This window comes from Hyperoodon ampullatus (assembly GCF_949752795.1).
Source record: "Hyperoodon ampullatus genome assembly, chromosome: 17".
Lineage (NCBI taxonomy): Eukaryota > Metazoa > Chordata > Mammalia > Artiodactyla > Ziphiidae > Hyperoodon > Hyperoodon ampullatus.
The window spans coordinates 18,215,935-18,288,023 of record NC_136930.1 but is presented as its reverse complement, the minus strand read 5'-3'; the positions used below and the strand labels follow the sequence as shown (position 1 = coordinate 18,288,023).

General features: G+C 36.2%; 1 protein-coding gene across 1 annotated transcript; it reads right to left on the bottom strand.

Annotated features, from left to right (window-relative positions):
• Positions 1-23,015: 23,015 nt before the first annotated feature.
• On the bottom strand, positions 23,016-48,209 carry PI15 (peptidase inhibitor 15; the record flags this gene model as incomplete). Its single annotated transcript, XM_079722575.1, has 5 exons — positions 23,016-23,151; positions 26,361-26,476; positions 26,598-26,730; positions 27,732-27,850; positions 47,937-48,209. The coding sequence occupies 5 exons, from the start codon at positions 48,207-48,209 to the stop codon at positions 23,016-23,018; spliced, it is 777 nt and encodes a 258-aa protein (XP_079578701.1).
• Between the last annotated feature and the right edge of the window lie 23,880 nt (positions 48,210-72,089).

Sequence of the window (72,089 nt, the reverse complement as noted above, 5' to 3'; positions counted from 1 at the left end):
AAAACCGTAAGTGAAAGTGTAGTGAAAATTATATCTACTTCTTTTTCTAGTGAATTAATGTTTTATAACTTGAAATGATAGCAATAAGGTAACTTTCATTCTTTCCTTTCATTGTTTCTCAAACTATTTGCTTTACCAAAGCATTTGTTTGAATTATTCATCGGTATAAAATGTAGTGTCTCTAAGGCAAGCCTCAAATTCATCTCTTTCTTTAGGGAATGGTGAACCTGAGATAACCAGTAGAAAAAATATATTTTATGATGAAACAACAGCAAAAAAAGTATTCTAGAGAAAATGTTAACCTCTTTGGTGGAGGAGAGTTAACATTAGATTTTTTTATTATAAAAATATTACCTTGCACATTTTGTGACTTCTATTTAATGTTCCCCAACTCTCAGTCTACTCTTTGCTCAACACCAGACATCCGGTTAGTCTTTTGGAATAACAATATAGCATTTAGCCAGAAAAATCTAAAGCCACCTAAATTTTATGTCATTGTACTTAAATTACATATTATTTCCATTTCTATATTCATATTGGAGTCTGGTTAGTTTCAGCGTCTAGAGTTGTGGTTTGGGCGACTATTTCTACTCTTTAAAAATTTTAGAATCAAAAAATGTATTCAAAACAACTAAAACCAAGTTTTAATTACATGCTAAAGGTTTTTAAACTATACATGAATGTGAATGCACTTTCATTATCATATTAAAATATTATATATTGGGATTTTTTTCTCAACCATCTATCCATGAAAGCTCAAATTACTGGAACATATAGTACTCTTTTAAACTTATGGGGAAAAATCTCTGCTTGACAAGACTATTAGAAACTTGATGAGATCTCTGAAAGGGAAAAGTTTAAACAGCAGAATTACGTACCAAAATTTCAATGGAGAATGTAAGCAAATTATGGTAGTTTCATAAATGTTTTACAAAATTCAAATTGCAAAAATGATTTATTTTGATTTAGGAGGAGGAAAGTCAAAATGTAAAAAATATTTTATTCTACAAATAATATGAGTATATAAGAAGTTAAATTGTACACAACAAAGTGCCTAACTTCAGGGAAGGATGAAAAAGATATTAATGCGTGTTTGATGATTTACTGTCAGATGGTGGATCCAAAACCAAGATCATTTCTCCTGATGCAATTTTGGTTGAACATAGCAACATATGGAGGATCCATCTAAGACATGGTTCCTTGATTTTCTTTACTCAACTACTTTCACTTCTATAATCACTTGAGTGTTATTACTTATGATACAATAGTTATTGTTATTATTTATAACCAATTATTTGGTCTTTAATTAGGAGCAATGCCATTATTCAATATTTATCAAATTTCCATTAATTCACTAGTAACCATGTCAAGAAATCTACATACAAAATTGAGTAGTAGTTAAGAACACAGTCTGGAGTTAATTTGTCTGCGTTCAAATCCTGGATCTGCCACTTACTAGCTGAAGATACCCTTGCTTATGGTTCAAACCCTATTCAGATTATGTAAAATACAACTCTGTTTTTAGTAGTGTGGTAAAAGAAATACTTTGAAAACCCCTCACACTTGAAATTATTAAAATTCTGCATAGAATATTTATTCGCTTTAATTCATTTCTGAGCTGACACAAAAGGAAGGAATCTGAGGAACGTTATAATAAAAGAGGAAGCAGGTGGGTAGCCTCATAGGGGACTTCACATAAAGCTGGACCCCTTCAGTCAGTGTAAGAGAGGGTGAGAAATAAACCCACTACACAGGAGGGGACAGCTGGAAAACTTGCCTGACTTGATCTTGGCACTAGGTGGTAAAAAAATAAAATCGTCCTTGAGAATTTGTAACCACAACCTAGCCCTTACACGACAGATGTTTCCAGTCCAAATCCACCCTTTTTGCGGTCTTAAAAATCTGAATCAAGGAACTTAATTTAAAATAGTTCCAGATTGGTAGCGTCCCTTTGGGACTAACTGCAGCAAAGGAAGCTCATCTTAGAGCGTTGGGGCTTCAACCCAGGCCTCAGATAATATACAGATAACCTTCCTGGTTGTGTGACGTGGGGGGAAGGGAAATGGGGCATTGTCAAAATCACAACAAAAACAAACCAGCAAGAAATTCAGATATTTGAATTAGCAGATACAGAATATAAAATAACTATATTTAATTTCTTCAGGAATAAAAGAAGCCTATAAATATATAAAGGGAATAAGATGGTATAAATAATGACCAAGCAATTTTAAATAAAAGCCAGTTAGATCTTTGAAAATAAAAATTCAAATGTGTTGTCATTTTTTAGAATTATGTCTGTCTTTTTCTAATTCATTTATTCAGTAATTCTGGATATAAAAACTTCCAGAAGTGCATTATAAAGTGTTTCTGCCAGTTCATGCTTTGCTTTTTTTTTTTATAATTGAAGTTGATTTATAGCAGTATATTAGTTTCAGGTGTAAAGCATAGTGATTCAATATTTTATAGATTATACTCCGGTTAAACTTTTTGCAATATAATAGCTTTATTTCCCTGTGCTATACAATATATCCTGTAGGTTATATATTTTATGTCTAGTAGTTTGTACCCCTTACTCACCTACCCCTCTCTTGCCCCTCCCCACTTACCTCTCCCCACTGGTAGCCACTAGTTCTCTATATCAATGAGTCTGTTTCTGTTTTGTTATATATATGTTTGTTTTATTTTTCAGATTCCACATATAAATGATAACATACAGTATTTGTCTTCCTCTATCTGACTTAATTCACTAAGCATAATACCCTCCAGGTCCTTCCATGTTGTTGCAAATGGCAAAATTTCATTCTTTTTTATGGGCAAGTAGTATTCCATTGTGTGCATGTATGTGCGTGCGTGTGTGTGTGTGTGTGTGTGTGTGTGTACACACATATAATAATTTCTTTATCCATTCCTTTATTGATGGACCCTTGGGTTGTTTCCATATCTTGGCTATTGTAAATAATGCTACTATGAACGTTGGGGTGCATGTATCTTTTCAAATCAGTGTTTTTGTTTTTTTCAGATATATACCCAGGAGTGAAATTGCTGGATCATATGGTAGTTCTATTTTTAGCTTTCTGAGGAACCTCCATACTGTTTTCCATAGTGGCTGCACCAAGTTACATTCTCACCAGTAGTCTGCAAGTGTTCCCTTTTCTCCACATCCTTGCCAATATTTGTTATTTGTAGACTTTGATGATAGTCATTCTGAGAGCTGTGAAGTGATATATTGTGGTTTTGACTTGCATTTCTCTAATCATTGGCTGTGTTGAACACCTTTTCATGTGCCTTTTAGCAATCTGTATGTCTTCTTTGGAAAAAAATGTCTATTCAGGTCTTTTGCCCATTTTTTAATTGGGTTGTTTGTTTGTTTTTTGATATGGGGTTGTATGTGCTGTTTGTCTATTTTAGATATTAACCCCTTTTCAGTCATATCATTTACAAATATTTTCTCCCATTTGGGAAGTTGTCTTTTCATTCTGTCAGTGGTTTCCATTTCTGTGCAAAAGCTTTTAAGTTTAATTAGGTCCCACTTGTTTAGTTTTACTTTTATTTCTTTTTCCTTAGGAGACAGATCTGAAAAAATATTGCTGTGATTTATGTCAAAGAGTGTTCTGCCTATGTTCTCTTCTAGGAGCTTTATGGTTTCAGTTCTTAGATTTAGGTCTTTAATCAATTTTGAGGGTTTTTTTAATATGGTGTGAGGAAATGTTCTAATTTCATTCTTTCAGGTGTAACTGTCCAGTTTGCCCAGCACAACTTATTGAAGAGACGGTCTTCATGTTTTGCCTTTTCATTCTCTTGATGCCATTTTTTGATAAGCAGAAGGTCTTAATTTTAATGAAGTTCAATTTATTAATCTATCCTTTTAGGTTTAATATTTATTAAAACATTAAAGAATTAAAACATTGAGAATGTTTGTCTACCCCAAAGTTATGAAGTTCTTCTCTTAGGTTTCCTTCTAGAAACTTGATTGTTATACTTTTCACTTGTATATCTATGAGTCTCTCTCAAATTAATTTTTGTGTATTGTGTGAGGTAGGGCTTAGTATTTTTTTCAAATGGATATCAGATTGATAAGGAACCATTTATAGAAAATATCAACCTTTCCTAATGAACTGCAGTGGTGCCTGTGTCATAAATCAGGAGCCATACGTGTAGGAGTCTACTCATTTTGATTTGTCTATCTTTGTGCCAATACTACCCTGACTTTACAGTAGTTGTAAAATTAGTCCTGAGATCTGGTAATGTACTTCCTCCATTTATTTGCTCCTGAAATTCAAGATTTTCTTGGGTATTCTAGGTTTTCTGCTTTTTAATATATATTTTCAATTCACCTGAATGATTTTCACATACACACAAAAACACACTGGAACTTTAATAGGGATTGTATTGAATTTGTAGATCAATTTGGAGGGTATTGGTGTCTTTAAAATATTGAGTTTTCCAATGCATGAAAAAGATATGTACATTTCAATCAACAATTGAATCAAACTTCTCTCAGCATTTTTTTTTTTTTTTTTTTTTTTTTTTTTTTGTGGTATGCGGGCCTCTCACTGTTGTGGCCTCTCCCGTTGCAGAGCACAGGCTCCGGACGCGCAGGCTCAGCGGCCATGGCTCACGGGCCCAGCCGCTCCGTGGCATGTGGGATCTTCCCGGGGCACAGGGCACGAACCCGTGTCTCCTGCATCGGCAGGCGGACGCTCAACCACTGCGCCACCAGGGAAGCCCTCTCTCAGCATTTTTTTGGGTTTTTTTTTTTTTAGGGTAAAGGTTGTACATATAATTCATTAAATATATAACTACGTAGTATTTTGGTACAATTATAAGTGAATTTTTAAATGTTCATTTACTTTTAGTTGCTAGTAAGAAGAAATTCAAACTGGCATTTATATATGATATCTATAATGAGCAGTGACCTTGTTCATTTACTTATTAGTTCTAATTATTTGTAAATTCTTTTGGATTTTCTATGTGTGCAATCATGCCTTGCACTAATAATGACAGTTTTAAATTTGTCTTTTCTATATTTTATATATTTTCCCCTTTTCATATTACAGTGACTAAGACTGAAGTAGAAATATTGAATAGAAGTGATAGTGTACATCATTGTTTTATTCTTACCTCAGTAGAACATTGTGTTTGGTGTTTAACCAGATTAAGTAGGATGGCAGCAGTAAGACAGTTGTCAATAGCTTTTATCAGGTTAAGGAAGTTCCCTTCTTTTCCAAAACAATGAAAAATTACTTTTTCTTTTGATAGTGTGCTAATTTTTATCAAATGATCTTTCTGATTTTATTCAGATGATATATGAATTTTCTTCTTTATTCTAATAGTGATGATAATTACATTGATTTCTGAATGGTAAATAAACTTTAAACTAGTAGAATAAGTATTCATCATAATAAACATAATACACTATCATATATATATATAAATTTTTTTTTTTACTGGGTTCTATTTGAATATTTTATTTAGCATTTTAGTGTCTTGTGTTGAAATAACTTTCTAGGCCCAAGATGGAGCAACTACTGATGGGGGCAACAAATCAGCAAGCTAAAACTTAGATAACATTTGCATTTAGTGTTTTCCTGTAAATGCTCCCCTTGACCAGAAACACAGTATATTCAGTCAGCCAATCCCCAAACACCAAGCCAACCTGGGGCTTCTTACCCAAAACAAGGTTAACTATGTGGCCCCAGCAATCAGGTATTTTCTATTTGTCTCTTCCTTGTTCTTTATTCTTTATCCTAGAAAAGCTTCTTGCCTTCTGCCCCATTTGGTAGTTCTCTGAAAGGAGATGGTCCACTTCGTGAAATGTTAAATAAATTTTGTTTGTATCACCTAAACTTTTTTCTTTAACCTTTTTTTCTAACATGTATTTTTTGAGAGGTATTGGCCTGTAATTATTCTTTCTTGTAATGTCTTTGACAGGTTGATATATCAATGTTATGCTGGCCACATAAAACAAATTGGAAAGTATCCTTCATTTTACTACTTTTTGGAAGAGTCTATGGAAATTTACTATTACATTTTCTCAAATTCTTGGATAATTCACTTGGGAAATCATCTGGTCCTGAAGTGTTCTTTGAAGGAATGTTTGTTTTCTAAGTTTTTTTTTTAATTGAAGTATAGTTGATTTACAATGTTGTGTTAGTTTCTGGTGTACAGCAAAGTGATTCAGATAGATAGATAGATAGATATTCTTTTCCATTATGGTTTATAAAAGGATATTGAATATAGTTACCTGTGCTACACAGTAGTGAAGGAATGTTTTTAATTACCTATTCAATTCATTTAGTAGATATGTTTTATTAAACTTCTTCATGTTTTCCTGTGGAAGTTTTGTTAATTTTTCTCAACTGTTTTGCTTATTTTATCAGAATTTTCAAATGCAATGGCATAAAGCTATTTATAATATATTTATTATATTTTAACATTTGAAAGATCATAGTGGGTTCCAATTTTTCATTCTTGATATATCTTATTAAGGGGGTATCACTTTTATTAATCTTTTCAAATAAGAACCTTTTTGATTTGTCTGTGTTCTCTATCATTACCTGATTTCTTTCATCTATTTTTTCTCTTATTATTCTTTTTTCTTCTATAATCTTTGAATTTATTTTCTTATTTCTTTGTGAGATTCTTGTGATAGAAGTTTAAATCATTAATTTTTAACTTTTTTCCTTTCTACTGTATGCATTTAAAGCTATAACTCTATATTGAACACTGCTTTAGTTGTATTACCCAGATGTTTTGGTAACTTTTTCATTATCATTCAGTTAAAGATACTTATAAAATCCTTGTGATTTCATCTTTGACCAATGGATAAATTACTTAATTTTCAAACATTTGGGATTGTTTTATTTATATTTATCTCTTTTGTTCTAGTTTAATTTCATTATGATCAAAGAACATACACTGTGTGATTTCAGTCTTTTGAAATTTGCTAAGTCTTGCTTTTTGGCTCAGCATGTGGTCCAATTTGATAAATGGTCCATTAACACACATATAGAACATTATTCTGTTGTTGGATGAACTCTTTGATATATTTCTATATGTATCAAATAATTTATATTGGTTGATCAGATGTTCTATGTCCTTCCTGATATTTTTGTCTGATGATTCTATAACTTACTAAGACATGTGTTAAAACCACCCACCCTCTAAATTGTTGAATGGCCTATTTTTTCTTTTAGTTGTCATTTCTTGATATTGAAGCTATGTTATTTTGTGCATAATATTGATACTTCTTATATCTTCCTGTGGATCAAGATAAATATGAGTCTTTAATGTATAATTGATTTAGTTGGATTTTAAACTAACATCCAGCCATTTATTTTCCCTTTGTCTCATCTCTTCTTTGTTTCTAAGTTCCTCCTTTCTTGACTTCTTTCAATTAATCAATTTCTTTCAATTTTCCTGATCTATTAGGTTTTTATTTTTACATTATTTATCTGCTCTAGAAATTACAATATGATTTCTTAAATTAATACTTAATACTGCTACCATTTCCTAATCAATGCAAGAATCTTATAAGTTTAATTCCATTTATCCCCCTTTGTATCATTGTTATCACATATACTATTGTATATACATTATAAAATCCACACAACATCATGATTATCATTGTTTTAAGCAGTTCATATTTATTTATACTTACTTTCATATTCACCTTTCTGATGTTCTTCATTCCCTTCTGTAACTTCGTTTTTCCAGCTAGGATCCCCTTCAGTATAGCTGAAGAACTCCTGACAGTACCTCTCACAATACAGATATTTGGGCAACAATTCTCTTCAATTTGTTTTCTTGTAATCTGCAAGTATGTTTATTTCTTCTTCATTTGTGAAGGATGGTTTCTATGGGTATTGAATTCTGTCTTGAAGTTTTTCTCCTTTTAATACTTTAAAGACATTATTCCCTTGCATTCCATCTTCTAGAGTTTCCATTGAAAAGTCATCCATCAGTCTTATTATTGCTCCCTTAATGACAAGGGACCTCTATTTCTAGTTACCTTTAAGATCTTTCATTGTCTTTGACTTTTAGCAATTTGACTATGATGTGCTTAAGTGTGATTTTCTTTTTATATGTCATGATTGGGATTGTAGAGCTTTTAAAATCTGTTTGGCAAATCACTTTGGGAAAAATCTCAGTAACTCAGAAGCATGTCTAAGTTGGGTTATGACTATAGATTAAAAGGGTTATGGGGAGAGGGGAATTAGTTCAGTTATCTCCTTCAGAACACCTCTTAAGCGCCCACACCCACTCACAACCTCCAGGTTTCCCTTAGGTGCTCTCTCTTACGACATAGCATTAGAGCACATTTCATACTACATTGTAGCTATCTTTTTCACTACTGAAATGAGCAGAATGAAAATAATATGGACACGTTTTTCAATATTTACAAATGTGTATGTATGTGAAGCGTATAAAAATGTTAATAAAATGATTTTATTATGGCATTAAGTTTTTGTTAGATCATTTTACATTTGTGTATTTTGCTTGTTTAAAAATTTTAAAATCCTAGAAAATAGAATAGGTGCTTTAAAATGCCCTGAATAGTATTTAAATAGTAGAGTTGAATATAAACTAATTATTTATATAATAAAGTTATATTTGGCCAAAACTCATTAAAGTTACTTAAGAGGATCAACCCTTACATTGTAATCTGTTTCTAAATGTTTACTAAATACAAATTACCTGTAGTTAATTCAGCTTTGAAAATACTTTTAAGTAAATATAAAGTACAGCATTGAATCATCTTTTAATATTTACAATTCTATGCCAGTTTCTCAAATTCTTTTTTTTAACATCTTTATTGGAGTGTAATTGCTTTACAGTGGTGTGTTAGTTTCTGCTTTATAACAAAGTGAATCAGCTATACATATACATATATCCCCATATCTCCTCCCTCTTGCATCTCCCTCGCACCCTCCCTATCCCACCCCTCTAGCTGGTCACAAAGCACCGAGCTGATCTCCCTGTGCTCTGTGGCTGCTTCCCATTAGCTATCTATTTTACATTTGGTAATGTATATATGTCCATGACACTCTCTTCATCCCACGTTACCCTCCCACTCCCCGTATCCTCAAGTCCATTCTCTACATCTTCATCTTTATTCCTGTGCTACCCCTAGGTTCTTCAGAAACATTTTTTTTTTAGATTCCATATATATGCATTAGCATAAAGTATTTGGTTTTCTCTTTCTGACTTCACTCTGTATGACTGACTCTAGGTCCATCCAGCTCACTACAAATAACTCAATTTTGTTTCTTTTTATAGCTGAGTAATATTCCATTGTATATATGTGCCACATCTTCTTTATCCGTTCATCTGTCGATGGACACTTAGGTTGCTTCCATGTCTGGGCTATTGTAAATAGAGCTACCATGACCATTGTGGTACATGACTCTTTCTGAATTATGGTTTTCTCAGGGTATATGCCCAGTAGTGGGATTGCTGGGTTGTATGGTAGTTCTATTTTTAGTTTTATAAGGAACCCCCATACTGCTCTCCATAGTGGCTGAATCAATTAACATTCCAGCCAACAGTGCAAGAGGGTTCCCTTTACTCCATGCTCTCTGCAGCATTTATTGTGTGTAGATTTTTTGATGATGGCCATTCTGACTGGTGTGAAGTTATACCTCATTGTAGTTTTGATTTGCATTTCTCTAATGATTAGTGATGTTGAACATCCTTTCATATGTTTGTTGGCAATCTGTGTATCTTCTTTGGAGAAATGTCTATGTAGGTCTTCTGCCCATTTTTGGATTGGGTTGCTTGTTTTTCTGATATTGAGCTGCATGAGCTGCATGTTAATTTGGAGATTAATCCTTTGTCACTTGCTTCATTAGCAAATATTTTCTCCCATTCTGGGGGAGAAAATATTTTCTCCCATTCTGTGGAAAAGCTTTAAAGTTTCATTAGGTACCATCTGTTAATTTTTGTTTTTATTTCCATTTTTCTAGGAGGTGGGTCAAAAAGGGTTTTGCTGTGATTTATGTCATGGAGTGTTCTGCCTGTGTTTTCCTCGAAGAGTTTTATAGTGTCTGGCCTTACATTTAGGTCTGTAATCCATTCTGAGTTTATTTTTGTGTATGGTATTAGGGAGTGTTCTAATTTCATTCTTTTACATGTAGCTGTCCTGTTTTCCCAACACCACTTATTGAAGAGGCTGTCTTTTCTCCATTGTATATTCTTGCCTCCTTTATCAAAAATAAGGTGAACATATGTGCGTGGGTGTATCTCTGGGCTTTCTATCCTGTTCCATTGATCTATATTTCTGTTTTTGAGCCAGTACGATACTGTATTGATTACTGTAGCTTTGTAGTATAGTCTGAAGTCAGGGAGCCTGATTCCTCCAGCTCTGTTTTTCTTTCTCAAGATTGCTTTGACTATTCAGGGTCTTTTGTGTTTCCATACAAATTGTGAAACTTTTTGTTCTAGTTCTGTGAAAAATGCCATGGGTAGTTTGATAGGGATTGCATTGAATCTGTAGATTGCTTTGGGTAGTAGAGTCATTTTCACAATGTTGATTCTTCCAATCCAAGAACATGGTATATCTCTCCATCTGTTTGTATCAACTTTAAATTCTTTCATCAGTGTCTTATAGTTTTCTGCATACAGGTCTTTTGTCTACTTAGGTAGGTTTAGTCCTACGTATTTTTTTCTTTTTGTTGCAGTGGTAAATGGGAGTGTTTCCTTAATTTCTCTTTCAGATTTTTCATCATTAGTGTATAGGAATGCAAGAGATTTCTGCGCACTAATTTTGTATTCTGCTACTTTACCAAATTCATCGATTAGTTCTAGTAGTTTTCTGGTAGCATCTTTAGGATTCTCTATGTATAGTATCATGTCATCTGCAAACAGTGACAGTTTTACTTCTTTTCCAATTTGGATTCCTTTTTCTTCTCTGATTGCTGTGGCTAAAACTTCCAAAACTATGTTGAATAATAGTAGTGAGAGTGGGCAACCTTGTCTTGTTCCTGATCTTAGTGGAAATTGTTTCAGTTTTTCACCATTGAGAACGATGTTGGATCTGGGTTTGTCGTATATGGCCTTTATTATGTAGAGGTAAGTTCCCTCTATTCCTACTTTCTGAAGGTTTTTTTAAAATCATAAATCAGTGTTGAATGTTGTTGAAAACATTTTCTGCATCTATTGAGATGATCATATGGTTTTTATCCTTTTATTTGTTAGTATGGTGTATCACATTGATTGATTTGTATATATTGAAGAATCCTTGCATTCCTGGGATAAACCCCACTTGATCATGGTGTATGATCCTTTTAATGTGCTGTTGGATTCTGTTTGCTAGTATTTTGTTGAGGATTTTTGCATCTATGTTCATCAGTGATATTGGCTTACAGTTTTCTTTTTTTGTGGCATCTTTGTCTGATTTTGGTATCAAGGTGATGGTGGCCTCATAGAATGAGTTTAGGAGTCTTCCTCCCTCTTCTCTATTTTGGAAGAGTTTGAGAAGGATAGGTGTTAGCTCTTCTCTAAATGTTTGATAGAATTCGCCTGTGAAGCCATCTGGTCCTGGGCTTGTTTGTTGGAAGATTTTAAATCACAGTCTCAATTTCAGTGCTTGTGATTGGTCTGTTTATATTTTCTATTTCTTCCTGGTTCAGTCTCGGAAGGTTATGCTTTTCTAGGAATGTGTCCATTTTTTCCAGTTTGTCCATTTTACTGGCGTATAGTCGCTTGTAGTAATCTCTCATATCCTTTGTATTTCTGCGGTGTTAGTTGTTACTTCTCCTTTTTCATTTCTAATTCTATTGATTTGAGTCTCTTCCCTCTTTTTTCTGATGAGTCTGGCTAATGTTTTATGAATTTTATTTACCTTCTCAAAAACCCAGCTTTTAGTTTTATTCATCTTTTCTATTGTTTCGTTAATTTCTTTTTCATTTATTTCTGATCTGATCTTTATGATTTCTTTCCTTCTGCTAACTTTGGGTTTTTTTTGTTGTTGTTCTTCTTCTTTCTCTAATTGCTTTATGTGTAAGGTTAGGTTGTTTATTTGAGATGTTTCTTGTTTCTTGAGGTAGGATTGTATTGCTATATACTTCCTCTTAGAACTGCTTTTGCTGCATCCCATAGGTTTTGGGTTGTCATGTTTTCATTGTCATTTGTTTCTAGGTATTTTTTTATTTCTACTTTTATTTTTTAATTTTCTCTTTGGTTTCTTCAGTGATGTCTTGTTTATTTATTAGTGTATTGTTTAGCCTCCATATATTTTGAATTTTTACAGTTTCTTTCCTGTAACTGATATCTAGTGTTATACTCTTGTGGTCAGAAATGATTCTTGATACAATTTCAATTTTCTTAAATTTCCCAAGGCTTGATTTGTGACCCAAGATATGATCTGTTCTGGAGAATGTTCCATGAGCACTTGAGAAGAAAGTGTATTCTGTTGTTTTTGGATAGACTGTCCTATAAATATCAATTAAGTCCCTCTTGTTTAATGTGTCATTTAAACCTTGTATTTCCTTATATGTTTTCATTTTTGATGATCTGTCCATTGGTGAAAGTGGGGTGTTAAAGTCCCTGACTATGATCTTGTTACTGTCAATTTCCCCTTTTATGGCTGTTAGCATTTGCCTAACAATGTATTGAGGTCCTCCTATGTTGGGTGTATAAATATTTACAATTGTTATATTTTCTTCTTGGATCGATCCCTTGATCATTATGTAGTGTCTTTCTATTTCTCTGTAATAGCCTGTATTTTAAAGTCTATTTTGTCTGATATGAGAATTGCTACTCCAGCTTTCTTTTTTTTTTTTTTTTTTTTTTGCGGTACGCGGGCCTCTCACCGCTGTGGCCTCTCCCGTCGCGGAGCACAGGCTCCGGACGCGCAGGCCCAGCGGCCATGGCCCACGGGCCCAGCCGCTCCGCGGCACATGGGATCCTCCCGGACCGGGGCACGAACCCGTATCCCCTGCATCGGCAGGCGGACTCCCAACCACTGCGCCACCAGGGAGGCCCTCCAGCTTTCTTTTGATTTCCATTTGCATGGAATATCTTTTTCCATCCCCTCACTTTCAGTCTGTATGTGTCCCTAGGTCTGAAGTGGGTCTCCTGTAGACAGCATATATACAGGTCGTGTTTTTGTATCCATTCAACCAGTTTATGTATTTTGGATGGAGTGTTTAATCCATTTACATTTATATTTAAGGTAATTATCAATATGTATGTTCCTATTAATATTTTCTTAATTGTTTGGGATTGGTTTTTGTAGGTCTTTTCCTTCTCTTGTGTTTCCTGCCTAGAGAAATTCCTTTAGCATTTGTTGTAAAGCTAGTTTGGTGGTGCTGAATTCTATGAACTTTTGCTTCTCTGTAAAGGTTTCAATTTCTCTGTCAAATCTGAATGAGATTCTTGCTGGGTAGAGTAATCTTGGTTGTATGTTTTTCCCTTTCATCACTTTAAATATGTCCTGCCACTCCCTTCTGGCTTGCAGAGGTTCTGCTGAAAGATCAGCTGTTAACCTTATGGGGATTCCCTTGTATGTTATTTGTTGTTTTACCCTTACTGCTTTTAATATTTTTCTTTGTATTTAATTTTTGATAGTTTGATTAATATGTATCTTGTCTTATTTCTCCTTGGATTTATCCTTATGGGAGTCTCTGTGCTTCCTGGGCTTGACTGACTATTTCCTTTCACATATTAGGCAAGTTTTCAACTATAATCTCTTCAAATATTTTCTCAGTCCCTTTCTTTTTCTCTTCCTCTTTTGAGACCCTTATAATTCAAATGTTTGTGTGTTAAATGTTGTCCCAGAGGTCTCTGAGATTGTCCTCAATTCTTTTCATTCTTTTTTCTTTATTCTGCTCTGCAGTAGTTATTTCCACTATTTTATCTTCCAAGTCACTTATCTGTTCTTCTGCCTCAGTTATTCTGCTATTGATTCCTTTTAGATAATTTTAATTTCATTTATTGTGTTGTTCTTCATTGTTTGTTTGCTCTTTAGTTCTTGTAAGTCCTTGTTAAATGTTTCTTGTATTTTCTCCATTCTATTCCCAAGATTTTCAATCATTGTTACTGTCATTAGTCTGAATTCTTTTTTAGGTATACAGCCTATTTCCTCTTCATTTGTTTCGTTTAGTGGGTTTTTACCTTGCTCCTTCATCTGCTGGTGTTTCTCTGTCTTCTCATTTTGCTTAACTTACTGTGTTTGGGGTCTCCTTTTCACAGGCTGCAGGTTGGTAATTCCCATTGTTTTTGGTAAACCTTACCAGTGGGTAAGGTTGGTTCAGTGGGTTTTGTAGGCTTCCTGGTGGAGGGGACTGGTGCCTGTGTTCTGGTGGATGAGGCTGGATCTTGCCTTTTTCGTGGGCAGGACCACGTTCAATGGTGTGTTTTGGGGTGTTTGTGAACTTATTATCATTTTAGGCAGTCTCTTTGCTAATGGGTGGGGGTGTGTTCCTGTCTTGCTAGTTTTTTTGTCATGGGGTGTCCCGCACTGTAGCTTGTTGGTCATTGAGTGGAGCTGGGTCTTAGCGTTGAGATGGAGATCTGTGGGAGAGCTATCTCCTTTTGGTATTATATGGGGCCAGGAGGTCTCTGGTGGACCACTGTCCTGAACTCAGCTCTCCCACCTCAGAGGCTCAGCCCTGACACCCGGTCAGAGCACCAAGACCCTGTCATCCACATGGCTCCCTGGGCTATTCTGAGGTTCTGAGAGAAGAGGGAATTGCAAGGTGGATCAGAGGCTGGCATCTCAGCCATGGAAGGAGGCAGTGGTGTCCACCCTGGAGCCATCCATGGCTTCGGAAAGAGCCATCTTTATTATTTTTTATTAACTATTATTATTCACTTGGGAAGGAACAGGTCATAAATTTGGCTCTTGGATTTTTAACTGCCAACAATATTCATATAAATAATATATAGAAATTTTCACAAAGGTAAAACATGTCACTAAAGTAACTATATTGGCTGCAATAAATCTGGGAAAATGTCACAGATAAATTTCTAAAACCTCATCCGAATCTAAATCTGTATAATTTTATGGGTTAATTTTGGAGTAGATTATTAATCTCAACATTTGCAGATGGCCAACCTATGTAATAAATTACAAGATTATTTAGAGTTTATGGCTCTCTTACAAAATAAGGCAATAAAAAGGGAAGTGACTGTACAACAGTAATTAATTAATTAAACAATTAAAAAGTAACCTAGTTATTTACTTGCATTATTCTTGCTCTTCCTTCTCCCACTAATACTATTACTGACAGACTACTGATAAAGTTTTGTATTTCTTTGTAGCTCTGTATTTGCAATGTACTCCACTAAGGTTGTACCCTCCAAACACTGTCTTTCAAAATCATTTGAAAGATTTTTGTCCCCTCCATACTGTTTCTGTCGTCTTCCTGGAAGTAATATTCGTTTTAAATTTACTGTTCCAGTTTTATTTTCACCAATTAAAAACAAGTATCTATTATTTCCTGTGCGTATATATGTATTACTCCCTCTTGTCTTTCTTACAAGGTTAACATGCTAGTTACACTCTTACATATCCTGCTTTTCACTTGTACTCACATCCTGGCAGACCACTCTATCAATTTAGAGATTTTTCTCATTCCACATTCATTTGCATAGTATTCTCTTGTTCCAATCCCCTTATGATGGACCTTTGAGTTGTGCCTGGCTTTTTACTAGAATAATGCGATAATGATTAATTTTGTACACATGTCATTTCGTATATGGCCAGTGTATCTCTGGAATGGATTTGTGGAATAGGAATTGCTGGGTCAAAATGTAAATGCATACACAATTTTTGGAGAAAATGGTGGATTCTAAGGCTTGTAGAATTTTCATGTACCAGTTAATTATTTTAGAATTCACTTTTTATGTTAGAAAAAATCATTTCTGAAGAGATAATTAAGGACATTGCTCAATTTATTATGTGAAAACTCAGAACAGATCCCTGTCTACACTCACGTTTGGTAAAACAAAAGTGCCCCTGGATAAGTGGCCACATTAACTTCAATCAATAGGCTGTCAATAAAGGAAACATGCCAAGATCTCACTCCTCTTTCATCAAGGGAGACATTTGGAGCCAGAGAGATTCAACTGAGGTTGGTGCCACCTCTCCAGTTTGCTAAGACAAAGCCAGTCGCTCCTGCAGTGTTGGCTTAACAGTGCAAGCACAGGTCAGGAAGAAGTTGGCGCCCTTGGTACTGCAATGCCAAGGTTACTGTCTCAGAAGGAACTGGGTCAGAGTCACTGGCAGTGGGAACAGGCTTTGCTCCCAACAGCATACTCAGATGTTTCTGGGAAAGCTGATGTTTGCCTTATCAGGGTGGGCCTGCTTCTCATGAGGTGGTCAGTCATCACTCTCACTGTTGGGGAAGACTGAATGGGATCAGGCACCCACCAGCCCCCCATTTCTTCACTGTCAGAGATGTGCAAGACTCAGGGACAAGATTTCTTTTGCATCCATCTGGCCTAGTCTGAGGGGCTATAAACTGCAACACACACACACACACACACACACACACACACACGCAAACATCAATGAATGAAGCCCCACCTCCTGTAGAGATGGAAAGAACTTTCCAAACATGTGGATGAGAAACTGGAGGCATAAAAGAGGAGGAAATAAAGTGAAAAGGGAAGACTAGCAAGAGAAAGAGAAGCTGAGAGGGAGCCACAGAGTTCTGGGGGATGGGAGACTTTCTGAAAAGGCTTAAGTTAGTGAGGCTTTCTTATCTTATGTGAAATAAGGAGAAATTTAAATTAAGTCCTAGATTTGGGTCCTTCTCAGCAAACTAGCCTGGGAGTAACCCTCTGCAAGGCAGAGCCACCCTGTAGCCAACAGCCTTGGGCCAACTAGTGACCAGAAATGGTGCTTCTCCCCCAGGAATGCCTATGGTTTCTCTTCTTGCCCTTAATATGGGGAAGCATGAAAATATTTATGTTCAACTGCTGCAGTTTTCCTCAGCCAGAACTTCTTGTTATAATGTTCTTTTCCTCTTTTTCCATGGAACTGTGTTTTATATTGGTACCTCAAAATATTTTTTAAATTAAATAGAAAAAAAATGGAAGAAGGAAGGAAAGAGGCAGGGAAGGAAAAAAAGAAATGGAAAAAAAGAAAAACAGAAGATCTGATGTATTTCAGTGATGCCCAAAGATATAATCATTTCTGCTTTAGAAAAGTAGTTCATTCCTTATCAAAACTATCATGCCATCTATTTCTAATTCTATTGTAAAACTACTGAAAGCAAGAAAACAATTAGATTGTTATTAATTAAAACCTTAAAAACAAAACAATTAATTGTAATATTTTATTGAAAGAAAAAATACAGCAGAGCTCAAAAAGCTACACTTGTTATGCTTTATAAAGGTACATGTTTACACAGGTTTTATAAATGCACACATTCATGACATTATATCACAATATCAAAGGCACCTTTTACTGCCACAGTATTAGGTAATGAATAAAAAATATCAAATTAATCTTTAAAAAAATCTAAATGATACAATATATTTTAGGATTATGTACATATTTGAAACATTTAGCTATTTTTAAACACATTATTTTCATACATGCATCAGAATTATCTCTAACTCTCAAAATATTATGGTACCAAAATTCTGTTTGTCAAATAACAAAACACAAGATGCTGTAATCGATAACCAAGCACCAGTTAAAGTCAGTATTTAAAGCTCCATCAGTTTGGCTTCTAACATGTGCAAAGTGAAGTGGGTATTTAAGATAAACATTACAAAACATTGAGTCTCAATTTTTTGTGTCTTTAATTAGCTGATTATTTTAGAGAAAATGGGGAGAACTGGATGATTTAGATCAATGTTTTTCTAATGGTTCAATGGAATCCTAGGGCTCTCAGAATAAACTTCCAAGGCACAGAAGAGGGTTTGGGAAATAAGTAGGTCCATTATATGTATATTATGCGTTAGAGCTTTGTGCAGGATTGAGATCATACAAAGAGTTCTATTGCTTTAAAATGTTTGAAAATACTAATTTGGAAAACTGCTTCAAAGCATATTTCATTTGGTTATGCTAACACAGTTTAAGAAATATCTTTGTCAAAACAGATTATCACACTTAGTCAGTTGCACAACTCAAGTAAGTTTATCTAAAAATGTTGCCTTGGTTACAGGGGATATAATTCTAAGTTTTTCTGTACATTTTTAAGTCTAGAAAGACTGAATGGAATAATAAAATGTTATTAATAAAATAATAAAAATTAATAAAATGTTATCATTAGCTCAATAGTATGACCAAAGAACATTATCAAATTATAGATCAACACATAAAAGTGGAGAGATAATCCTTTGATATATGGAATTGTTTTAATATATAAAAATAAATGATCACTTCTGAAAGTGAGACACACTATAATTCTGTCTGCTAATTTTAACTCTTATTGTATTTATGATGTAAACAAAATTAAAAATGTATTTTATTAATACCTACTTCAAAAAAAGAACACTTTAATAAGCACCTCAGATCTGGAATATCATTTAAAAAATATTATTATTTAGGAAAATGAATGTCAAGATATATTATCTCTATTATCATCCTAGAAAATCATGTCAATAGAGTCAAGCACTTTTTAATGCTCTCGGATTTAGAGAGTATCCAAGAATTTAAAACTGTTCAGCTTAAATTTTTACTGAACAAAAGAAACGGTTTTGCTGCAGGCCAAGTAACCATCAAGAATTTGTTCTTATAACCACCAGAGGTCGCCGGTGCCTGCAGCATGGTTGGTGTAGGTGTAATCTAACCTTTACTTGAATTTTACATCGCCATGCTAAAAAATGCCTTTAAAAAAAATTGAAAACTTCTAAGAAATATATTTACATTCTGTAACACCTAAGTAATGTTGGGCTATTAGATTAAAAAATTGAGTGTACTGCCTTATTTTGGTTAAGATTAATTTAATAGGACTTTATTAATATTTCTAAATCAAGAATTGAACGGATAACACTTTTAACTGTGAATAAAAAGAGAGTCCCTAAGCTCCTAACAGTAACAATTCATTTAGCACCACATATTTAGCACCAGAATAGATATTGATAGTTCACGTTTAATAAAACTTTAATTTCAAAGAAACTTCAAAATTGTAGCAAGCATACGGTGGTTGTTATGCATTTTCAGCACCATTAATCAGTGAATTGTGTAACTTTCTAAGTTTTTGATTGACCTCTCATAAGTCAAAGTCAGACCATGACATAAATTTTAAAAATCATTCTGCATGCATTTAAATATGTCTTCCCTTGCACATATAACAATACAAAAAATATATATAAAACAAGTTAATATTAGACATTGATAGAAATCTATTTTCACTCTACCTAAACACTTCTGCAGGAAAAGGCTTCCCTACATCCATGTCAAGATTTGTGTCCTATGCTACTGCAGAACATAGGGAATGCTGTTATACATGGTGGAGAACACAGACCCCAGGTTAAGCATGACTTTTCCTTCCTGGACACATTCAAATTATCTGTTTAACTTACATTAAGCAGGATATGAACACAAAACACATAACTGGACTAAGTGTGTTTTAGATTTGCTTATGTAGATGTTATAAGTTGATCTAACACAAGCATGTATTAATGAGAAAAAGATATATTGTTTCAGTTCAAATATTCTGAGTAAATTGTATCGGTTGAACTTTCCCTAGTGTTTGGTCAACTCTTCGCTAAAGCTGCATGGGGCTTTCAAATGAATATTTCCATGAAGGTTTCAAATGAACACCACAGCACTGCCAATTGAATTTGGTAGGGAAGCCCTAATGGACCACAGAAGTGATGCTGCTTAGACTACTGAACAGACAAAAGCATGATAACAATGAAAACTGTTTCTGCCACATTTTAAAAGCATGCTTATCCATCATAATCAGCAACATTAAGGGTGTGCCTACACAACTCAAATACAATTCTGTAAAGAAATCCATCAGTTTAGCAACGAAAATTGTAATTTTTCCAGTCTTTTGATGACATGGAAGCCAAAAAAATCTATATCAAGACAGAGATTTTTTACTTTTCTACTGAATAAAGGATGACATGAAAAATCTATACCAAAGATAAAACCAATGCTGTAGAATATGCATGCCAATTACTATTTCTTTTGAATGAAACCTATTAAAATGAAAACCTCAGTAATGACTATTTAAAGCTGCTCTTATGAAATAGCTTATACCCACACCTGTTGTGCTCTGGGAATTACAGTGAGAAATAGCTATCCTAGCACCATTGTTGCATGCTGTGAAAAAATATGACACTCTGTGTTGATACTAGCAAACTTTCATTTGCTTTAGCCTGGAAAATAAAACATTTCACAGGGCCACTCCATATTACTAACTTTAAAAAGTACAGGTAGAATAACAAATATACCCGTTATATTTTCAGCTGAGTTGTTAAGTTATAAATAAACTTACAGTTCTAGTTGTGATTTGGAAAGGACTGTTGTGTACAGGTTATGAGTGTGTGAACCATAGTCATAATCTGATATGTTTGATGATTTATCTGGATTGTTGATGCACTCAAAGCTTTGTATTTAAGACATTTTTGTTTTAATGAAACATGGAAAGGGGGGGTTCCTCTAAATTCTTGCAATCCTGGACTTTTTAGTTAATTCTAAAAACCCATTCATGTAAACATTTATTACATTACAGCCACTATATAAGAAGCTGGTATAAATACAAAGATAAGACAGAATTTCTGCCAAAGAGGAGCTCAAATAATTTTATCTCAAATAAACGTTTCGCAACATTAATGATAATTTTAATATTCATACATTTCTGTTAATATGGTAATTTTACCTTCACGTGACAAAATATCATTATACTTTTTGAGACTTGAGAAAACAAGCTACACAAGTAAACCAGCAACAGAACTGGAACTGATAGTAACCTTTTTTTGGTTGAATAGTACTTTTACTACTTCTGTAGAACTAGGTTAGCAAACTCAAGGAAGGAAATATTTTCTAGATAAATCAAATGAATATCCCACTAATGAGCTTTCTCTTCAACTGCCTATATATATGTTAGCTAAAAGTTGATTTGGGGCCTGATTCTTACAGTTATTTCTATTTTTCATTTTAGTCTCCAAAATTTTTAGTTTTAATAAAGTATATGTTCCCACAAAAGCAAAGTAGTAAGATATGACAACATTTGGTCAGATTCAGTTTGTAAAAGGAATCAGGCCAATTGTTTGTCATCATGTAAACCTGAACTTCAGATGGTGGATATTTCCCCCATTGGATTTAATTAACTACCTGTCACCTTTCAGTGCATCTACCCTAAGAAATTGCAAATGTGTAGGGAATTTTAAACAAGTAGTTTTCTTCTGTTATTTGTACTTTGGAACTAACCCTACTTATTCTGTGATTCTGTTGAAGCATTGCATAACCTGAACTATACACACACGCACACATGCACACAAATGCATGCACACTTGAAATGTAATGTGTTAAGTGTCTTAACCCATGTGTTGAACTCTCCTCTCTGAAAGTGATTCCCTGATTTGGAAATAAGCATTTTCAAAGTCACATGAGTGAAATTTTCATAGTGACTTTGATTTGATTTCCACCAAACTTAATGGAGAACTAAAATTATTCTTCTACTTAGATATGGGAATAAAATTTAGTAATTAGTCCTTAGAAAATCATCTGAAGAGGCCCCTTTAACAAAATCATAACTGTCTGTGGTGTGCGCATGGGAACTTGCACATGATGCTCAAGGACCATGGTGATTAGATTGATTCTCACCAAGTAAGGATGGGCAAAGCAATGGAGAGCTGGAGCTGTCCTTGACACCTACAATGTTTCTTTCTGACATCCCTCACCTCCTGCTGAAAGGCTTCAAGTTACACTAGACCTTCAGTATATGCCCTTCAGAAGCTCTCCACCTCTGTGTGTGTGTGTGTGTGTATGTGTGTGTGCAGTAACCCTATTTCTGCGACTTTTCATACCTGTGACTTTTCATACCTGAATCTCATTTCTCTTGGGCCTTCTCAGTTTACTTAGGTCTTGCTTTCTGCCTTCCAAAATCACAACTATTTACTTTCACCCAGTAATCCCTAGTCAGTTGTTAGTTTTTCCCTGCCTGATTTAGTTTCAGACGCTATAGCTACATTTTCATGCTAATCGGAAGCCTTACATATTACACAGTGTGGCCTATCACCTATTCCACCTACATGTGAACATGGTTGCACTCACTTCCTCAAAATTACATGAAAAATAAATCTGTTAAAAAAATAATAATTTTACAGCAATATAATTAGGTGGCATTATTTCCTGAATATTTTTGTGAGCTTCTTGAAGTCAGGAACCATATCATATTATCTTTGCAAGATCAGAACATAACTATCAGAGTGCCTTGCCCATCGTAACCACTCAACACAAGATTCAATAAAAGAGATTAAGCAAAAGGCATGATTTGAACCTTACATAAGTCAAGAGTATCTTTTGGTGAACCCAAGTAAGATAAAATATCTCCAAAATGAAATCTGTGGTTGCTTAATTAAATTATTATATCCAGATATTACTGTGTTATTTTGCAAATCATCATTTTTGGGGCACTATAGAAGTGGGTGCTGAAGATGGCCCACCACCTCACATACATTTTAGAATAGGATTTTTAAAAATTTCCCTCAAGTTAACTACAAAATCATATTATTATCTATGTGTTATATCATCTATGTGTGCGTGTATATACACACACATACATTAGAGGCCAAATATATATTCTATTCCTTAAGAACATAATTCCTTTGGAAAACAAGTTTTGGAATTGGATGCATCAACTATGTCAATACTACATACACAATATTTTAATTTAGGCTTAGAGGTCAGAAAACAGAAATGGATGCTTTGTTTACCTCCAAGGATTAAACAAACATAATAGACAAACACTAATTTATACAAAGAATAATAAAAGGAAAACAAGGTTATGATAAAATATGTATAATATGTGCAAAACTCAATATATATATATGCCTATGATTCCCAGAAACCATTATATTTCCTGGAGGAAAAGACAAGCTTATTTAAACCAGTATAGGTAGTTTGACGTTACTCCTGCAAAACAAAGATTGTCGGTACAAGACCCCCCATAACTGGGAGGGCAAGCTGAACATGGTACCCCTACTTTATATGGTGCTTCTCCAATCCAGTTGCCCCTCGAAAAAAAAGAAGAAGAGAGCATTAGTGCTACTTGCCCATTCTTTAAAATCTGATTGTCCTTAAGCATATGATTACGTGTTGACATGTGATGAGATTTTTAGAAGTCTGTCGTTTTAGAAAAACACTAAAAGTTATAACCATTTCTTATTTCTACAGTAACTTGTTCTGTATATCTTACTTTTAAAATGTTTTCTTTCTGAGTCAATTAATATTATGTTAATTTACAGATAAGAAGTGAGGCACTGCAATGCATGGTGACATTATTAGTCATCCGACACCAGGCCTGATGCTCTGTCCACTCACCACAGCTGCCTCATTCCTGCAGCAGCCTTCTAGAGCACATGGGCTGTGTCCACTTAAACTTACTTCTTAAACACTCATGCTAATATTATTATAAAGATAGTAAAGTATATACAGATATAGATATATACATGTCCATTATATATCTAAAAATATATACATGTAATTCTGGGATGCTTAGAAACGGTGAAATGAGCAAGAAGTTTGTTACAAGCATAAAAAATAGGTTGTAAGTGTTCAAAGGATTTCTTTCTCAAGTTGAAAAAATAGTTTAGATTCTCAGTATTCATAACATGAGATATGGAAAACTCAGTAAGAGAATAATGGCTCACAGAAGCAGCCATTATAAGTGATTCCAAAACATTTTCCCATATGTAAACTCATAGTTATAATTTTTAGTAATACTATTAGTTTTTTTTATAATACTGGACCTATTTAACTGAATTATTATGTGTTATCAATATTTTTCTTCATCTGTAATTATGGCCATGATTATAGTGATACACCAAATTCACCATTTAGGATAGTTAAAAACAGCCACAATGCCTTATGTTATTAAGCTCTTTTAGCTGTGAGGAAGGAGGCAATGAATGTATTCTCAGTAGCATGGTGATTAGTAACTACAGTACTAAGAGACAGCAATACAGCCAGTGATGTGAAGGAAATTGAATGGTCAGGAGAAAATTTGGTTGTAGATAGTAAAAAGTCAGGGTTGAACATAAGAAAACAGTGTAAAGGCTAAAACACAAAACAAGTGGGTCTCATCTTTAAGACCTAAATAAGACCAAGCAGGTGACTCATACAGTGCATCTACCAGACATGAAAATACCCTTATGCAGTCAGTTGAAAAGTCAAGTTTTTATCTATAAAATATCTGTAAAGGAAAATTTGTCTGTAAAATGAAAAGTATGCTGATTATTCATATTACAAAATGAGATGAGATTACAAGGCTGCCCACCTCTATCTAGCTTATTCTACACTCTGCTTTCCAGAGAAGCTTCCTCAAGCATAATTTTGGTAATGTTACATGTTTGCTTATGAACATTCAAGGAGGTCCATCCCTCAAGAGTGCAGCTCACTCCTTTATCCTAATCTCTCCCATTCTACATTCATAATCTTATTTCCCTCTATATCTTTACCCAAACCTATAAAAATATATGAACCCAGCCTGTGGTATTTTAATTTCATATTTTTCAATTTATTCTACATAGCTTTTAGAAATTACACAGCACATATTTTTGGTAATGTTAACTTAGAAATACAATTTTATTATATAAAAATTATTATATATTATTTTACAAACTTTTCCACGAATGCAGGATAATTGTATTCAGTAGTAGATCAGTCAGTTGATAAACTTATATTATTTTTCCTTCTAATTTTTATTCTATTTCATCTAATTCAATTCATTCTCATTTATCTCTCTCTCTCTTTCTCTCTCTGTCTCTGTCTCCCCCCCAACCCCTTTCCTTCTCTGTTTTATTTTGCCCCTGAAAAACAGTTATACTTGAGATAACTTCATACTGGGATTGGAAGAAACATAGTCAACTATCAGTCAGGATTTTAAAACTTTCTTCATTGCCTAGGTTTCAAAAGAATGGTTCTCTATCACAGCAAATATAGCATACTAACACAATATCTTAAACTCTTAGACTTATAAAACAATCAGACATCATCAATAATATTACAAAATTCCAATCATGGCCAAAAACAGAATAGTTAAATGAATGTTATAAAAAAAAAAACCTCTTTCACTATTTGAGTACTACTTGGCCTATTTATGTCAGAAAGAAGGGTTAAAGTCTTAATAGGAAAATATACAGTATAAAACTGAAAATATCAAACAAATGCAGTTTTAATGCTTATCATAATGCAGCCACATTTTACTTTCCAAATCTTACTATTCTAATAACTCTGGAGAGGGGACCATCGGGAAAATTGCTATTTTTCTAACTTTGCAAAAACACTGCCACTGGCATACTACCATATAAATGAGTAATGCAGTTATTTGTGAAACATTTTCTCATTCCCTCCCCATACTGGCAAAGCTGGAGAAAATCTTTGTTTGGGACTTACTTTGGAAGACACCAGGAGTGTCATAAATCCTTTGTACATTTTAGTATTTATTCCAAATGAGAACAGACTCATGTATAAATACTGGAACATTTTATCCGAAGAGTCATTGTTATCAAAAAGGCATTTTATCAGATGTTAACAAATGCTTACTTATCCTCATATTATAAAGAATGTTCATAAATATGAGGCTATTTTATAATCTTTGATCAATTTTCACAATACCTTTTTATGCATGCCGTAAGAAGAAATTACTGAATATTTTTTGTACTGAAATTTAAATCATGGCAAAGCTTTCATTAAAAAGAAGTCATAGCATTTAAATTTTCCCTTCTGATTCTGAATGCCTCCTTAACCATCTATGGAAAAAGTAAACTGTGATTTTAATTTTACTCTTAAAAGAAAGAAGAAGGGCTTGTTTTGCTTTCCTAGTGAAAAAGCTAAGCCAACATTCTAGTACTGATTGATGAGAATACTGTGGTGTTGATAAATTCCCTAGAAGATCCTTTCCTGATGCCTTTTATATAGCTATCAAAAGCCTAGAAGCAGATGTTTATTTTATAATTACCATGCCTAAAGAAAGATGGTAAGGAGAATTTAGTGGCTCTCCAAATAACAAATAGTCTTGCCTGCAATTTTAATCTAGAATCCTTGTGAAAAGAAACCTTTCAGCTTGTAAGTTTTCAGATATACAAGAAGATGGAAGATTTGAGGATTAGTGCTTGTTAGTTAAGTCTTACTCATATTATTTACCTGTTAAAAATATCTATCAGACTGAAGATATTTAACATCATTAAAGATTCCAAGAAGTAGAATCCAACTGGATACTTACTTTGGGGCATAGTTGCATACCAGATAAACTGCACGGCGCCATACAGCTCCCCAAACATTCATGTTTTGACAAGTATGAATTGCACATCCTATTCGATTGGAAGTGGCCCAAACCATCTGAGAAAGTAAATCGATATACTGTTATTGAAGTTGGAGCTAGGAAAATTCATGTTCACCAAAATAGTAAGAGCACTTTTTAAAAGTATGAATCAAAAATGAACAAAACAATTAAAATAACCTGTGTATAATGTGTGCACATGGGGCCAAAACATCTCATAGGACATCTGGGATTGCAATCCTGGGGATATGGAAAAGCATAATCTTTCACTTCATCATACCATGGCTTGACCAACTGGAGAATAGAGCGATATCTAGATATGAAGAAACACAATGACAACTTAGAGTACAGTAGTGGCAATATATAGTGGACTCACGTTAAATTATAAGTTAATTGGTCCTTTTGCAGATTATTCATGGTAAATCAAGAACATACCCACCCCTCACAATTACCATCATCACCTAGTAGAATCCTCTATTCCTCCAAGTAGAGCCAAGCATGAAAATGCCCAGGACTGGAGCAAGTGATCCTGTATTTGTCTAAGTATGTGTCTGGTTGTTTCAAAAAGAGAAATGCAAATCTTTCAGGAATTATCATCTTTATCTTCTTTTAACAATGTCAAAAACTTCTTCCATCAGAATCTTATATACAATTAAGAATTAGATATATAAAAGAAGCTGTGATACTAGACTCAGTGTGGATTTTTTTCCCCTTAAACTTGAATTATTTTAATTTAATGATTGTACACCTGATTTTCCTCCCCTATGTGGAAGAGAATGAGTCTTTGGAATATTGGATGATGACACTCCACAGTGGTAGAAAAATTATCCTATTACTGGGAACAGCTTTATCCATTGTTGCATATACTTGCATATACATATGTGTGCCTATTTATACACATATGTGTAAATATATTGAATTTGTACAACACACACAGATACAGGTATATGCAAACATGGGAAGGTTGCATACACAATAATGGCTTCTGCCACCCACCATCAAGGGATTTTTCTGAGGTAGAGGAGATAGGATACAGGATACAGCCTGATCCTTTCAAAGATTCTGTGAGGTAAGGGTAGAATACAGGCTAAGGGAGGGTGTTCCAAGGGTGAAAGGGAAAACTGGGTTTTCTAGGCCCTTTTCAAAAATTAAATAATCCTTGAAGACATCTAAAACAGTCATAGGCCAAGCATCAGTGCCTGACACATAGTGAGCCCTCTTGCAGATATTACTTGAAATTGGCGTCACTAACCCTAGGAGTCCATAAGCAATAAAGTTGCGTAGATAAATAGTATCAGTGAAACTACTTCCTACCTTCCAGTTCGTACAGATAGATTTTGACCCAAAAATCTCAATAAGTAAGAAGGCCCATGGTCCCAAATGCAAGTAGCTGCCCAAGCCTCTGCAGATTTTGCAAGATTTTCATCCCAGACCTGTGAAAGTGAAAAAAACCTTCAGATTTACTGGGTTTGCTAGTAACAAACAAAAAGAGAAAAGAAATGGTACTACTATTTCCTAAAGTTCTTTCAATTCTGCTTCCTGACTAGAAGAAAGCAAATTTAGACCATTGTTATTCAAAGTTCTACAGTGCAATATTGTTATTCCTCAAAAATCTTTATTGTTTTTACAGGGCCATCTAGACCCAAAGTCCAGACATAAATTTTGGTAAAGGATAGGTTAACAAAAATATCGTATCCAGATGTAACTTGGAGATACCTCATACTGACCACTGAAGTTTGAATCCACCAAAGTCAATTGATTTCCCTGGAGTTTATTCACAGCAAAAAGGAGCCATGCTATTGATATATCTTAAAAATTAATGAGATCAAATTTATTCAAATCAAGGTACCAAAATTAACAATGTCTCATAGTCCAACTTTTTTATTGAGATATAATTGATATATAACATTATTAGTTTCAGGTGTACAACTTAATGATTTTTATGTACATATATATTGTGAAATGATCACCACAATAAGTCTAGTTAACATCCATAACCACAAACAGTTACAAATTTATTTTCTTGTGAAGAGAACTTTTAAGATGTATTCTCTTAGCAGCACTCAAATATACAATACAGTATTATTAACTGTAGTCACCATGCTGTATATTACATCCTCAGGATTTATTTTATAACTGAAAGTTTGTACCTTTTAACCACCTTCACATATTTCACACACCCCACCCCCCAGCCTCTGGTAGCCACCTATCTGCTCTCTAGATCTATGAGTTCAGTATTGTTTTTGTTGTTGTTGTTTTTAGATTCCCCATATATATGAGATCATAAGTTATTTGTCTCTTTCTGACTTATTTCACTTACCATAATGCCCTTAAGTTCCATCCATGTTGTCACAAATGGCAAGATTTCCTTGTTTATTATGGCTGAATAATATGCCATTTATCTGCTTATTTGTTGACGGACAATTAGGCTGCTTCCATATCTTTATTTTTTTTGCGGTACGCGGGCCTCTCACTGTTGTGGCCTCTCCCATTGCGGAGCACAGGCTCCGGACGCGCAGGCTCAGCAGCCATGGCCCACGGGCCCAGCCGCTCCGCGGCATGTGGGATCCTCCTGGACCAGGGCACGAACCCGTATCCCCTGCATCAGCAGGCAGATTCTCAACCACTGCGCCACCAGGGAAGCCCCCATATCTTGGCTATTGTAAATAGTGCTGCTATGAACATTGGGGTGAAGGTATCTTTTTGAGTTAGTAGTTTAGTTTCCAGACTAATAACCTAGAAGTGGAATTGCTATATCATATGGTAGTTCTATTTTAATTTTTTGAGGACACTCTATATTGTTTTCCATAGTGGCTGTACCAATTTACATTCCCACCAACAGTGCCCAAGGTTCCCTTTTCTCCACATCCTCACCAACACTTGTTATTTCTTGACTTTTTGACAATAGTCATTCTAACAGGTGTGAGATGATGTCTCACTGTGGTTTTGATTTGAATTTATTCCAACTTTTAAGTGTCAAACTATATTAAATTATAATATGATATAAATGATAATTTATATCATATGAATATTTGATAGTAATAATATTAGAACTTTTAATTGTTATGAGCTGGAAACATAGATTTACTTAATGTAACAATATATTTAAGTGAAAGGAAATTAATTTAGTGACTTTGAAATAAAATAGGAAAAAAAAATTGATGAACCCTTCAGAGACACTTTTACCCTAGAAGGCCATGACACCCACCCTGAAAAAAGATTTGTTAGTCACTTAGAAGTTGTCTTAAATTAGAAAAACAAAGTCATCTTACATAAATCTATCTAGAATTACATTAAAATAAATTCACTCACAAAATTACATGAAATCAGAATTATCAAGAAAGGATCTGGAGTAATTCTATGGTGACAGTGGCCATATGTCCACTGTCTGTGTAAAAAGAAAGATCATTCAAAAAGCTATAGTAAAATATACTTTCCTTAATTATCCAGAATATAATCTGCCCATTTTGTGGATTAATTAAATGTGGCAAAACATTACATAATACCCTTTTAATAAGTAAGTAATCAGTGTCAAATACAGTATATAAATGGAAAATACTCATTCTATAATATTTTAAAAGTTAGTGTCTCTTTATATACTTGTTTTCTCCTTTGAATTGATATCATGCTGTTTTACAGTTATAAAAAATATTTTGTATTATTCTTTCACACTTAGCTCTGTAAAATAATCATTTGATATGTTTTATGAATTATTACTTCAAACCTCTCCTTTTCTTTGTAAAAATTCTGTGCAGAAATATCAGTGACACAAAATAAATGAAAATCATAGTATTCTAGAACTGAAATTAACTTTTAAAAGTATTTTGTTTGGCTAATAATGGATTCATCTAGTATTTATTCTTCTGATATTTTTAATGAAATATGGATTTACAAAATATGGATTTCAGTTCACCAAAATGCAAAATATTACCATTAGATCACAAAAGAATTTTAGATGGAATAACATCAACAAATTATGTCTCTGAGCTAATTGTAGTCACTTTGGGAAAAAATACGTCTAAATATTATTAACATATTGAAGTGGTGTGCACTCAGAACAGTAACTGCTAAAAACAAGGCTTTTCTGTGTTTTTATATAATCTTTCTAAAAACAGTCTTTCTTATAGTCTTGTTCTGAAATATCAGCACTTCATGGCACAAATAATACTGAAAAAGAAAATAAAGTATCTTGTATTCTAACCCTAAGCCTACTGCTAAGATCATCTGCGACTGAGGACATGTCAATTATTCTGTCTCCCAGTTAACTCATCTCTAGGGTCCCTTTCCTCTTCAGCACTTCATGATTTCGTATACCTGAGTAACTCCAGCATCAGAATCAGGAAGATCTGTTATATTGACCTATGACTTGTTCAGTTCTAGCCTTTTCCGTACCACAGAGGAAACCTAGATTCTTCACAAAATAATTTAAAATATTTAAGGCAGTTAACAAACTTAAAGTAATTTAGCATATATAATTCTATATGCTTACTCATATACTTAAAACGTATTGTGTATGTCAAAGAGATAAACCAAAGAGTTCATGCCTGAAAAATATCTTACATGAGCACCATTTTTAAATTATTATAAAGGATTTTGATAGGAAGACCATGTATTTAGCATTACCGATGCCTACATTTTTAGGTGTTTCTATGTACAGATATTATAATTAAAATTTTTGAGATGATAGTTGTGAGGGAGGAGAGATGACCACTTTTTTTTCATCTCTCCATGTTTGCTTTTAGGAAACTGATTGGAGGGATTTCTGCTTGTCACTGAAGGAAGATGCTGGAGACCCTGGCAGCACTGGCCAGGTCCCACACAGAGAGTGGGATCATTTTGCCTTCCCATGGGAGACATACCAACTGTCTCTCTGATGCCCACTGCAGAGGAAGTCAGAAAGTCCTGTGCTCTTTCTTGCCTGTTTGTCCCCAGGCAGGACTCACACCCATCCTGTAAAGCGGGGAAGATCCTGCTCTGAAATTTAGGAATTGCATATCTACTGTTATTTGCTGTCTCTGTCTTTCTCCATTGGTGATGTATCCCTTTAATCCACAGTAGAATTTAAATCTATTAATATGATGAAAGGTCCTTCAGGGTTGAAAACAGCGAATAAGGATAGCTTCTTTCTTATCCATAAGCTCTCAATTACGATGAATGTTGCCAGTTTAACCATGTGAAAGAATTCTAACAACTTATACAAATTTAGGGAATGAAGTTGTAATCACCTAAGCATTTGACTAATATATACATTTCTGGATGCTTAATGGATAATCTATCTGCTGAATTTTGCTGAACATCTGTGATATTTATTTGAAATAAGTTTACTATCATACCCTACAAATACAGCAAAAGAAAAAAGGTCACAGGTGTGTACTTACTTAACATTCTATGGAATGACTAGCAAATATGCAACATATTATGATCACTTGTTAGAAAAGCTAAACACCTTATATTTATTCAGCTTTTATGCAGCTAGCCTCAAATTCTGTATTTCTAGTTCTTGTCCCTCTAAATGGATAAAATACTTTCACAGATAACTGAGTTATGAACACTTAAAATCTTATCATGCCTTCTAAAAATTAGGCAAAAATTAAGAAAATGATGCATGGAGACAAAACAACATTTACCGGAGCTAATAGAAGTTAGATATTATGATTAGATAACTCACAAAGTGAAGATGGCTTAAAACAGTGTCAGAGCACGCATACACCTATATATGTGCCCTATTGCTCCACGTGATTTTCTTCCATTCTTTGCTGTTACGAGCCATTTAGTTGGTCAGCTTGTAAGCGGATTGATTTACCTCTGGACTAAAATGTTTACCATGAACTACTCTGCTTATAAACAAATTTAGCACCTTGTCTGTGGAAACCACATAGTCTGATTAAGCCATGAGAAACATCCAGAATTCAAACTGATGTCATTTCAATAGCTAGAAGAGTGTGGCTCCAAGAGACAGGAGGGATATGAAAAGAATGCAGATCCTCCTCAAGTCCAGAGGTCTTCAGAGGTTAAGCCAAAGAAATACAAAATTGAGTCAAAGAATGTCTCAGCATGGGAGAAAATCACTGACTTCCTTAAGTTGAAGAATTAGAGAGTGATATGATCCAGCCCAAAGATGAGGTTGTTTTATCAGCCATTTCCTTAAGTTCTGTTACCCACAACTCAGTGGGCACCAGGACATCTGAAACTCCCTTCTTAAACCCGTCACTATCTCTGGACAATAAGAAATGTAGACCAACTGAAAGGCAACCCTGAAAATTACTTGAGAATATATACCCAACATTGTTTGTTATGACATACTGTTTTTTTTCAAGTGGGTAACATCTTTTAATTCCAAACGTAAGAATTAAATGTAGAAGTGTTTGAAAGAATTAAATATAAGGTGTTAAAAAGGATAAATAGGGGGCTTCCCTGGTGGCGCAGTGGTTGAGAGTCCGCCTGCCGATGCAGGGGACACGGGTTCGTGCCCCGGTGCGGGAGGATACCACATGCCATGGAGCGGCTGGGCCCGTGAGCCATGGCCGCTGAGCCTGCGCGTCCAGAGCCTGTGCTCCGCAATGGGAGAGGCCACAACAGTGAGAGGCCCATGTACCGCAAAAAAAAAAAAAAAAAAAAAAAAAAAAAAAGGATAAATAGGGCTTCCCTGGTGGCGCAGTGGTTTAGAGTCCGCCTGCCGATGCAGGCGACACGGGTTCGTGCCCCGGTCCGGGAAGATCCCACATGCTGCGGAGCGGCTGGGCCTGTGAGCCATGGCCGCTGAGCCTGTGCGTCCGGAGCCTGTGCTCCGCAGCGGGAGAGGCCACAGCAGTGAGAGGCCCGCGTACCGCAATAAAAAAAAAAAAAAAGGATAAATATTTCTAGGTAACGAATCTGTACATATTTGATATTATTAATACTTATAGTGGTTCAGAGAATATGGCAACAGGTTATTAAAGCAATAGGTTAGCCTTGTAATTTCAACATAAAATATATCAATAATTATTTATATTTGTGGTTTTAAATTAAGATTTTTAAGAAAATCTTGTTACAATTTTTAAACAGTATTGCAAAATTTAGAACTTAAGAATCACTGTATTGCTTAGGCTTTTAAGACATTTAAATATATGGAAATTATTTTCAATAAGCCAATTGAAGTACTAAAGGTCAAATATGTTAAATCTATAAATGCAGCTTAAAATTTAAATTAATTAGATTTGTAAGTAGTAACAAACATTAAACAAATGTGATTGTCAAAACTTGCTAGATTTCTGAATAGAACAAAAATATATGTAAATGAAGCTAAATTAGAGGAGAACAAGAAATATTAAATTTGAAAATGACCTCTTAAAAAATCTTTTCTGCACATGGAAACCATCTTCAAAGACATAAAATACTAAAAAATAAAACTATCACACTGCATTTTTGAAGACACATTTCTAAATTGGTTATTGTCATGGATACTATGATAGCAATGGCATTGGAAACAGTATGGCATATCATATAGACACTTATTTTCTTGGACTGACATGTGGTCATTTCTCATATATTTAGATAAAAAGTAAAGGCAGTTTAGATAGACAAGTTTTTGGCTTTTAAAAATAACTCAGCTGGGGCTCTTTGTTCTTTTTCTGGGTTAGATTGGGAAAGCAGTGCTGACTTATAGAAGTGAGAAAGAGCCATTAAAAAGATATTAAGTGATGACAAAATTATTTTCCCTGAGGGCTGCCAGAAGCTTTTAAAAAACACTTCATGGGCATGATTGTGGTTTTGTTTTGAAATTGGGGTTTATTCCCTTTCAGTGGAAATGCTTGTGAAGTGCCAATAAAGGAAACTGAGAGCTGAATATATGACCCAGTGTTAAACCAGACAGGAGGGAAGAATGGGCCTTGGTAAGACTGGAGGCGGGGGGTGGGTGGGGGGGGCGGTGCAGCACAGGAAGAGAAAAGGATTTCCCATGGGAAATTGGGGGCACTAATTAGATTAATTAAATGATATTAAACCGATTATACTTTAAAAGAGAACTAGTTAAGGTACTTGATTTAAAAAAAATTCCCGCAAGCCTCAAAAATGACCATAAATATGGGACCACATTATATCACAAAGTATCAACGTGGGGTCCTAAGCATTTTTTAAATGTTTAAACGAAAATAGTGAAGACTTTCCTCAGGTAAGATGAGTGCTACCTTTCATGTAGGTGGAAAAGGTAAATTTCTATTAAAAAACGATGTATAAGTATACTTTTTTAGAGGTATTCTGAACTGGATCATTGCCAGCAGCATAAAGCCCTTAAAAACAAACACAAAAGGACTTCTCTTGACCCCTTTTCATCTTCGTCTTCCAATGCACCATTCCTCTTCTTCTTTTTACAATGAAATTTCTCAAGTGTTGTCTTAACAGAGAATTTTCAGTTTTTCTTCTTCTACTCTTGAGCCCACCCCAGGCAGCTTCCCCCCGCTACCTCCACTCTACCCAAATTGCTCACATCAATATCATAAATGGTCATTTCCTGGTCACCATGTTATTTGTTCTATCAGCAGCTTTTAGAATGCCTGACCACTTGCTCCTCCTGGACCCACTTCCATCCCCTGTTTTCATGACCCCACCCTTGCCTTGTTTTTCCCTGGCTGCTGCCTTGTTTTCCTCCATATGTTTGCTGATTCTTCCTCATCTCCCTAACCTGTGCATGCTGGAGGATTCCCAGGGCTCAAGCCATGTCTCTGTCTGTCTCTCTGTCTGTCTGTCTGTCTGTCTCTCTCCCTCTCTCTCTCTTCTGTTTCATCAATTCACTGCCTAGGTAATCACATCCAGTCTCACACATTGAAATACTATTTATAAGCTGATGGTACTCTTCCAAATTATGTCTATAGACCTCTCCACTGAATTCCAGACTGATTTATCCACCTATTGGCTTTAAACCTCTACTTAACAAGTCCAAGATTGAGTTCCAGTATTCACAACCCTACCGCCACTCCCTACCCTCTAACCAGCTACTCCTACAGTCTTCCTCCCATCAGTGGATGGCACTACCCTTTTTCTTCTGGTTCAGGAGTCACCAAATCTATCCCATTGCCTACTTATGTGTTATCTATAGCTGTTTCTGTGTTACAGTGGCAGCACGGACCACAAGGCCTGCAAAGCTAAATATATTTACCATTTGGTCCTTTACAGAAAAAGTTTACCAATTGCTTTTGTAGTTGCTCAAGCCAAAGAGTCCATAGACATCTTTACTCTTTCTTTGCTTAGTAATCTTTATATGCTCTGTCAGCAAATCTTGTCGATCCTGCCATCAAAATCCTGTCTATCCAGAATATACCCACTGATCATCACCATTATTACCACCACCTTGAGTGAAGCCACCATCATTTGTTATCTGGATTATTGAAAAAAACTCCTAGCTGAGGGAGTGTTTCATACACATAAAGCCTTAATATATAAATTAAGGAAGGCATGGATAAAAAAAAATTCAGAATTTGAGGTAAGATTATTTAAACAGGATTGGTGATTAGGAAATAAAGGAAAAAAATTTTCGGTGCTTTAATCTATGCATGGCTCAATCTATACCTCAGTCAAGTGCTTTGAAAATACCAAAGTGCTATTTAAATATAATCAAACACAACTGATTGGGTTGGGGGTTGGTCTAGTAATGAAAATGAGTATTGGGTGTCAGATGACAAAATGCAACTGCTGCTTGACATCTGGACAGTTATATGAAAGAGAGAGAGAGACTTGGAAATGAGTGAAGTTTTCCCCACCCAGAGAGACTCTTCCTTTTTAACCAATTGCTGAAAAGTAGGAAGTGGGCACAATGTCTCTAAACCTTGAAACTTTTCAGGATAATCTAGAAATCCTGATGTATATGTGAAATGTATCCACTTCTACATGTTGCCAAATAGCCTTTTAAATGTAAAATTCTCTACAGTTCAACACTTGCAGAGCAAATTAAACATGACTACTAATTGGAATGGTTAATGGGCCTACAGTTTATGAACTCTGATGGGAGGTATCATTGTCACCATTACACTTACGTAGATGTGTGATCTTAATACACAAGGATGGTGGCAAGAAAGAGTGACCCTGGAACTGTCTTGGCCCCAAATCTCCTTACACCAAACTTACCAGATGGGGACTGCTGTTTTGTTATCAACAATGGAAAATGCAAGAAATGCAAATTTCCAGATCAACCAATAGAATCCTAGATAATTCGTTAATCTACACAGCTAGGAACTGACTGCTTATTGAGAGGGCTGCGCAGTATTGGGTACTGGGAATTCAACAGTCAGCAAGGCTGACATGGACTCTGCTTTACAGTTTAGGAAAGAGACAAGCAATTAACGCACTACCAAATAGTGAATAATTGTTAATAAATTATGGCAAATGTATATAAATTAACTAGTATGTAATACATTATCCATTATCCATATATAATGTATGTAACATGTTTTATAAAGCCACTTCCAAAAACATGTGCTACTTAAAAGTTGCTTCTTGAGAAGTGTCCTTAGTCAATCATGTAAATTCCCAATTAAGTGTTGTTCCACACTGCAGACATCTGTAGCTCACCCACAGTAACCACAGGATGTCTTCTGAAAACGAGTGCTGAGTGAATATGCAAGTGAAATTTTGTGATAATATAGAAATTATCACTGGAATAATTCTTTTGGTTTAACATATTAAGTCTTTCGGTATGTAGTCTTTTGATAAATAAATGGATATTTGAGCCAAAAAATATCTTCCTCAGCTCAGTTTTGTGTCCTGAATCATGATATAAAATATTCTTAAAGCACGTTATAGAGTTCTCACCTGGAAAATCATTCCAGAATCTCCAAGGGAACTGGACTCAGTGAAGCAAAATTTCAGAGTGGGAGACCTTGAATGTGTGCTTACAAAGTGGTTCTGTGCTCTTCTTCTGGTAAGAAATAATTGTCTAAAGCTTATTTGGTGGAGTGTCATTCTGACTGCCGAGGACTTGGGGCCTCCCCTCTCCTCTCCCACCCCTACGCACCACCCCCCCCGCCATATTCACACCACAGAAGAGGTTTAGGAAGAAGGGGGCATTTCTGGAAGTTAGTTTTCATTTATAAGCACTTACATCAGTATCCTTCCTCTCAGTTCTGGTATACTGTTGATCCAAGATTTGACAAAAATTAAAAATAGCATTTCATCAGGAAAATGCCTGGGCTGTCACAGACACTGGCTGCTAAGTTCTGTGCGCATGTTTGTTCTGTGCATTTGTGGACGACAGAATTACAGGTGAGAGAGGTAAAGCAACTGTCCTGTATGTTACTGTGCAAATAAGACAACATCATTCATTCTGAGAGTGACAATTCCAGGAGAAGCGAACATGTAGTCCGTGGTGACATGGATATGAGTAGAGAGAACAGATGAGATTCATGGTCCTTATTCAGAAATCAAGGGAACTCTAAATGGCTTGATTAACTGAGATACAAGAAGTAATGTACATAACTCTCTGAGAATTCAAAATTTGTGGGGGAAAAAGAAAAAAATTTAAAAGCAAGGCAATCCTTTTCCATAATAACATTGCATCTGTATTTAAAATACACATTTGATCTACAAGCCACTTAGTTCATGAGAATTTGATATGACTCAACAGGATCACACGCTACCTAATCTGCCAACCCACTGTAAGATGTGTCCACAGAAGTACAACAAATGGAGAATCATTTGTCATCGCTACTCTGTGCTGGCTGGGTCATGTCAATCCCAGGCACCTCACTGTCAGAACAGCACACACATGTTGGAACCCAAACAAGGACAAGAGCCTGGTGAAAGGCATTCCTTGCTCAGAGCCATACTGCTTGCAGATCCCAAGATGATCGAACTGGCACCATTCCTGTGTGTATGTGTAATGTGAGAGGTAGCATGGGAGGCGGGGAGGGACTTGATTTTCCATTCCCTTAATGGCACAACTTCTTACCTTTTCCAAGATTTTCAGAAAGCAAATATCTTCATGCCACCTTCCTTACGCTGGCCATACTCTGGTTGCAAGAGGTGGTGTGTACAGGTATTTCACACAAAAGGGCTGGAGGCTTAGAAACAGCTGGGTGACTGGGGGACAAACGTTTAAGGCATAGATGCTCACAGGCTTCAAAGACTTGAGACACTATCATAATACAGAGCTTTCCTATGTGGTTGCCAAGGTTAGAAAGAGTACAGGAAGCAAGATTTGATTCCATATGAAGAAACACTTTCAAATATTCAGCGATGTCCTCAGATAAAAATGCATGTGGAGCGGGCTCAAGAGCAGATGAACTCATGGAGGTGAGTGTGTATTGTACAGTCTTTCAAAGCATGGGCTTTGTTGTCATACAGAACTGCTTTCTCATCATTTTGATTTACTTGCTCTGGGACCTGGGGGAAGCAACTTACGCTCTCCAAACTTCAAATTTCCTGTCTCTAAATGAGGAAAATTGTCCCCATCTCACGAGACTGTTGTGAAGGTTAGGCAAGATAGTGATTGAAGAGAATTTAGCACAGCTCTAGCACGGCAGGGTGTACAGATTGGTAAACGCTATTATTATTGGAAGATCAGGCACTGGAAGAGTGGTGGTGTCTGTGAACTAGAAAGATGCCTAAAGTGAGAGGTAATGAGAGGTGCACTTTTGATCACTTATCTGGCAGCCTGAAGTTTGAGACACATCAAGCTTTAATCTCAACTTAGCAGGCAATCAGATAAAGTGAAAACAGATAAACCCTGAAGCAACAAACTAATCAGAAACAGAACTGTGTGTAGATAACAAGGACCTGGCTTCTGGGCAACATAACATCAGACAGTGGAAGATAAAAATTAGAGAACATTTCAGAAGTTTTAAAACCTATTAATTCCCCTCCTTAAATCCCTCTTTAACATATGTTTTATCTTTAAATTTTAAGACCATTTGTTGATAGATTCTAGCAACTGTTCTCCTTTCCTGGGAAATTAATACCCACCAGCTATCATTTAATACTGTAGTTATATGCCAGGAAGACATGTTCATGTGTGGTTAATTTTTTTCACCAACTCAGTGTTACAATCAGCTAAAAACTGACTTCTTGATTGTTAAACTGTCTTGTGAGACACATACAAACCCCATACCTTGCTGTTGCCCACTTAGAAGAATCCAGATGCCTTTCCGCCTACCTACTGCTTGCTGAAAATATGATCTCACTGGAATGCAGAGACAGATTTGGTAGAATGTTCATATTTAATGAAATTATGAAATGTGAATTTGATGCACTATGTAGGGTAAAAAGGTATTGTGCCCTTAAGCAACATTCCTGGACTGTTTCAGTTTGGAGTATGTGATGTGAAATTTTAAGAGTCATGAAGTTTAGTCTAAACACACAACTTTGGGGGCATTCTTCCATATTTGTGTCAAAAAAAATGCTTGGTACCTGATTTTAGACTCTATGGGTAACATAGACTGGAAACATTCAAATCAACCCTCCAAACCTCCGTCCATGATGTATTTTATGCCAAACATTTCTCTTGACCATTTTAAGCTGTTAGTCTTTATCTTCCCTGCCTTCTTCCCAAGCCATTCTTCAGAAATTCTCATAGACAATTAAACATCTTAAGTTCATAACCATTTAATGACCATTGACTGACTATTAAATTGTTTTCAGATATACTAAATGCAGGACACCAGACCAGCCAGACTAGTCAACTTCGATTTTTCTGAAGTCCTTTGATTAGTTTCCAGAAAAACCTTATCCTGAGTGTGTCAGAAGACTAGATGGACCTGGTGCTATTTAGGCCCCTGAAATAGACTTGGAGTCCTGTTGATTTAAGTCTCAGCACTGATTCTTAAAAAAAAAAAAAAAAAAAAAAAAAAAAAAAATTATTTTTAAAAGATACATGAAACTTTCTTGCAAAAATTCTTGAGTAGATTCCCAGACATAAAATCATGCATCCATGCTGTCTCCATGACACTACCCTACACCCATTATGTAAAGTGGTCCGTTCTGATTACCAAAGCATATTCCCAACCAAAATTCTTTGTATTGAAAGAATGTTCCCTCCCACACACTAGCTACTTTTTTCAACCTCTGTAGATGTGTACCCTGGATGATAAACCTTCAGCTACTTAATGACTACCAGAAACCTGCACTTTATTTTGTGTTCTCCAACTCAGGGAAACCCAATTGTCCTAGTCAAAAATGGAGGCATCCTCCTTGGCTGCTCCATCATATAAATCCTCATGCCACTTCTTCATATAAATCACTTACTCATACTGATTTGATCCCCAGATTCATTTTGTCACATCCCTATGGCCTTAAATGTCATTGAGGCTTCAATGATCTCTCGCCCAGGTTATTATAACAGTCTGTTGACTGTGCCATTACTTCTGCCTGTCTCCAATCCCTTTCTCAACCTGTAGCCAGAATGACCTCTCTGAAGGCAAATTAATTACACAACTTAAAACCTTCAACCACTTCCCTTAATCTTAGAATAAAACTCAAACAAGTTTCTGCTTGCCTTCCCAGCCTCATCAAACATCACTTTTTCTTTTATCCTCTACATCCAAGCCACACTGAATTTCATCTCTGCCTTCAAGGTACCATGCACCTTCCCAGAACACCCTTCCCCACCTACCACATATTCCCTCTTTCCAACTCCTGCCTATATAACTTTTATTTATTTTTCATATTTAATATTTGAAATCATTTCCTTCTGGAAGCCTTCCCTGCATCTCTACCCCCAGTCCAAGTCTGGGCCAGATTTGCCCCATGTGATCCCAAAGCACCTGTATTTATTCTACTTCAGCACACAGCTCACTGCTTTGCCCACTTACTCATCCATTCACAGTACTTCCTATCAAGAAATGTCTTTTTGCTCCCCGCTGAATCCCTCAGCACAATGCCAGGCACATGAATAAATACTGTGGAATGAGTGATTAAATACTGAGTGACCCCTGCCCACCTCAGCACCATAGCCATGTGCTCTTTACATGGAATGCTCAGCAAAGGTTAAAAGACTTCATTCAGTTGTACCACAGATTGTTACTGAGTGTTCTCTGTGGGATAGATATGATGCTAAGTTCTATAAATAGTCAGCAGGAATATAATAAAATTTTCTATACCATTGCGTATGGTCAAATATTATTTGCCACCAAAAAAGCAGTGTTGAATACTAGGAAATACGGTCGATATATATGTAGCCTATGTGTGATTCAAAGCTCTGCCTTCTACCAACTGATGGTGAGGTTCTGAATCACATCATGTTAACGTTTTTACATTTGCACATCTTAGAGCCTATACTCAAAACAATCACAAACAAAATGTCCTTACTTTCAGCTGGCTTCATAAGTGGAGAGCTAAACATTCATATATAAGCAATACTAAGTAAGTAATACTACGCAACATGCACCTTGGAAGAAAATTCATACAGAATGTGCCCAGTCTCCATTTGAAGCCAAGACACTTAAAAGGTTCTACATGTAGGAGAACAGGAATGTGGAGTTTCAAATGTGCTGGAGAAATGCCTTCCTGTCAGCAATCCTTCTCAGTTCCCTGCTGGCTGGCAATGTTCTCAGGAGGCTTTCTAGTGGTCATAAAAGCATTCATTGAAAAAATTTAGGTTAGACACATCAAATTTCTCATGTTTATGAGAAGAAAATTGGGTTATCCTTTCCAAATGAGAGGAAATGTGCCATCTGGTACAGTATATGGTTTCATTTAAAAAAAACGATAAGGATAGACATCACAAGTGTTTTGTCAACTATGAATAAAAAAAAAAAAGTCTTTTACATTATCTACATTCTCTTACACACAAAGCCCAAATAAACAAAATCCAAATTTTTCCTTATTCTCAAGACATAAATTACTGTAGGCAAATACTTTACTGGCTATTTCTGAGAACGGATTAATCTATTCTCCATTCATTCATTTTAGTCATGCTTTCTGTAACTTTACTACCTGCTGTGACTTGGTAACTAGTATTTTTCTCTTTTCCAGAAAAGTATAGGAGACTTATTCCCTTAGCTCTGCAAATAATATTTGCAGGTACCAAACAAATGAAATAGGCCATATTATCAATATAGCTATTTTGGCTTCTTGAAATTACATTACACATTTTTTTTTCAGTTTTAAGTTGTTCAGTTCATATCTATGATTATCTTCACGCTGTCCCCTACCTGTCTTTCCACCATTCTCTACCATCTATGAAGATGGCTACCATGTGTTCTCATGAACTACTTCCATTAACTGTTCATACCTGTCACTGTGGTAGGTGTAGGTGTCCAGCTCCTCCTCACCTTTGACTAAAAGAATGGCCCTGTTGGGCTTCCCTGGTGTCACAGTGGTTGAGAGTCCGCCTGCCGATGCAGGGGATACGGGTTCGTGCCCCGGTCCGGGAAGATCCCACATGCCGCGGAGCGGCTGGACCCGTGAGCCGTGGTCGCTGGGCCTGCGCCTCTGGAGCCTGTGCTCCGCAATGGGAGAGGCCACAACAGTGAGAGGCCCATGTACCGCAGGAAAAAAAAAAAAAAAAGAATGCCCCTGCTGATTCAGTGGTTGCCACCTCTTGGGTCACCTTCACAGCCAATCTAAACTCCATCAATTCATAGTGCCATCTTTCTCATATGCACCTCTGACCCTGCTCTAAAACATCCATGGCCTCCCTAATTGCTCTTGTATTAAGTGATCCTCAGTCTTTTCTCAAAATCCTTGAAAACATGGCTAATGTGTTATGCTTTTTCTTTCCTGGCGATTTTGTTCATTCATTGCTTTACCTATTATAACATCCAATCCTACCCTTTCCTGAGCACCTATCTCATATACCCTTCCTCTAAGCAGCCTTTCATGATTTTGCCAACTAGAGATTACCTCTTCTTTCTTTGATTTCTCCATGGTATTTTGGTCTGTACTCTTTTATCACATCAGTCTTACACAGCAGTGTCTTATACTGAATTATGTGCCTAAGGTTTTCTTTTTTCCTGCTTGTTTTTCCTGTTTTGTTTACAGTTTAAATACAAAGATTTCTGTTATCTTTGGATCTCATCCTCTCACAGAAGGACTTCACATTTTTTTAATTAATTTATTCAATTGCCTTAAATTCAAGAAATATCTTACAAATTTTACTCCATGTCTGAGTCTTGTAATTTCATTCTTTTAGGGAATGATTCTTATTCTAAGAAACTAGTGTGGTCTGTGGTTTAGAGTCATGGTTTAAGTTGCCCTTAGGAAGAATGAAAAACAGCTGGTGTCCAAAGAGCTATGGAAATTTGTCAAAAAACTAATCATAGAACAGAAGCCAAGAGTTTGACTTGCATATCTTAAACTCTATCTATATTATTATTTTTTGAAAGGATACAGTGTTTGGAAAATCATGACCAATATACCCAAAGAAGATATTATACACTAAAATATGAATGTCAACACTCTAGTGTTCAAATTGTGTCCACTTAATTTACTCAAGCATACACTAACATAACCAAGTACTTAAAGAGGATAAAATCATTTAATTTTAAGGGGCTTTCTTTTTTTTAGTATTTTGAAAAACTTCTTTTTTATTTTAGGTGCACAGGATAAAATGTTATTATAAATGATGAGTGAACTTTAAATATAAATAATAATATCAAATTTGATTCAAGTTATAAACATGTAACAATTCGTAGGGATTTCAAATCCACCAAATAATGGTTGATACTGTCTATACACAAGAAATTTCCCAAGAAAATAGTTATACAAAGGTGAATAAACATAGACTGAGCACCCTGAAAGTGTAAAATTAGGAAGATTGCAAGAAATATACAAATAACTGTAAATTGAGTCTGAATGTAATAAGAGCAGTGTGATAAACATAATAGGCTACAGTGGTTCAAAAGAAGGAGAAATCAAATATGGCTGTGAATGTAAGAAATATCAATGAAGGACACAACATTCTTACATAAAACTTGAAGGGTAGGATTATAAATATTGGAATAAGTTAAGGAGGAGACATTAGAAGGTGAGGAAATGGCGTGGGAAAAGGCTCAGAGAGTAAAGTTGTGAATGAAGGGGATTGCAAATCAGGCTGGTGCAATTAGAAACAGCCCTGATACCAAGGGGGAAAGGGGTGGAGTGGGAGGAATTGGGAGACTGGGATTGATACATATATATTATTGATACTATGTATAAAATAGACAACTGATGGGAATGTACCATATAGCACAGGGAACTCTACCTAATGCACTGTGGTGACCTAAATGGGAGGGAAGTCAAAAAGGGAGGGGATATCTGTATGTGCATGGCTGTTTCATTTTGTTGTGCGGTGGAGGCTAACACAACACTGTAAAGCCACCATACTCCAAAAAAATTAATTTAAAAAAAATAGAGAGAACCCTGAGCTGAAGACCATCTTCTATGAGGCTCCCATGGTGATATCACCCACTGATGGGGACAGTTTGAACACAGGGCTGGTAGCCATACTGAGGTGAGTGTCCTAAGCTTTTGAGGTCCCTATTTGAGGTTAGGAATTGAACTCACTTTCGAATTGTTCACATTCCAAAGCAATGTTAAACAAATTAAAATAAAAGTGACAGTGTTCAACTGAGATCTGTATTTTTCACCTGGCCTGGAGGTTAAAGTTACTGACATTCCTGCTTGACCTGTTAGATTTTATTTCTCTCAAAGTTTCTCTGAGTCTGCATGAGGGATCCAATGAATTATTTCAGTTGGTCAATTTACTCACAGAGACTTAGGAGTTCACTAAATTGAGCACATTTTTCTAACTGAAGTAATCTGTTCTTCTCCCCCCACCTCAGGGAGTTTGCCCACTCTCTTCCCTCCGTCTGGAATGGTCTTCCCTCATCTATCAGTGCAGCTTACTCCCTCACCTTCCTCCAGGACATCTGAGGGAGCCCTTCTCTGACCACACTATTACATTTCCCAGCCTCAACCTGCTTTATTTTTCTTCATAACCTTATCTCCTTCTAACATATTATGTAATTTATTTCTCTTGTTTATTGCCTGATTGCCACCCAAGAGGCCAAGCATTGTCTATTTTATTCATGAATTTATCCTGGGTGCTTAGAATAGTACCTAACATATAGTAAATGCTCAATAAATATTAAGTGAATAGATACATGTGTGATGAAGTATATGCAGTATTTACATGATAATTTGAGACAATGTTACTTTATAGAGCTTAATATTCTGACTACTGTTTCTCATTAACTTTGCTAAGTGAAGAAGGATTTATAAAGCATTTACTATGTAACAAGCACTGTATTATTATGTAGTAGCTCCCATATTTGAAAAGCAAATAATAAGAAAGGAATGACAAATAGAATATGAAAACTATATGATTTCAGCTGGCATTGCAAATAAGGAAACAGAGATATCCTGACATCTCCAGCAGTTTCCCCCAGTGAAGTATTTGCTCGATCTAGTGAATGAAAGGATGCTCCCCAATACAAGCATAGGCTTTGAAATTACACAGACCTTAATTCTAATTCCAATGATACCGTTCATTATCCAAACCACCTTCACCTAGTCATTAACTTCTCTGTGTCTAAGTGATTTCATTGGTAAAATGAGGATCGAAATATTAACCTCACAGGGAGACTGTGAGCTATCAAATGAGATCATCTATGGAAACAATTAGCCAAGTCCTTGGCACATAGAAACAATTTAATAAATGCATGTGGAATGAATTAATTCTTGATCAGTGGGAAAAAATATAACTAGAAAAATGTGGCTTTTTAAGATATGTTTCTACTGCATTGTACCCCCCATATTATTCATGATGATCCCTCTTCCCTCAATATTATTGAAATAATAAATTGCATTATATGTTGATTGGTTATCATATAAATTATTGTTCCCATTTCACAGAGAAGGAAGTTGAGTCTTATGCGTATTAAGTATCTTGCACAAGGCCACAAAGTACACAGCAGAGTTAGGATTTCACCCCCACGTGAAGTCCTCTCCAAAGCCGGTTCATTTGTCTTGATCCTCACCTTAGTCTGCATAGCTATATGATTGCCGCCAGGAAGTATTCCCTAAACCTGCAGTCTGGGTAGCATACCTTTTTGAGCTCAAATAGAATCTTATGCATATTTCTCTCATAATGCATGACGTTTGAAAACATGTTTGTTCCTCTCCTTTCTATACCTGGACATCACCTTATAGAAACACCTGTTCAATGTGAGTAATTGTTCCTATTTTTAGATCTTGAACAGGTTTTCACTGGGCACTTTCACAGTAAGCTCACAGAAACCCATAAAAATTAACGTTTATTGAACACTATTTTTCTGTAGGCTCTGGTCTAATTGTTCTAGTCCTCAACTCCATACGTTCCTCATAACAACCCCATATGGCAGATACTACCTTTATCCTCATCTTAGAGATGATGAAAATAAAGCACAATTAGGTAATGAATTCACTCAGCTTATATTCCAGGACTGGGGTTTGAACCCAAACATTTAGATTCCAGACTCCATATTCTTAATCATGAGACTATATTGCCCCTCATACACCAGGACTGATGACATCTTCTTTTCCACTTTCATTTAAAAATCCTAGAAAAATGCATTTTCATAGAGTCTAAATTGTACTTCTATGAACCATGACTCTCTTACATTTGGCAAGTCTTTATTTTTCTTGTGACACTGATATCTACAATTAGTCAAACTTTAAAAGCTTATTTAAATAAAATAGATAAATTTAGAATCTGACAGAAATCCCCAAATTTTAGGTCAGCACTTACAGAGAGTTGTTAGTGGTACTGGCATACCCACCCCAACTTAGAAATACCATACTGGTGGTCTTCATTGCCTTAAACAGGCTCCAAGCTGTGCTCTTGGAAGGTGCTGGAAGTTAAACCATAACCTTGTATAAATTCAGAACCAAAAACAAAGAAACTTTAAAAAGACATCTATCCTTTCAATACCAACTTTTTAAAAAAACTTTCCAAGTAAAATGATTTAAACACAGAGAGCCCATTTTTTATTTTTAAGAGAGAGCAAAGAATGTGTTCATGGCAAGTTGGAACAGTGTGCAAATGTGCTGACTTCACTGTTATCTGAACGACAAAGCATTAAATCACAAGAAGGAAAAAGTCAGCGTGTCCTCTGAGAATACAAATAGATTAGTGTCAGGAAGAGCTTTGTCCAAGAAAGGGAAGAGACACCTACCCAGAGAATAATTCAGGCACATGAAACCTATAATTCAAAAAAATTATTTTCAAAAAAATATTTTAGCTGATAAATATGACTACTAGATAAACAAAGCACAGAAAAAGTTCCATGTGAATTTTTTTTAAGTGGACCTTCCAAATGTGATCAGTCATCACACCCCACTCTTTACCTCTTTCTTATATAAGACCTGATTCATTAATGGTTATGGAACTCACACAAAAAAATTAAATCCCTTTCCTCCCTTTTAATTATATGATGGAACAGTACTTAAGTTTACCAGGCACTTAAGAACATTCCCTAAGTTAAAAGGTGTAAAAAACCCCATATCCCTTAACATATGAATTATTTAGATTCTCCTAATGTACAATTTAAGTAAAGCGTCCTCACTCAGAATTCAAAGAAAACAAGGTTCTCTTACCATATATTCCATGTTTGCTGCTGGTGGGAACACTTTGCCCCGAACTTGGTTATGATAATCAAGAATGGCGATCATGTCATTCTGCGAAATGTAGCGCTTCCGCCTGGCTTTGGGGATGTCCGCAGAATCTAGTTGTGCTTTTAGAGCTGCTTCAATATCAGTGAAATTATTGGTTGGCGGGGATGAGTCAGTGGAATTGAGTAAGACGACGGCACTTGCTTCACAGAGAAGGGAGAACAGGAGTGCACTGCTGATGGCAGAGATTGCTATCATTTTGAGAGGTGGAGAGGGAGAGGCCACAGAGTTTGCCTTAAAGCAGAAAGGTAGAGTTATGGTCTATGAAAGGAAAAAAAAAATAGGGCCAGAGGGTATGAATTTACAAAATCATTGCTTGATTTGACTTTCTTCAAAAAATCCAAGCAAATGCTGAACTCAAGCCTAGAAGACAACCTGTAGTGGTCTCTATACATTTTACTTGGTGTTATGAGGCAGTCCCCTAAGAGGAACTTCCTATAGCTAGAGACAAATAAACAGCATGGCTACTAACACTAAAATGAATGTGAGCCATTTACCCCAAACGCCTGAGCCACAGAATGCATTACTGCATATTTATTTTCAGAGGGAAATCTTTAGGAATTGAAATTCATCTTGAGAGTGAAAAGGAAAAATGCATCACAGGTAATAACATAGAATGTGCTGATAATGTCCCCCAGACATATATGGACACCAAGTAACAGAACAGATACAAAAAAAAAAAGTTATAATAATCCAATCTCATTTCTAAAAAAATTAAAATGTGAGCTACTTTAAAAGCAATGCATGCAAAATAAACTTGTTGAGCTAAATAGCTTACCTCTGCACAATGCCAAAATGAATATAGTATTCTTCCAAAAATTTAAAGTTCTTTGCTAGGTTGTAGCATGAACTCTTGTAAGAGGAGTGTGTCTTACTAAAAACTCTCAGAGCAAAACTCTGCAAGGTTTGAGTGCTGCTGGCTACAGGAGCAGCTAACAGCTTTTATATGTCACAGTCTGCAACGTCCAGAAAGGGCAGTCTTTCTTAGGGTCTCTCTTAGCCAAAATCAAAGGGGAGGGGTTTTGGATAGAAAAAACAGTGATTGGGTGGCAACCTTTTTATGTGGGTGGTGAGGAAATTGAGTCACACCCACAGCTTACAAAGTACAAACCATAAAAGACAAACCCTTTTTTCTCTGAGCTTCCACCTTTTCTGTGACTGGTTAATTTTCCTCATTTAATGCTTTCTAGTTCCTGGTTCCCATACAAAAAAAGAGGAAAAAAAAAGGGACTGTGAGTTTTTGAAAACACAGAAGGTTGAGTAACAAGCAGTACTTTTTTTTTTAAGACAGTAAATGACATGGGAGCTGAAAAGAGCAAGCTGATATTAACTCAAAAGATCAGCTCACATAGTTAATCTGGGTGGCCACAAATATGATTCAAAAGAGATGCCAAGCAAATCAGTAGTAGTCAAACTATAGCATATGATATTGGGATAATAGATGCTCAAGTGGTTGCATTTTCTGTCTCCATGTGGCTTTATTCCTCTAATTTATATATTTAGTCTCTCTCTATCTCTTTCTCTTGTTTCACTGTCTCTCCTTCTTTTCCTTTCTCTACAGAGTAAGGCAGCAAATTACCTGCCTTTTACCTGCCTTGTATAGAATGCAAATAGAGAAGCTTATGACAAATGACAGCAGCCAAGATAACATCTGTTTCAGGTTTAGAAGCATAGAGTTGAAATTTTAAGCAAAGAGTAGCCCAGCCTCTCAGGAAGCATATTGGAGGGCACAGCTCCGAGGCCATGAAGAATGTCACAGCAGCAGCTGCAGCCGTCAACCATCAGAAGTGCCTTCCTAGAAAGATGGCATTGGAGCAAAACCTGTGTTTGGCAAGACAAGAGCCAAGAATGTGAACATTAGGGCAATTTGTAACAAAAGGACCCTCACAGATACCCTGTGTCATGAGAACTTTAACAAAATGTGGAATATTTCCAGTCTGTGGCAACAGGAATCTTATAAACTACACATTATTCAGTTAAACTTGCTTAACATACACCGAGTAGTCTAGTTTGCCATTATGTGTTGCCTCCTGCATGTTTCATCAGGAGGAGTATTACGTGGATTTATATTTGTCGGAAAGGATGATCGTGTGGTAAGAAGCACACCAGGCTGGGAGCCAAGTTTCCTGGGCTATATTCCCAGTCGTGTCTCTAGCTGTATGTGTGGCCTGACGCACATAGTTTAGCTCTTCACTGCTGCATCTAAAAATGGGAGGGAAAAGGTGTGTATTCTATGTGTATTCTATTCTTCATCAAATTCCTTATGAGAGCAGGATGGTGTTTGAAACTGAAAGTGCCACTGAATTTCAAAGTTCAGTGTGGAGATGTGGTCTTTGATGTTGATAACATGTGCCAAAGTTCAGGTTTTGCTATATTTTGATGAGCCTTGAGTTCCTAACTAAATTCAAGTAATTTGAGAAAAGCTCAAGGTGTAATACTGAAAGCTGTAAATAGGAATTAATGAACACTGTTAAATTGAAAAGGCAAGAGCATCTAATAGGAGCACAGAAGGTGAGCATGAATATTATGAAACATCAGAGCAGCTTCAGGGAATGCACGTGGCTGCTCACCACTGCCTATATTTAACAACTGGAGCTGTCCAGCTAGGGTCTCATCCCTTCAGAAAGGACTCATGGCACATTGAATGAATCTCAAGGATGCTGTGTCAGAGATTCCTGAATCGAATAGAAGGTTAGACGACATATTCTCTGTGGGCCGTCCAACTCAAAGATCCAAGACCTTTTGAGAAATAGTGCCAGCACTGATTAGCCTATACTTTTCAACATATCTTTTATAGCTGTCTGGCATACAGGAGACTAAAGGACTTTTAATGCCTAAGCAGCAGACATGAATCGTTCTTTCTCCAGGGTGGCTGAGTTCTTGCTTAGAATCTCATAAAAATCAACCATGGCTTTCACGGTTACCTCTTTGTCATGTATACAAAGAGATATTGTTCATCTATTGAAGTTTGACTTGAGGTACTTCCACAGGGATGAAAAAGTGTCCCTCGAGAACTTGTCTGAACCATAAATGGATTTCCTCTAAGAGAAAGTGGAGGGATGGAGGAGGAAAAAGAGAAAGAAGGAATTTCTGAGATGGACCTAAGCATGCCCAATTACATGAGGACAGAGCTGATAGTTACTTAATCCTGAGACCCTGAGGCATGTCAATGATTTCAGATGTCTTTCAACAAACATGAATTATAGTGTGGAATTTCAGACTATTAAGAAAACCCCCAAGGGTATGGGATCATAAAAGAAAAAACCTGTGGGAGGAAAGTTAAGAATTCTGCTTCCAAGCAGACATTATTGCCAGAGGAAGTATTTTAAATGCTTTGGAAGTCATTTTAATTTTAACATACTTGCAAAATTAAGACACATACATCCAAGTTGTCAGTAAAAGAGCTACTAATGAACAACTAACAATGAGGTGGTTTTCTATGAGATCTCTTCTTGAAAAAGAATATTGATTTGTATAGAAACATTTAGGGGAATGCTTGCCAACACAGACAGAAAGGAAATGCAGTTATATTACTGAGAAGAAATACATAAAACAATTGACAGCAACTATTGTATACCTTGAAACCTGTGAGAAAATGGTTGCAATTTTAAAATTGAAATCAGATATATTATGTATCCCAGAATACTTAAGCACTGCTTAAGCAAAGGTACTGTGAGTGTGTATGTGTGGATACAGATACACATATGGTTTTAGTCTAAAACATTTCTAATCAATGGAGAACAAAGAAAGAGTTACACGCAAATGAGTGAAATGCTTCAGTTCACTTTTTAGGAAGGTAACAAAAGGCAATGTTGATAATGAATGACAGGAGAGGCACTAGAGTAATACTAGGAAAATATTGTGGAATTAACTTTAAGCAGTCATAATAATGGTTAAAAAGGGGGAGGAATTAGCAAGACATTTCAGGCATAAAAATCCACAGGTTTGGCCAAGCTGTGGATGTATGAAGCAAGGTGAGAAACAATAAGCAAAGGATAATTTGGGTTTCTGTCCTGGAAATGACAGAAGAAAGTTGTAATTTCTATTTATATGGCACAACACAAAACACTGTCACATACACTTGGCCACCTGAACCAAGATGGTGGAGTAGAAGGATGTGCTCTCACTCCCTCTTGTGAGAACACCAGAATCACAACCAGCTGCTGGACAATCATTGACAGGAAGACACTGGAACTCACCAAGAAAGATGCCCAACATCCAAAGACAAAGGAGAAGCCACAATGAGATGGTAGGAGGGTCGCAATCACACTAAAATCAAATCCCATAACTGCTGGGTGGGTGACTCACAAACTAGAGAACACTTATACCACAGAAGTACACCCACTGGATTGAAGGTTCTGAGCCCCATATCAGGCTTCCCAACCTGGGGGTCTGGCAACGGGAGGAGGAATATCTAGAGAATCAGACTTTGAAGGCTAGTGAGATTTGATTGCAGGACTTCGATAGGATTGGGGGAAACAGAGACTCCACGCTTGGAGGGCACACACAAAGTAGTGTGTGCATCGGGACCCAGAGAACGGAGCAGTGACCCCATGGGAGACTAAACCAGACCTACCTGCTAGTGTTGGAGAGTTTACTGCAGAGGCTGGGGGTGGCTGTGTCTCACCATGAGGACAAGGACACTGGCAGCAGAAGTTCTGGGAAGTACTCCTTGGCGTGAGCCCTCCCCAGAGTCTGCCATTAGCCCCACCAAAGAGCTCAGTAAAAACCACATTCACAGAAAGACAGACAAGATGAAAAGGCAGAGGGCTATGTACCAGATGAAGGAACAAGATAAAACCCCAGAAAAACAACTAAATGAAGTGGAGATAGGCAACCTTCCAGAAAAAGAATTCAGAATTATGATAGTGAAGATGATCCAGGACCTCGGGAAAAGAATGGAGGCAAAGATCGAGAAGATGCAAGAAATGTTTAACAAAGGCCTAGAAGAATTAAAGAACAAACAGAGATGAACAATACAATAACTGAAATGAAAACTACACTAGAAGGAATCAATAGCAGAAGAACTGAGGCAGAAGAACGGATAAGTGACCTGGAAGAAAGAATGATTGAATTCACTGCTGTGGAACAGAATAAAGAAAAAAGAATGAAAAGAAATGAAGACGGCCTAAGAGACCTCTGGGACAACATTAAATGCAACAACATTCGTGTTATAGGGGTCCCAGAAAGAGAAGAGAGCGAGAAAGGACCCAAGAAAATATTTGAAGAGACTATAGTCGAAAACTTCTCTATCATGGGAAAGGAAATAACCACTGAAGTCCAGGAAGGACAGAGAGTCCCATACAGGATAAACCCAAGGAGAAACATGCTGAGACACATAGTAATCAAATTGGCAAAAATTAAAGACAAAGAAAAGGTATTGAAAGCAACAAGGGAAAAATGACAAATAACATACAAGGGAACTCCCACAAGGTTAACAGCTGGTTTCTCAGCAGGAACTCTAAAAGCCAGAAGGGAGTGGCATGATATACTTAAAGGGATGGAAAGGAAGAATCTACAACCAAGATTACTCTACCTGGCAAAGGTCTCCTTCAGATTCAATGGAGAAATCAAAAGCTTTACAGACAAGCAAAAGCTAAAAGAATTCAGCACCACCAAACCAGCTCTACACAAATGCTAAAGGAACTTCTCTAAGTGGGAAACACAAGAGAAGAAAAGGACCTACAAAAACAAACCCAAAAGAATTAAGAAAATGGTCATAGGAACATACATGTCGATAATCACCTTAAACGTGAATAGATTAAATGATCCAACCAAAAGACACAGGCTTGCTGAATGGATACAAAAACGAGACCCATATATATGTTGTCTACAAGAGACCCACTTCAGACCGAGGGATACATGCAGACTGAAAGTGAGGGGATGGAAAAAGATATTCCATGCAAATTGAAATCAAAAGAGAGCCGAGGTAGCAATACTCATATCAGATAAAATAGACTTTAAAATAAAGAATGTTACAAGAGACAAGGAAGGACACTACATAAGGATCAAGGGATCAATCCAAGAAGAAGATATAACAATTATAAATATGTATGCACCCAACATAGGAGCACCTCAATATGTAAGGCATGTGCTAATAGCTATAAAAAGGAAATCGACAGTAACACAGTAATAGTGGGGGACATTAACACCTCACTTAAACCAATGGACAGATCATCCAAAATGAAAATAAATAAGGAAACATAAGCTTTAAATTACACAATAGACCAGATAGATTTAATTGATATTTTTACAACATTCCATCCAAAAACAGCAGATTACACTTTCTTCTCAAGTGTGCACAGAACATTCTCCAGGATAGATCACATTTTGGGTCACAAATCAAGCCTCAGTAAATTTAAGAAAATTGAAATAATATCAAGCATCTTTTCTGACCACAATGCTATGAGATTAGAAATGAATTACAGGGAAAAAAACGTAAAAATCACCAACACATGGAAGCTAAAATATACGTTACTAAATACCCAAGAGATCACTGATAAAATCAAAGAGGAAATAAAAAAATACCTAGAGACAAATGACAATGAAAACACGATGATCCAAAACCTATGGGATGCAGCAAAAGCAGTTCTAAGAGGGAAGTTTATAGCTATACAAGCCTACCTCTAGAAACGAGAAAAATCTCAAATAAACCATCTAACCTTACACCTAAAGGAACTACAGAAAGAAGAACAAAAAAACCCAAAGTTAGCAGAAAGAGAGAAATCATCAAGATCAGAGCAGAAATAAATGAAATAGAAACAAAGAAAACACTAGCAAAGATCAATAACAATAAAAGCTGGTTCTTTGACAAGATCAACAAAATGGATAAACCATTAGCCAGACTCATCAAGAAAAAAAGGGAGAAGACTCAAATCAATAGAATTAGAAATGAAAAAGGAGAAGTAACAACTGACACTGCAGAAATACAAAGGATCATGAGATATTACTACAAGCAACTCTATGCCAATAAAATGGACAACCTGGAAGAAATGGACAAATTCTTAGAAAGGTATAACCTTCCAAGACTGAACCAGGAGGAAATAGAAAATATGAACAGACCAATCACAAGTAATGAACTTGAAAGTGTGATTAAAAATCTTCCAACAAACCAAAGTACAGGACCAGGTGGCTTCATAGGTGAATTCTATCAAAAATTTAGAGAAGAGCTAACACCCAATCTTCTCAAATTCTTCCAAAAAACTGCAGAGGAAGGAGCACTCCCAAACTCGTTCTATGAGTCCACCATCACCCTGATACCAAAACCCAACAAAGATTCTACAAAAAGAGAAAATTACAGACCAATATCACTGATGAATATAGATGCAGAAATCCTCAACAAAATACTAGCAAACAGAATCCAACAATACATTAAAACGATCATACACCATGATTACGTGGGACTTATCCCCAGGATGGAAGGATTCTTCAATATACCCAAATCAATCAATGTGATACACCATATTAACAAATTGAAGAAGAAAAACCATATGATCATCTCAATAGATGCAGAAAAAGCTTTTGACAAAATTCAACACCCATTTATGATAAAATCTCTCCAGAAAGTGGGCATAGAGGGAACCTACCTCAACATAATAAAGGCCATATATGGCAAACCCAAAGCAAACATCATTCTCTATGGTGAAAAACTGAAAGCATTTCCTCTAAGATCAGGAATAAGACAAGGATATCCACTCTCACCAGTATTATTCAACATAGTTCTGGAAGTCCTAGCCACGGCAATCAGAGAAGAAAAAGAAATAAAAGGAATATAAATTAGAAAAGAAGAAGTAAAACTGTCACTGTTTGCAGATGACATGATACTATACATAGAGAATCCTAAAGATGCCACCAGAAAACTACTAGAGCTAATCAATGAATTTGGTAAAGTAGCAGGATACAAAATTAATGCACAGAAATCTCTGGCATTCCTATACACTAATGATGAAAAATCTGAAAGAGAAATTAAGGAAACACTCCCATTTACCAATGCAACAAAAAAGAATAAAATATGTAGGAATAAACCTACTTAAGGAGACAAAAGACCTGTATGCAAAAAACTACAAGACACTGCTGAAAGAAATTAAAGATGTTATAAACAGATGGAAAGATATAGCATGTTCTTGGATTGGAAAAATCAACATTGTGAAGATGACTATACTACCCAAAGCAATCTACAGATTCAATGCAATCCCTATCAAATTACCGATGGCATTTTTTACAGAACTAGGACAAATCATCTTAAAATTTGTATGGAGACAAAAAAGACCCCGAATAGCCAAAGCTGTCTTGAGGGAAAAAAATGGAGCTGGAGGAATCAGACTCCCTGACTTCAGTCTATACTACAAAGCTACAGTAATCTAAACAATATGGTACTGGCACAAAAAGAGAAACATAGATCAATGGAACAAGATAGAAAGTCCAGAGGTAAACCCACATGCCTATGGTCAACTAATCTATGACAAAGGAGCCAAGGATATACAATGGAGAAAAGACAGCCTCTTCAATAAGTGGTGCTGGGAAAACTGGACAGCTACATGTAAAAGCATGTAATTAGAACACTCCCTAACACCATACACAAAAATAAACTCAAAATGTTTAGAGACCTAAATGTAAGACTGGACACTATAAAACTCTTAGAGGAAAACACTGGAAGAACACACTTTGACATAAATCACAGCAAGATCTTTTTTGATCCACCTCCTAGAGTAATGGAAATAAAACCAAGTGTAAACAAATGGGACCTAATGAAACTTCAAAGCTTTTGCACAGCAAAGGAAACCATAAACAAGACCAAAAGACAACCCTCAGAATGGGAGAAAATATTTGCAAATGAATCAATGGAGAAAGGATTAATCTCCAATATATATAAACAGCTCATGAAGCTCAATATTAAAAAAACAAACAACCCAATCCAAAAATGGGCAGAAGACCTAAATAGACATTTCTGCAAAGAAGACATACAGATGGCCAAGAAGCACATGAAAAGCTGCTCAACATTACTAATTATTAGAGAAATGCAAATCAAAACTACAATGAGGTATCAACTCACACCAGTTAGAATGGGCATCATCAAAAAATCTACAAACAAGAAATGCTGGAGAGGATGTGGAGAAAAGGGAACCCTCTTGCACTGTTGGTGAGAATGTAAATTGATACAGCCACTATGGAGAACAGTATGGACGTTCCTTTAAAAACTAAAAATAGAATTACCATACGATCCAGCAATCCCACTTCTGGGCATATACCCAGGGAAAACCATAATTCAAAAATACACATGCATCCCAATGTTCATTGCAGCACTATTTACAATAGCCAGGTCATGGAAGCAACCTAAATGCCCATCGACAGATGAATGGATAAAGAAGAAGTGGTACATATATACAATGGAATATTACTCAGCCATAGAATGTAACGAATTTGGGTCATTTGTTGAGTTATGGATGGATGTAGAGACTGTCATACAGAGTGAAGTAAGTCAGAAAGAGAAAAAGAAATATCGTATATTAACGCATATATGTGGAACCTAGAAAAATGGTACAGATGAACCGGTTTGCAGGGCAGAAATTGAGACACAGATGTAGAGAACAAACGTATGGACACCAAGCGGGGAAAGCCGTGGGTGTGTGTGTGTGCTGAACTGGGAGATTGGGGTTGACGTGTGTATACTGATGTGTATAAAATTGATGACTAATAAAACCTGCTGTATAAAAAAATAAATTTAAAAATTAAAAAAAAACAAAAAATAACACTGTCACATATCTCAACAACCTTTTGATAAATTAATATGTATTAAATAACCAATAGGGTTTATACAGTGATCTTAGAAAGACTCTGACCACTACTAAATCCATTGCCTGTAGAATCAAATTCAAGTGCCTTGACCTGCCTGACCAGGGTCTTGAGAATATAAATCAATTTACCTTTTAAGCTTTATTTGCTTCAATCAATGGTTTCTATTTCTGTACCCTGGCCACAATTTATGCCCCCACTACACTTAACCACTCTTTTTTTCTGTTGGCTTCAGTAAGTTAAGCCCATGTGTGTTTATTCATTGGGTAGGATGGCAGCCTTTTTCCCTTTAATAATATAATTAGTACAGATAATTATGTATGTTATTATAAAAAGAGCTTAACAAACAGATAGCACTGCATTAGTTGTGAATTGACCTCTGTTTAAGAAATTATTCTCTTAATTACAAGTCTCACATAGCATTGTAGAGTGCCCAACATCTACAGATGTTTAAATGAGCTTTGCAAACATTTCCCCCCCTATTTAGCCATTAATAACTACTAATCACACTAGAACATATATAGGGGATAGTTTGATGAAAGGTGCTAGAATGATAAAATGTTTCGGTGTCTAGTGTGTATTTCAATTTGTAATGTTGTAGAGGACTGTGAATTTATTGAATTCAGAAAATATGAAGAATAAACATACAAAATATTTTCAAATTTTAGCCCTCTAATACTATATATAAATATATAATATGTGTAGGTTATATATTATATACTTATATAAATTTTATATATAATAAATATATATATTTATGATATGTAATACCAAAATACAGCATTTGGGGAAATATTTGAGAAATTATGTAAGATACATATGAACTACCATCTTTACATAATTATGATTTCTTTTATTATATTACCTAGTATTATGAAACCAGATTCAGGGTATCTGTACCTTAACTCACCATTATCTCTTCCTTTTCTCTTTCTTACAAAAGTGATTAGGAACTAAATATCACATTATGATATTTGTGTGATTACTCCAACTTCTGTGTATTTATTTTTCCTCAAATAAAAACAAAGCCAAAAACACTTTTAGGTATTCTTCAATAAAAAAGCATAAAAATTTACACTTTTGTGTGACCAAACTTGAGCTTTCTCACTGAAAAACATGAGAAAGCTTATTAAAAACTGTTGAAAAGCATGGTTCCAAAGCAGCCTTCTAAGTCCCCGACACAGTTTGTTTCTAAAATAAACAAATAATGCAAAGTAATAAAGAATGATAGTTTGATGAAATTTTTAATGTAAAAGTAGAATAAAATTATTTTATATTCATACGAGCTTTGAAAATCTTATCATTCATGTACTTTTTTTTTGAAAAGCTATTGAAGAATTTGCTGCAACAAAACAAAATAAGTCAAGAAGAAGATAGATGTGGAATTCAAGAAATAGGTCCACAACATGAGAATAAGAGATTCCCTCAATGATGGAAATTCCTATGATAATGGTGGAGGGAATTCTCAAGCAAAACTTGTGGTACCCTAGGGGCCAGCCAGTCTAGATTGGAATAGAAGCACAAAGAACACCAATACAGAGTATTTCTGAAGGGGAAAAGAATGAGATTGATATATTTCATAATACTTTTTAACATGTTGAGCATATACTCGTGAAATATTGTAGGAGAAAGGAAATATAATCACAGAATACTATGTGATTCTGCCATGAATAATTATATATGCATAATATAATCAATGAATAGTGCTGTAGCCCAAAGAGATGAAATTACTCTGTCACAAGGATGAAGAAAGAAGTGTAAATTTGTATGTTAACAGGGAAGGAGGTGGGGGGCTTGAAAGAGAGCTTCTTTGAAACACTCACCTTCTGTTATAGTAAATGTATGACATCAACTACTGCAAAGCAAATTATTCTGAAACTTTGAGATTAAAACAACAGTAAACATTTATTATCTCACACAGTTTCTGTGGGTCAGGAATTTGAGAGTAGCTTAGTTGGTGTTCTGGCTCAAGGTTTCTCATAACGTTCCAGTCAAAATCTTGGGACTAAATGTAGTCAGATGTGGCTGGGAGACTTAAATAGGGCTGGAGGATTAACTTCCAAGATGACTCATTCACTTGCCTGGCAGGTTGGTGCTGTTGGCATGAGGCAAATACATATGGACCTTACCACATGGACCTCTCCATAGAGCTGCTTGAGTGTCCTCACAGCATTGAAGCTGGCTTCCTCCATAGTCAGTGATCCAAGAGTGAGCAAGGTAGAAGATCCAGTGTGTTTTATGACCTACCTATGTAACTCACACACCAGCATTTCCACTATATCCTGCTGGTTACATGAGCCACTGAGACCTATTCAAGAAGGGAGGAGACTGTACAAGACCATGAAATAGTAGGTGAGAATAACTGAGGGTCGTCTTGAAGGCTAGCTACCACAGGAAATTTTTGGAAAATAGCTAATTTTTTTAAAAAAATCAAGACATGTGTATTAGTTGAAAATATGGAGTAAACTATCAAGGAAAACTATTAAAAGAGGTGAAAGTGGGAAGCAATCTGAATGTCCATCAACAGAGTAATGAGTAAAGAAGATGTGGTTCATATATACAATGGAATATTACTCAGCCATAGAAAAGAATGAAATAATGCCATTTTTAGCAACATGGATGGACCTAGAGATTATCATACTAAGTGAAGTAAGTCAGACAGAGAAAGACAAATATCATATGATATCATTTATATGTAGAATCTAAAAAGATGATACAAATGAACTTATTTACAAAACAGAAACTGACTCACAGACTTCAAAAACAAACTTATGGTAACCAAAGGGGAAAGTTGGGGAGGAGGGATAAATTAGGGGGTTGGTTTTAACATATACACACTACTGTATATAAAATAGGTAACCAATAAGGATCTACTGTATAGCACAGGGAACTCTACTCAATATTCTGTAATAACCTATGTGGGAAAAGAATCTGAAAAAGAATGGATATATGTATAGGTAAAACTGAACCATTTTGCCGTACACCTGAAACTAACACAACATTGTAAATCAACTATACCTCAATATAAAATAAAAATTTAAAAAAATAATAAAAAAGGTGAAAGTGGCTGTTTCTGGGGAGCAGAAATGTAGTGGAAGTGAGGGACATGAGACTAATGTATTTTTTTATTTTAACTTTATAGAATTATTAGACTTTTTTTTTTAGAAGTTGGGGGTAGGAGTTTATTAATTTATTTATGTTTGTTGTGTTGGGTCTTCGTTTCTGTGTGAGGGCTTTCTCTAGTTGTGGCAAGCGGGGGCCACTCTTCATCGCGGTGTGCGGGCCTCTCGTTACGGAGCACAGGCTCCAGATGCTCAGGCTCAGTAGTTGTGGCTCACGGGCCTAGTTACTCCATGGCATGTGGGATCTTCCCAGACCAGGGCTCGAACCCGTGTCCCCTACATTAGCAGGCAGATTCTCAACCACTGTGCCACCAGGGAAGCCCTAGACTTTTTTTTTTTTAAAGAAGATGTTGGGGGTAGGAGTTTATTAATTTATTTATTATTATTATTATTTTTTTTTTGCTGTGTTGGGTCTTCGTTTCTGTGTGAGGGCTTTCTCTACTTGTGGCAAGCGGGGGCCACTCTTCATCGCGGTGCGCGGGCCTCTCACTATCACGGCCTCTCTTGTTGTGGAGCAAGGCTCCAGACGCGCAGGCTCAGTAGTTGTGGCTCACGGGCCTAGTTGCTCCGCGGCATGTGGGATACTCCCAGACCAGGGCTCAAACCCGTGTCCCCTGCATTAGCAGGCAGATTCTCAACCACTGTGCCACCAGGGAAGCCCCGAGACTTTTTAAAGTATATACATTTATAACCTAGTTAAAGTAAAAATTAATCAACTAATACAAATTAATTTGGTAAAAAGTGCAGATTAACGTTTGTCTACTGAGCAAATAAACAGATGACAAAACTGGAGATGAAGATCAAAGTGAAACCACAGCTGAGTTTGCCTGGGCTCTCTCTCATTGGATTTGATTATGTTACAGGAGCTTCTAACTAACTGGAGCATTTTATCTTAATAATTCAATAGTGTCACTACTAGAATAACTCTCCTATAAGTCTCTGTCTACCTTCCTTGTCTGAGTTTGAGGCTATGCTTTCATCTTTTTGTGTTTCAGTGGAGAAAATTAGGCTCTGAAGGAACATATATGTAGCAGTTGCTGTTGTTTCATGGTCCTGGATAAAGAGGAGGTAGCCATAACTCTCATCTTAGGAACTTTAAAACGTTGTTGCTTTCAAACGAAGTGTATGAACACTGTAGTCATGGTTTCTTTTTTTTTTTTTTTTTTTTTTTTTTTTTTGCGGTACGCGGGCATCTCACTGTTGCGGCCTCTCCCATTGCGGAGCACAAGCTCCGAACGCCCAGGCCCAGCGGCCGTGGCTCACGGGCCCAGCCACTCCGTGGCATATAGGATCTTCCCGGACCGGGGCACGAACCCGCATCCCCTGCATCGGCAGGCAGACTCTCAACCACTGCGCCACCAGGGAAGCCCATCATGGTTTCTTTAGCATCAGTATTAAAGGAAGGCACGCCTTCTGTTTTCTAATTAATCCTTAAAATGAGTACATACTTTTCTCTACTTCCTCTAGATATCCTTCAGAAATCTCAGGACTCTTAAGACCAAAGTGTCTGGTGAATCAAGAAGAATCTCATAGCTTAGCTACACTTCATCAATTTAGACTTTGCCAGCCCTGAAGGAGGACAAACATGAAGGGACTCTTCAAACGGCTAATGAGTTTGTGCTGATGTAAGAAAAATAGCCAGTTGGAGAGCTGTATTGTTTTCCACTAAGACACTTTAATGCATCTGAAAGATTGTATAACTAAATTTATAACTATCTGGCTTCAGAAGGGATAAAAATCACATTCATGATTAGCAGATAAGAGATAAAGTTATAGTGGTAAATTCTGGTATGAAATATTGGTTATATCTGGCAAAACACACAAAGAGCCAAACATGTTAGAGGGAGTTGGTTGGAATTGGAGTATGAGTATTGGTTTCTTAATGAAGGGAAAAGGGACTTGGATATTAGGATCATCCAGAAATTGTATGGTTACCTTATGGAGATGAAAACCCCTAAACTTCTATGCTATATATACATATTTTTTCTCCCTAATGTTTAGGATAAAGTTGATTCTAGAAAAGAAGAACAGCACAGTGACCCAATGGTAGGATATTTCTTTCCATGTGCCAAGAGTGTATCAAAATAAAGGCCAAAATGTCTGTGCTGTGGCCAAGTAGACAGAGAGATTTTAATGCACTTATTCATGACATTATTTCAGACTTTGCCTATGGTTGGCATTCAAAAGATGTTTGTTAAATTTGATAAATAAACAAATGCTATATCAGTATGGCCCTTTTCTAATCCAGGACCTTAGCACACAGCCAGAAAAAACTTGCACGCTCCAAAAGCCATCTGCATTCTGGCCAGAGTCATCAATTCTGTTTGGTCCTTTCACAGTGAAGAAGGTCTGGATAAACTTTGTGGGAAAGTCTCGTTAGCTGCCCAGTAAAAATTTAGAAATGAACGTAGGAGATGGTGGTATTAGGATCCCTTGAGTCATTGGGTAGATTATAAATCACAAAGTCCATCATTTGTCATTCACAATGACCATGATTAAAGGTGTGCCATCAGGTGGCCCTTGTGAAGGGGGATGGAAAGAACATTAAAATCTCTTGAATGTGTACCATTCCACACATTATATAGCAACCTCAGACCATCTGGTAATCAACAGTTATGAAAACTTCTGCTGAGTAAAATTATGCATAATGGGTTAATATTCTGAAAATAATAAACTGAAATAATTATTATGCTTCCCATTAATCATGTTCCCACAAAGCCTGACTGCCACTATGGCCCCAAGGAAGGGAATGGGTCACTGACACCTCAAGGATAAGGGTGCTATCACAGAGCACAAGTCCCTTCTAGACAGAAGAGGAAGAAAAAGAAAGCCTTTCTTTTTCCAGAGAAAAGAAGAGAAACAGGAAGATAGGTGCAATAACTGTAACTCAACATTCTCGGTGACAGTCCTGGAAAATGAAGCATGGGTGACAAAGGATACATACTTCATGTATACAAAGCAGAGAGCCAAAAGTAGAAAGGCTTGAACTTACATCTAATTGGGGCTTTTAGGAGGAGAACCATTGCAGGGTGCCCAATACCAGCATGCCATTCCCACTTCTGAATGGCGTGGTGGCATTGGCAACATGGCATATTTGAGCAGAGAAAAGAGCAGATGTAGTATATGTCAAATCTCTTCCTGATCACAGGTATCACAGAAAGCAATCTTCAGCATGCTCCAGTGGTGGAGAGGATTGGGGAACAGAGGGCTGTAATGAAGAGTGAAGTAACGTTAACTGAGGCTGCAGATGGAGCCGGAGAGCCCAAAGCAAGAGTGGGGAAGAACAACCTGATTGAAATTCAGAAACCCTGCAATGCCATTGAGAGCTGAAGTGAGGGCAAGTCTACAAGGGAGGGCCACTGGATTCTCACTGTCCTAAGTGAGAGATTCAAGTTTCAGCACTACAATTTTGAGAGCAGATGTTAACATAATGCCCAACTACCAGACAGTACAGAGAGTTTTGACACTAAAGCAAATTAGCATCCAGGGGAGATAAAGACAGACACAGAATTTAAAATCTCTATCCTCTTGAAATTATCCAAGATTTACTCTACTCTCTAGTGTCATCTTGAGTAGGAGGATGAAGGAGAAATCCTGAACTACCGAGTATTTACTGAAGACATTGAGTTGCTCCTTTTGGCAAATTTAAGGATATGTTTACCTCCAAATCCAACTAGCAGAGTGAGGGCTTGGGGGAAGATTTAGGAAAAGAAAGGAGCTAAAATGTTTTGGGAGCAATCCTGAATTGTGATGTGTAACTTTCTAATACACTATAGATGTTTAAGTAGGATTGTTTGGAGGACCTATCTAGATTGCTTAGGTGTTATCTCTGTATTAAGCTAAATGTCAACAGAGTGCCACACTTTTGGGGCACGTTTCTTTTAGTGCTTTCACTGACTTGTGCATCGGTACTGTGCCTCAGATGTAGAAGTGCTAATGGAAAGGGAAATGGCGCTATCTCAGTAATTCCAGGGATATTGCTAAGGGTGTTGCCAACCACATCAGTTTTCCAACAGAAGTCTCAGCATGAAAAGTTTATTTCCTATAGCTAATAGGAAAAGCTTCATTTCTCTAGCAGAATTTGTATGTTTTTCCTTTATGACCATTTCGAACCTTATAATTGGTTGTGTTTCCTTTTCTGCTTTGGTTAACAGAACCCAGATAGTCAATTTTAGTGTCCAACATAGACTGTAGGTTTACATATCTACATATTCATCTGATTTTATGTTCCTGATCTATTTGAGTTTTTGCTGGCCGTGATTTTAAATTATTATTTTCCCTTTAATATTGTTCTGAATCATTTTAAAACATCACTCAATATTCTTGAATGACAACATATAATGATAAAAATAATAGTTTTGATATATTGAGACTTCCTATGATAGGAACTTTTCTAAGATTAGATTTAATTCTCACTACAAATCATAACCTGTGAGAAAGTTTCCACACATCTCTATTTTACTGCAAAGAAAATAGGTTTAATTAGATTGGGCAATTTACTCAAGTACAAAGCTAGAAAATGCTAGGCTGGGATACAAACCTATATTTTCTGAGGACAAAGCATGATCTCTTAGTCGCTGTAGTACACCATCATTTTGGAACAAAGTGAGGTTTATATAAAAAATTATCAATTATTAAACAATTATTAGAAACTTTCTCAAATTTCAATCCTCTGTTGAGCACTAAAGATAACAACAGAAATACTCATAGAAAATCAATTACCCTATGCTCTTAAAGGTCTTATATGTTAGTTGTAGAAATAAGACATATGTATTGAGTTATTTAAATTTATAGAAGATAATTTATAAATAAATATATTCATATACTAAGTAGTAGAAGAAAGACATCTGGAAATTTTTAAATGGAGGAAAATCTGCAAGTATTAATTGTGGATTTCTTATCAAAAGATGAAAATTAGGGGGGCTTCCCTGGTGGCGCAGTGGTTGAGAGTCCACCCGCCGATGCAGGGGACACGGGTTCGTGCCCCGGTCCGGGAAGATCCCACATGCCGCGGAGCGGCTGGGCCCGTGAGCCATGGACGCTGAGCCTGTGCGTCCGGAGCCTGTGCTCCACACGGGAGAGGCCACAACAGTGAGAGGCCTGTGTACCGCAAAAAAAAAAAAAAAGAAAAAAAGAAAAGAAAATTAGGCTGAATATAAAGGTGGCTAAGAATAAACTGATGTAGGTAAAGACAGAGCTTCCACATAAAAAAAATAGAAAAAATTAGGTACAGAAACAAAAATAAAAGATAGCACATTTGTGGGACAGAGGAATTAGATGTAGTCAAGGAATAGGGTTTAATAAGTAGATCAATAATAAAATTTAAATGTCTCAAAAGTTCTAAGCCTAAAAGCTTGGGAAAAGTACCTTTGCCCAAGAATTTGGGAAGAAAATCCCATCTGGGGAGTAAAATGAAAAGCTTACTATGCAAGTGTTGAGTTTGAAATGATATTCAATTGGAACTATCAAGCTGTGGAGTTGGAGACATAGTACTGGGAATTGGGTAATTGTCAGGATTTATGACACTGGGACAGACGGGAGTAGGACATAGAATATACTGCAGGTCAGGTTCTGTCCAGAAACCAATCAACACTAGAGAATTAGTTAATATGTGAATAAGTAACTTAGTATATCTTCTTACTTCAGACAAGGAAGCAGGTATAAATTTGAGAAGTCTACATAAATGAAAAGAAGAAGTGGAAACAAATTTAGGGGTAAAAAGCAAAACCAAAATATACAGTCTCTGGTGTGAGGCCCTATTATATGTTGTTAGCTATAGGTGGGTGGTTAGATAAGAGTGTGTGCATGTGGAACTAATCAAAGACTGAGTCCCATGAGACTTAGTAGACTATGATCATAAAAAAGAGCACTAGACCTTCAAAAATATTCTTATAATACTAGAAATAAATATAATCTTCAAAATCTAGATACAAGTGAAATCCTTGAAAGTATACTAACTATTTAAGGTAGTGATGGTAAACAGAAAAATATATAAAAATAGGTAAATATAAGCTATACAATCTAATATGATAGAAAATAAAGGTCTTGACTAATCTGAAGGTGCTATTGTGTAGGGCTGGATTTCCATGCACAAATAGTGACTGATTATAATATATTTTGAAGAAATTTCAAGACTACTTATCACTTAATCTCCCCACTCTCTACTGTGGTGTAACCTCCTGACCTTTCTCTGATAAGAATACCCAAACTAGAGTTGCTAACAAAACAAGCAACAAATGCAAGGTGAATGTGTCCATAGGCCAACGGTGACATGCATTTATGATAGCTAAAGCAACTTTTTATCTCTTTTCCAATCAGCACACTCATATCATAAGTTGATTTTGCTATGTAACCCTTGAAAGGCATAGATGGTCTGCCCCAAGCACATCCCAAACCCCACCTCATCCTAACTCCAGCTTGTAATTCACCTTATCTTCCTAATTCTCTCAGAACAGAGGCTCTCCAACTTTAGCATTATTAGAATTATCCAGAGGTCACGTGAAACCACAGATTGCTGAGCCAGAGTCTCTGACTTAGTAGGACTGGAGTAGACTCAAAAATTTGCTTTTCTAATATATTCTCAGATCATAGTGATCCTGCTGGTTGGGGAAGCATGAGAACCACTGACTTAGAAGAAGATCATAGGTATTTGTATAGTTAGAGTTGCTAGTTAATTTCATATTGATTTCCCTCACAAGGTAGTGAGGTAAGGAGAAGACTGTCTCTGGTGCATCTCTGAACTCCCACTGGGCTGGCACACTACCCAGTACAATAACAAACATGGACTGAACAGATGGATTCACCTCTCCTTTTGAACCTTGATTACTCCATCTTAGGCATTCATGAAATGGATGGTCAAATAAATGCTTAACTACTTGACTTCAGTTTTCCCTAATGCTTATATAACTAACCCATTATTTACCAGAACTTTATAAACATCCTTATTTTTTTATTATTAATTTCATAAACACCCTTGTCTATTATTCCCCTATTTACAATTGCAAAACTCTCTTACTTCAGAAATGTAAATCCTTCTTTCTCCATCATACTGTCTATTCCTATTTACTGTTAGTATTAGGCTAGTCAAGCCAGTTGCCTCCACATGAGATGATGCCTATGCTCATTGCAACTTTGCTCAGAATGTGTCCCCAGTGGCATAAACTCACTCCCTCCTTACCTCTGCAAATCCTATCTACAGGCTTTCTAGAGTACTTCAACAAATTGTCTCAAATCCTTTTGGAGACAAGATGAAGAAGTGCAAACCAACACTTACCTCACCTATAACTGATGCCATTTTTATTCTGTATTAGATTATATCTTTTATTATTCCTTATGTGTCTAATGTCCATTAGTCTTCTAGCTACCACACAATCATAAATTCCTTGTGGACAAGGACTATATCATCTGTAACCCCAAGTACCTAGAAAAATAATTTATACTTAATATGGATTCAACAAATACTTTTTGGCTGTTGAATTGTTTAGACAAATAAAAGTCAAGAAGAAGATATCTTACCTTAATGAAAAGTACAGATCATAATATGAGTGGGAAAGAACTATATAAAAGGTTTGAACTGTGATTAATATAAACCCTTAAAAATTTAAATAAAAGGTACCTTTTTTTTTAAAGTGACTGCCCTTTAATATTTGAAATTGTCTTGCACAAACCACTATGTGCAATCTCTAACAGTAACTAAAGCAAAAAGAACAATTTCCCAACATTGTGGTGGGAAAATCATCCCATAATACCCACTTTTCTGTAATTTTCTATTGTTTATTAAACAGTTTTTTTTTGATGTGTACATACTCCCACTACAGTTTAACGTCAGCCGGGTAATCTCTTAACTCCTCCAAGTTTGTGTTCTTGGCCCAGGGCCACATCTTCAAGCCAACTTTTCAAAGATCTGAAAAGTAACAAGTGGTACCCAAAGCTGAAAAGTCCTATAACGCAGAAAATTATATTTTACTTTCCCAGAAAATGGTGGGAATTGATTGGTGAGATATGCAGTAATGCTTCTTCCTTCTTATCTCTTTCTAGCTCTAAAAAATCTCAAGCTTGTACAAGTACAAGGCTCACGTTTACCACAAGTTTTCCATATATAGTGAGAAGAAAAATGAGACAATATAGCAGGGCAGCTGAGAGCATGTACTCTGAAAATACACAGCCACACTCCAACATACATCTTTCTCCACAACTCCCCACCTCTAGGATTGTCAGCCAGTTACCTAATCTTTCCTAAGACTACACTTTTTTCTCCTTAAAGGAGGGATAATAATCTACCTCACAGGGTTGTTGTGAGAATTAAGAAAAGAAACCTATGGAAAGCATTTAACAGACAATTTTATACACATACATATACATATATTACATAGGACATTTAGGACATTTCTGCTTCTGCCCAAGAACCCTGAGAAGAGGGTAAAAACTGTGGGAGTTGGGGCCAGGGGTGTGTGTGGAGAAAGCAAGGGAGAAAATGAAAGAGAATACCCAAATTGTTGATAAAAGGAAAAAGGAATCATTTCTTACAATTTTTGAATTTTCTTCAAATGGTATGGAGTTGAGAAGACAATCATAAAGAGAGTAATAGAACTAGAATTTGAATTTAATGTGTGCAGATATAAAGTATGATTTTAATGCAATGAAAGAGAGAGGAAAGAAGGTTAAAAGGAAACAACTATAACTAAGGGACGCAGTCTCCCACAGCTGTTCAGAAGTGCCATTCTCAGCCTCAGGGTGAGGTGTTCAGACCAGCTGCCATAGAAGCACGTGCCAAATTTTGAAGAAGGTTGAGATGGGAAAGGTGAAGATGGAACTAATAGGGATAAAGTAAGCAGTAATGTGTAGGACACATGGGTAGTAACAGGCAATGATGCAATTCATTATAATGTGTGGGAAAAGCCTGGATGACTGAACACACCAGTGAACTCTTGATGTCACACTGTCTTAGTACATTGAGTAACATCTAGAACAGGACTCAACTGTCTTTCAGATTTTCCCCTTCTTCAATTTTCCCACCATAGTGATTGCCTCTGTGCTTACAAAATATCTGTGCATCATCTGAGCTACATGAGTCCATTGAATGATGCACTTGTTCAGAAAGAGATACATGTGACTGTCCAAATGTTTAGGCCAACTTCAGAGGGTGCCAAGCAAGATCCACTTCAACAGATCATAATTTATACTGGCAGCTGGACAAACAAAAGCAGAGTGACGCATGAACCAGCTTAAGAAAATTGCCAATCCTCCACCAACTGCTTGTTATATTACTCTTAAATGTTTCTAAATAAGTCAGTTAGAATAACATCATGTGGGCCATGGTAAGTCAGAAGAAAATAAATGTCACTTTCAGCAAGTTGAATTCTATCTCTAAATGCCTTCTCTTTGGTCCTTTTATTTAACCATCATCTGGCAAAAGGTAGAAAACAAAATTGTCATGGTTTTGTAGTGGTCAGCACTTTCAGTGATTCACATTTCAACGTGGCCTTGTGACAACTATGGGTCTTTTCCAGGTGGTTTTTGGCATTACCTACATGGCTGGTCACACAATGTATTTTGCCTTGGAGACTGGAAGAATAATAACAATGACCCCATCTTTCAGAGAACCACAACCTCACTCTGGCAGAGGTTCTGAGCCAAAAGCTCTGAAATCATGAGCTCTAGGACAGTAAGGAGTTCCAGAGTCTTGGGTCACCCAGCTTCTCCTTCCTCAATATTCAAAAAACATGATAATCCCTGGAAGTATCGCAAATCACTTCTTCTGGCTGAGGTTGGATATCATGTCAGAAGTGCCCTCTAATAACATTTTAGCCAGATGGAGTTGGGTTTATGGTTATGCACATCTGGAAATGCAACCAGAGGAAATCTGTCAGCAATGAAAGCTTTATAGGGCAGCTGACTTCTTTTTGCTTGTATATGCTATTGGGGGGAGGAAACTACCAGGATTTATCTTTTTTTTGTTTTTTTAACATCTTTATTGGAGTATAATTGCTTTACAATGGTGTCTTAGTTTCTGCTTTATAACAAAGTGCATTAGTTATACATATACATATGTTCTCATATCTCTAACATCTTGCCTCTCCCTCCCTCCTACACTCCCTATCCCACCGCTCTAGGTGGTCACAAACCACCTAGCTGATCTCCCTGTGCTATGCGGCTGCTTCCCACTAGCTATCTATTTTACGTTTGGTAGTGTATATATGTCCATGCCACTCTCTCACTTTGTCACAGCTTACCCTTTCCCCTCCCCATATCCTCAAGTCCATGCTCTAGTAGGTCTGTGTCTTTATTCCTGTCGTACCCCTAGGTAATTCATGACCTTTTTTTTTTTTTCTTAGATTCCATATATATGTGTTAGCATTCGCTATTTGTTTTTCTCTTTCTGACTTACTTCACTCTATATGACATACTCTAGGTCCATCCACCTCACACCAAAACATCAATTTTGTTTCTTTTTATGGCTGAGTAACACTACACTGTATATATGTGCCACATCTTCTTTATCCATTCATCTGTTGATGGACACTTATGTTGCTTCCATGTCCTGGCTATTGTAAATAGAGCTGCAATGAACATTTTGGTACATGACTCTTTTTGAATTATGGTTTTCTCAGGGTATATGCTCAGTAGTGGGTTTGCTGGGTCATATGGTAGTTCTATGTTTAGTTTTTAAGGAACCTCCATACTGTTCTCCATAGTTGCTGTATCAATTTACATTCCCACCAACAGTGCAAGAGGGCTCCCTTTTCTCCACACTCTCTCCAACATTTACTGTTTCTAGATTTTTTGATGATGGCCATTCTGACCAGTGTGAGATGATACCTCATTGTAGTTTTGATTTGCATTTCTCTAATGATTAATGATGTTGAGCATTCTTTCATGTGTTTGTTGGCAATCTGTATATCTTCTTTGGAGAAATGTCTATTTAGGTCTTTGCCCATCGTTAGATTGGGTTGTTTGTATTTTGTTATTGAGATGCATGAGCTGCTTGTAAATTTTGGAGTTAATCCTTTGTCACTTACTTCATTTGTAAATATTTTCTCCCATTCGGAGGGTTGTCTTTTGGTCCAGTTTACGGTTTCTGTTGCTGTGCAAAAGCTTTTAAGTTTCGTTAGGTCCCATTTGTTTACTTTCCTTTTTATTTCCATTTCTCTAGGAGGTGGGTCAA